Below are 65,612 nucleotides of genomic sequence, written 5' to 3'. Positions count from 1 at the left end.
AGAAAACCCATAGTAATATGGTAGATTTAAAATAAACTATGTTAATCAAAGTAAATGTAAATGGTCTAAACATTTCAATTAAAAGGCAGAGATTGTCAGATTAGATAAAAAAGCAAGAACCAACTATAGAATGCCTATAAGAAATGCACTGTGATTATAAAGATTCACATAGATCAAGCATGATAGCATGGAATGAGATATACCATACCAACACCACTCAGAAGAAAGTTGGAGTAGATATATTATTATCAGACAAAGTAGATTTCAGAATAAAAAGTAGTACCAGGGATAAAGAATGCTATTGCATAATGATAAAGGGGCTAATTCTTCAAGAGGTCAAAAGTATCCTAAGATTTATTTATTTAAAAACAAATAAATAAATTTGTGGCTCAGTGGTTGAGTGCTGACCTATGAATCAGGACATCACGGTTCGATTCCAGGTCCAGGATATGCCTGGGTTGTGGGCTGGATCCCCAATGTGGGGTGTGTGGGAGGTGGCTAATCAATGATTCTCATCATTGATGTTTCTATTTCCTCCCTCCCTCTGAAATCAATAAAAATAAATAAATAAATAAAAACAGAGCTTCAAAATACCTAAAGCAAAAATTGACAGAACTGAAAGAAGAAATAGATAAATCTACATAACAGCCCTCTCACAATGATCAATAGAAATAGACTGAAAAATCAGTAGGAATGTAGATTATGAACAAGATATCAACGTGGCACGGATAGTATATTCCACCCCCAAACAAAAATGCACTTTTTTTTTGGTAATCCAAACCCGATGATATTTTTCCATTGATTATTTTTAGATAGAGTGGACGGGCGGGGGAGAGACAGAGAGAAACATCGATGTGAGAGAGACACCGATTGGTTGCCTCCCGCACGTGTTCCCACCAGGGTCAGGGACTGAGCCTGCATCTGAGGTAAGTGCCCTTGACTGGAATCAAACCTGGGACCCTTCAGTCCACAGGCCAACACTTCATCCATTGAGCCAAATCGGCTAGTGCAGAAATGCACATTCTTTTGAAGGGCACTCAAAATATTTACCAATAAAGACCATATACTTGAGGAGAAACTAAGATGGCGGCATAGGTAAACACCTAAACTGCTGCCTCACACAACAATATCAAAACTACAACTAAAAAACAAAATGGACACCATCCAGAACCACAGGAAAGCTGGCTGAGTGGAAATTCTACAACTAGAAGCAAAGAGGAAAGCACATTGAGAATCAGAGGAGCTGCCAAAGGCTGAGGTACAGAGACGCGCGAGTGCACCGAGAGGAAGGGTGGCTGAGTGCACAGGCAGCTGAGTGCGCGGCTGGCTTTCTGAAGCGGGAGGGAGACGGAAGCTCCCGACTGTGCTGAACTCCAGTTCTGGGCGAGTTTCTGGGAACCCAGATTCATTCAGGGAGAAACTGGACTGTCAGGAAAAGAGAAAGCACACTGAGACTCAGGGGAGCTGCAGAGGCAGAGGTCCCGAGGCACACGCGCACAGAGAGGACTGACTGCTGAGTGCACAGGCAGCTGAGTACACGGCTGGCTTTCTAAAGCGGGAGGGAGACAGAAGCTCCCGACTGTGCTGAAGTCCAGTTCTGGGTGAGACTCTGGGAACCCAGACTCATTCGGGGAGAAACTGGACTGTCTGGCAGCGGGCAAAACTCAAGGGCGGCTTTCTCTCAGAGGTGCTTACAGTGATTACCAAGGGACACTGAGACCCAGGGGCCTCATAGGGCAGGGCTGACGGGAAGCCAAGGCTGTCTGCTCCGCCCTGAAACTCCGCCCCATCCAAGCTGAGCACAGAGGCTTTTGCAATTTTGCAAGTCTTGTCTCATAAGGGTGTCTCCAGCACAGAAGTTCTCCCAGCATAGACACAGCTGATCCTCACAGTCAATTGGCCTGGAGGTCAATTCCTCCCAGTGATACCAACAACAATCAAGGCTTAACTACAACAAGGCTGTACACACAGTCCACAAAGGGGTGCACCAAAAGTGTCCACCTCAGGTAACTGGGGGAGGCTGAGCCACTGGGCCCTAGAGGACACCTACCACACAAAGCTACTCTACCAACTCAGGGAAGCAGCAAAAGTGCGGAGACAAAGAAACAGATCACAAATGAAAGAAATGGAGGAAAGCAAACGACTGGATATAGAGTTCAAAACCACGGTTATAAGGTTTTTCAAGAATTTCCTAGAAAAGGCTGATAAATTTAGCGAGACCCTCAAGGATATGAAGAAGGACCAACTAGAAATTAAACATACACTGACTGAAATAAAAAATATTATACAGAGACCTAAAAGTAGACTAGAGGATCGCAAGAATCAAGTCAAAGATTTGAAATACGAAGAAGCAAAAAACACTCAACCGGAAAGCAAAAAGAAAAAAGAATCCAAAAATTTGAAGATAGTGTAAGGAGCCTCTGGGACAACCTCAAGCATACCAACATCCGAATTATGGGGGTGCCAGAAGAAGAGAGAGAGCAAGATGAACAGAATAAACTGGTGAATATAATAGAATAAGGGGCATAGAAAGGGAGTGGACTGACAATTCTCGGGGGGAAAAGGGTGTGGGGGGTGCGGGAAGAGACTGGACAAAAATCATACACTTATGGATAAGGACAGTGGGGGGGGAGGTAAGGGCAGAGGGTGGGGTGGGAACCGGGTGGAGGGGAGCTCTGGGGGGAAAAAAGAGGAACAATTGTAATAATCTGAACAATAAAGATTTATTAAATTTTTAAAAAAGACCATATGCTTGGCCATAAAACATGTATCATTAAAATTTAAAAGATTTAAATAACACAAAATATGTTCTTCAACCAAAACAGAGTTGAATTAAAAACCCATAAAATGTAGAATTAAAATATATGATAGCAATAGCACAAAGTACAGGAAGGGAGAAACGGAAGTGCATTGTTGTAAGATTCTTACACTACTCATGAAGTGATGTGACTTCATTCCAAGGCGGACTGTGATACGTTAAAGATGCACACTGTAAATCATAGAGCAACCTCTACAACACACATGCACACACACAAAGAGGAGTAGCTACTAAGCCAACAGTGGAGATACAATGGAATCAATACTCAACTAATCCAAAACAAGGCAGTAAACAGGGAACACAGAAAACATGACAAAAAATAAAAAATAGTAAGATGTTAGCTTTAATTAAAGAGAGGGAAGGAGGGGGGAGAGAGAAACATCAATTTGTTGTTCCACTTATTTATACATTCATTGACTCATTCTTATATCTGTCCTGACCAGAGATCAAACCTGAAACCTTGGCATATGAGGACAATGTTCTAAGCAACTGAGCTACCCGCCAGGGCTTTGAAGAGGTAAATGTAATATAGTCAAACACTGCTGCAGTTAAATATTTTACCCTTTGTTCTCCCTGCGTGATCTACAACAATAATCTGCTTCATGTTGATATTTACTGCTGTGTTGCTGACAATTACCTGAAAGAGAAGTTGGGGTGCTTCACTGGGCTGGGAAAAAGTTTAGCTAAATCAGAAAGCAGGTCTAATTAAGCAAGTTTATTCTATATCTATAAAATGCTAAGTTGACTCACACATGCACAATACATATAAAGCTCTCCCTGGCGCCAATTGCATGTGTGTGTTTCTATCGTGAATTTGATTGACACTTCTATTATAGAGAAAGGGCGAATAGCAATATTAAAATATTTCTTCTCATTAATTCCCTTTCAATGTGCATGAATTTGTGCACTGGGCCACTAGTACAAAATAATCTTGAATGTAAACTGTAATTCAAAAATAATGTTTAAAAAAATAGGAAAGATATAAAAAGGTGAAAAAAATGGCCCCCTGACATCACAGAGCTAAAAGTATCACGAGGCATACACATTTAATGACAATATTGTCAGAGTGCTATGAAAGCAACAGAATACCACTACAGATACCAGGAGGACCTACTGGGAGCAATTGGAGGAGAAACAGTGGAACAACCCCTGATCCCCTGAGAATTATTACCATGGTAATGTTGCTTGTTTTCCTTTCAGATTTCCAGGGTATTCCTGTGGCTATTCCCTGCTAGCCACAATTTCAACGGGAAGAGCCATTTTCTTCCTTTGCCAAACATGTTGAAGACTTTGAAACTATCACAAAACCACCAAGCCCAAAGTTGACAATAAGGAATACCGTTTAGTAATAAAACCATCTTTCAACTTTCGCACTTTTGGGTCCAAGTGATTTTTTCACAAGGCATTTCTAGCGTCCTCTCTTGAGTAGGAAGGACTGTCGCCTGCAATTATTTTGAAAGTTACTCATCCTTTCTACTCTACTAAAAGAATGATGGTTTTTAAGAATAAAGATTTAACCAGGGATTTTTTGCTATAACACAGGCTTTAACCATGGGACTCCAGGAGAAAACTCCTCACTTTGGGCACACCATTTAAAAATGGGTGTGGACGATTTTTAAAAAGCTGTAAGGTAAGCTGTAACCTATGTGACCTAAGTATAAGGGACCCACCCAGATCCATGTATTCATTACGAACTATGTCCTGGGAGAAACTGAGCCGGGTATGGTACTTGCAGGAGCCCACTGCCCTGTCTCAAAAAGATCAGCTCTCGGAAGGGCTATTTCTGATTCTTTTCAACCAGGGCCCACTGTTTGGATGGAGCCCAGGGAGAGCTCAGCTGGTGTGAAAGGTGCCCCAGTGTCTTCCTGAAAAAGATCATTATACTCTTCCTCCATATCCCATCTTTTCCCAGGTGATAGGAAACTGGAGAGCCAAGGGCAGGGCCCAGGACCGACCACTCACGTAGTGTCTCCCATCTCCTAACCGCTCAATAAACGCTTTACAAAAAGGCCCTCGCTGGGTGGCTCAGTTGGTTAGAGCATCATCTTGATATGCCAAGGTTGTGGGTTTGATCCCGGGTCAAGGCACAAACAAGAATCAACTAAGGAATAAGTGGAACAACAAAAATTGATGTCTCTCTCTCAAATCAATAAATAAAATTACAAAACATGCCGAAACCGGTTTGGCTTAGTGGATAGAGCGTCGGCCTGCGGACTGAAGGGTCCCGGGTTCGATTCCAGTCAAGGGCACGTACCTTGGTTGCGGGCACATCCCCGGTGGGAGGTGTGCAGGAGGCAGCTGATCGATGTTTCTCTCTCATCGATGTTTCTGACTCTCTATTCCTCTCCCTTCCTCTCTGTAAAAAAAAAAAAAAAAAATCAATAAAATATATTTTAAAAAAAATTACAAAACACTTTTTAAGGAAAAAGAAGAGAAATATAAAATAAAATGGGTGTTTAGCTTTGACAGTTCAAAAGGGAGATGGAACTAAAGTTGGTTTTCGTTAGTTGCTGGGTAAGAACCAGAACAGGAAGAGACAAGAAACAATGATTTTAAAGGTACTTGGCAAAAGCATTGGGTCCTTATATGATTACTTGTTTGTAAAAAAGTAGCTTCATTTTAGGAACAAATTTAAGTGGCCAGATTTTCAATATTCTCCCCACGTACTTTTCATGGCAAGGCACTGAGTACCTAGGCAATCGAAACATCTGCGTGCTGAACAGATACCACTGCACAGTGAAGGCACTCAAACAGTTCCACTTGCTCTTCTGATGAGAGCACCGGGGAGGGTGGGAAGGGCAGGAACTCCCAGGGAATGATGTGGGTGGCTCAGTCTGCGGGGTGTCCTGCCTGCAAAATAAATGGGCAGGCTTGTCAGTCTAACAAATGGGAAGGATTGTTCCTGGCATGGAGTAATTGTCCTTGAAAATGTTTCCCTGTGCATATTTTTATTAGTATACCATAACGTTTTTAAACAAAAATTTAAATTGATTTTAGAGAGAGGAAGGGAGACACTATAACCAGCTAAGCAGTTGTTCTAAATTATGCATCTGGCCAGGGAAGTTATACCATAAACTTTTTAATATTAAAGCACCCATCGGATTCAGGCTTGGCATAATTTTGAGAAGTGCACGCATTAATGGTTCGGGTATTTTGGGGAGCGAGGCTGCTTTGCTTCAATAATGATCGTAGCACAATGCTTTTTAAGAGTGGAATTTTCGTTTTGGGAACAGGCTCATCTGTTTGCCTTTCTAACACTCTCTTTCTAGACTAATAGTTTGAGCAATTCATTTAACATTTTACAGCAGTATCAGTATATTTTACTCCAAAGCCTTTCAAGGCAGCCAAGTGCTATAAGAAGAAGAAACAAAGTGTAAGATAAACTGTCAGGGAAAAAAGTGATTCTGAGCAGAGAATAAGGTTCCCGATTAGGAGTTCCTAATGTGGGGACCATGGACAAGCTTTAGGGGATAAAAGAAGTCCTTGAAATTTTCTGGGAAATCCTGAGTACATGCTCATCTAGGGACAGAGTCCCTCATTTTTATGAGATTCTCAGAACGGTCTTCTTTACCCAAGAATTAGAATCACTCTTATAATAAGTCAAGATAGACTAAGTTATGCTGCAGTAACAAGTTAACCCTGAGGCCTCCATGATTTAAACCATAGTTGCTTCTTCTTAAATTACCTCCCCTTCCAACTCTTTCGTCAGACAGATACGTGTTCAGAGCTTGCTCTGCTTAACGGCTCCTACCTAGGACCCCAGAGAAGGAGTGATCAGGAAGTGCGTCTCATGCACTTCCCTCCAGGCAAAATCCTTACTTTTTCCTTATCCATCAGATTTTTATCCTCACTGTAGACAAAGAGGGGACAGAACCCTGGAGGTCCAGTGACAACAAGGTTGAGAAGATATCGACTCCAGGTGCCTACTTTGGAACAAACAGTTTTAAATGTTTTTGTTGGTGTGGGGATGTGGGAGTAGACGGCAGAGAGGGGTGAAGGAGATGTCTGAATTCTCAGGTTAGTTTTTGAACACCATTTATGTTCCAGGAAGCATTCTAATGTACATCACCTACTTCCAGGTAGAAATAGGCAGCTTATAATAATAAAGCACTGTTATAATTTTCAAAGATTAATGCAAAGACAGGAATAGAAAGAAGATGCTCTGTGGTGGTAGAGAATATGCTATCAAAAAAATTGAGCTAAGGGAAGCATCAACTAAAATACAACTTAACACTGAGTTTCCTGGCAACCAAGGAAAAAAGAGACACACCCAAATAAGGAATTTGGACAAGTGGTTGTAAAAAACCTCATGGTTCCAGGGGACTGGATTATTTTGATATTCATTTATATATCTATACTAATAAAAGGGCAATATGCTCATTAGACCAGGAGACCTTCTGGGAGACCGGCCACGGAGGGCAGTTGGGGGCCATGAGGCCGGCCGAGGAGGGCAGTTGCGGGGAGAAGGCCGGCAGGGGGGCAGTTGGGGGCGAGCAGGCTGGCAGGCAGAGTGGTTAGGAGAGATTGGGTGGGCGGGCAGGCAGGTGAGCGGTTAGGAGCCAGCAGTCCTGGATTGTGAGAGGGATGTCCGACTGCCGGTTTAGGCCTGATCCCACCAGCAGTCGGACATCCCCCAAGGGGTCCCAGATTGGAGAGGGTGCAGGCCGGGCTGAGGGACACCTCCCCCCCTCCCCCCCCCGTGCACAAATTTCATGCACTGGGCCACTAGTTGATAATAACTGCATGAACTTGAGCCAGTTAGAATTTTCTGGGCCTTACTTTTCCATAGTGATGGCAACTGCCTTCTGAATTAGAAGATCTATAAATTCCTTCTATCCATAGAAGGAATTGGTTGACACTTCAAAGAATGGGCTTCCTTCATACTTTTCACCAGGATTACATACTTCTTCATTAAAGAAATGTTTGTAGTTCCCTATAGATGCATGAGATTTTCCCTATTATGTATCCTTAAGGAGACATGTGTCAGAGTTCTTCACTCTTTACCAATTTTAAAGATATTATGTATTTCACATGTCATGAGCCTAGTTTTGGTTTTGACACTCTTCTGTAGTCACAGAAAAAGCAGTCTATCCAAAAATACACCAGAAACTTAAAGGGTAATTATTTAGCACAAAGTGTTAATAGAAAACACAAGAAAAGCCACAATTAAACACAATTATTATGGTTTTTTTCAATTGAATTAAAAATGCTTCTGTGTTGCCAGGAAGGAGAAAAAAATCATAATTGGCACAAACTATGCGACAGACTAGGAGACATTTTCATATCCCTGTTCCTCACATCCAGACAGGACCTGGATTTCTTCCTGGAATCTGTGTAAAGTGAAGAGTGTCGGTTTTAAATCTCACTTACTGCTGGAAAATGGACCTTGGGTTTTAAAAAATATCTTTAAAAAAATTATTGATCTTAGAAAGAGCAAAGGAGTGAGACGAACATCGATTTACTGTTCCACTTATTTATGCATTCATTGGTTGATTCTTGTATGTGCCCGGACTGGGGATTGAATCTGCAACATCGGGACAATGCTCTAACCAACGGAGTTACCAGGCCAGAACTAAAAAAATTGTTTTTATTTTTGGTTACATTTTCTGGCCCCCCTGCTTCTATTTCACTACGCAGCCTACTGTTAATTATATTTCATTTTCATTAGCAGTATTCTTACATATTCTTGTGGCTTGATGAGTTTTTTTTTTTTTTCCCCCTTTTTGGCTTGATGAGTTTTGAGATTTAATAGTAAAGATGGTAAAAAAAAAAAAAGGATTAATCTGGTCCAAAACATTTTTATGAAATGAGAATGTTTATCTTAAAGCTGTATTTCAAAACCATGGTTGAATGCAATATATTAAAAGTTGACAATTGATAAGTACAAAGACCAAGGTATTCTACTTTATCATTTATTCATTCATTTGTTCATTCATTCATAGAAGCAAGCATGTTTCTTAAAATCAGGAGCAGAAAATACTGCTTGGCGGAGGCACTGAGGCTGTCTCTGTGGAGCATTAGGACTGAATCAGAACCTAGACTCGCCTGGCACCTATATTCATCCATGCATTTTTTCCAGGGTTTTGAGCAGCAGTCTTCTCGAGCCAAATTGAGAGATGAATATAGTTTGATCAGCTAGAGCTGGGGAGTCTTAAGAGGTAGTTACTATTTTATCAGCCTCACTGTTGGAACTTTTTTCTCTCAGTCATGAAAGTCTTATAGATATTACCTTCGAGGATCAGTTGTTCTGGAGTTAAAACATAGGCTTCTCACCTGGAGTTGGCCCACCTGGATTAGTAACTTGGCTTCACCACTATGAGCTCTTGACCTTGGGCACATGTTGCTCAGCATCAGTTTTCTCACCTTTGGAGTGGGGGGTGGGGGGGTGTAATATTAGAGTTTACCTCATGGGCTCGTTAAGAAGATTCAATGCAATGATGATAGTAAAGCACTTACCTACTGACTTAATAAATGTTAACTATTCAAGTTATTAAGAATTAAAGTCATTTATGTAAAGTTAACTCTAGATTTCAATGAGGTGGAACCAGAGGTACCTTTGAACTATCCGACTTATCCCCATTATCAATGGTGCCTAGTATCTTCCCTTTAGCCCTTTTGCACCTTGTTCATGAGCGAGGAGGCTCACCTGTATGGACATCAATGGGTGCTCCTGCCCCCAGGTTTCAGTGGCTCTCAGCTGGCGTGGAGCCTCAGAGATGGCAGGGAGGAGGAGGGGTATTGGTTCCCTGGCTCCCTCCCGGCAGACTCTTCACATGAGATCATATGTCCTCTCTTATTGTAGAGCCACCAACCAGTCACTTACCAGATATATGATTTGCAAATATTTTCTCCCCTTCTGTGGGTTTTTATTTTTGTATTGTTCTTTGAAGCACATTTTTCATTTTGATGAAGTCTAATTTACCTATTGCTTTCTCTTGTTGTTTGTGTGTCATATTGAACTAACCATTGTCTAATTCAAGATCATGAAGATGTACTCTTGTTTTACTAGGAGTTTTATAATTCTAGCTCTTCCATTTAGGTCTATGGTCCATTTTATTTTTTGTACACGGTGTGAGGTAGGGGGCCTCACCATTCTTTTGGATGTGGATATCCTGTTGTCCCAGCAACGTTTGTTAAAAGGACCATTCCTTCCCCATTGAGTTGTCCAGGCACCTTTGTTAAAAATCAATTGATTGCAAATGGAAGGCTTTATTTTTGTTGCCCATCTGGGTTTCTTGCATTTTCATTTTTGGTTAGCCTGCCAATTTCTAGAGAAGTCAGCTGAGATTTGGATAGGAATTGCAATAAACCTGTAGATCAATTTGGGGAGTATTACCGCCTTAACAGTATTAATTCTTCCACTCCTTTATCATGGGATGTCTTGCCATTATTTTTAGATCTTTTAAATTTTCTTCTAATGATGTAGTCTTCACAGTATATAGAGCCTATATATATATTTTGTTAAGTTTATTTCTAAATATTTTATTCTTTCCAATGTTATTGAAAATGAAATTGTTTTCTTAGTTTCTTATTGCTAGTGTCTAGAAATACAATTAATTTTTATATATTGATCTTGTATCCTGCAGAATTTGTTCCTAATACTTTTTTGATCTATAGTTTTACCTTGTACAAACTGCCACAAAACATCCAAAACCCCAAGTCATTTAATCTTTTTACTATTTTAGAATAAAATAATTTTAATTGTGATCCCAATTCAAACTCAGATTATTTGGACTAAATTCTTGCTCTTCCATTGATAACTATGGGTTAAGACATTACATCTTCTAGTGCAAAAATAAAACATCTTTATATTTTCCCTAAAATGAAACAAAGTGTTTTGTCTTAGTGTTCACTTCATCTGATTCATGAAACAATACTTAAATGTTGTCCTATAGGAGTTGATAGGTCAGATTTGTATTTTATGCAATGACTCTAAGTGAGAAGACACAATCATGCCACTTTAGCCACAGCTACTTTGCTTTTGTACTCAGATCACCATTTAAAAACCATAAGCAGCCCGGCTGGAGTGGCTCGGTTGGCTGAGAGTTGTCCTGTGCACCAAAAGGTTGCCAGTTCAACTCCCAAACTTAAACACAGCCATACCTGGGTTGTGGGTTTGATCCCTGGTCGGGGAGTGTATGGAAGGCAACAGACCCAGGTTTCTCTCTCACATCCATGTTTTTTTCCTCTCTCCCCCTTTCCTCTCAGCATGTCCTTGGGTGAGGATTAAAAATAAAGTAAATGAATTAGTTAAATAAAAGCCATATATAATCAGCCTCCCGATAGAAAGACACTGTGAGTAAAAGATGTGTTTCAAGTGTGAATGTACAAAATACTGGAAGGAAATCTTGGATCCCGTCTCTCTCCTAGATAGATCATCACTGGTGGTCCCTTCCATTCACTGGATCAAATGGAATTTTTCGGATGATTTCTGGTCAGTTCCCTGACATAACTGAGAGCTTTTACTTGGGTATCAAGTATTTAACATTTTCTTGGCATTCAGAGATAAGGAGAAAAGCCTTGGCATTCAGAGATAAGGGAGAAAAACGTTCTCTTTAAAAAAAAAACCCAGAAAAGTGACTTCAAAGAATTTAAGAAAGATACAAAAAAAGCAAGTTAAAACACTTAACAGAGACTTGACATTTATTGTGCAATTTTATCTCCAACAGAACATGTGGCATTCTAGAGGTATATGAGGTAATAAAATCAATACTCCAATTAGAACACCTGAAATAACTGGCTCTAGTAACAAATGTTTCTTATAATTAAAAATATTAAATGCTTAAAAAACTCTTATAACATTTTAAGTTCCTAAAAGAAATGTGCCTAACACTTAAAAAACAACTTACTCTTCTATATAAATTGTTCACAAAAAAATCTTGCTATTCTATATTACACTATGCATTTATAGTTTTATTAACTTGTCCCTAGTGGGCGTTAACTCTACACAGTACAATCAAATAGAAGTGATTCATAGAGAATCAACAAGACTCCAACAATAAAAATATCAGGATCAATGGATTTGTCACAGTTTCTCCACAAGTGTTCATCATAGAAAACAGAGTAAAGGCAAGTTGGCCCCAGTGTCAGGCTGCTACATGAAGTTCCAGAGGAGAGACATAAAGGCAATGCTTAAACTGGGCAGGGGCAGTCGGACCAGAGACTTGGAACGTTTCAGGACCCATCTCTGGGTTTGGCATGCCCTGTTTCCAAGAAACACAAGTCACGCCTTCCTGGCCTTGGCATGCTCTTGAACTTAAAACACAGAGATGTTAAAGCCACAACCACAGGAAAGAATCGACAGGTTACTGTATTTCCCTACAAATCTTCACAACAGTTTTCACAGTGACATCAAAAATTAAAACCCTCTTTTCCAACCAGACTCATCAATTCAAAGGCTAAACACATGTGAGAAAGCAAATGGAACATTGGCTAACTGATGCAGTTTCTAACATCTAGGAGTTCACCCCAAAAATATCACTTCGCTCAGCTTAAATTTTTGCTTTTATAAATCCCTGCATTTTTATACTGGGGAAGTATAGAATAAATCTGAACAAATAAAAGATTTGAATTTATTCACTACTTTTTAAAAAGACTGTTTATTCTTCATCATAGGATCTTAAGTGAATCCTTATGCAGAAACCTTGGCAGTTCCCAGAGGATATATGGTTTATGTGCTCCTACTTAAGCGTCAACGGACTTAAAAGCTGGTTTTAAAATAACAACACATATCAACTTTCCCTCAATGGCATAAATAAAAGAACAAATCCATTCCAAAGGGTTGGGCTTTGAGAACTTTGATTACGGGGAAAACTGAACTAGGCATTCTGCTTAATGAGCCCAAATTGATCCTTTTATTAGCTGAGCATCCTGGGCAGTGTCCTCATCAATAAAATGGTGATGACAGTAACAGCCTTAGCAAAGCACCTGGCACACAGGAAGCCAATGAACATTAGCTATAGTCATTACTGTTGTTGTCAGCGGTTCTGGATGGGCTTCAGTTTTCCAACAAGGCGAAGACCCATGGGGCCACTTGTATTGGTGCAGTTATTCCGAGAACGAACTGGTGTTTGAACAAGTCTCATTAGCAGATGTATTTTCATTGCAATCTGGGGAAGTGTGATTCGATGAAAATCTAGCCCTTATATTACCAGCTATGGATGGCCATGAGAAAAATTAAACTGGTCACTTTTACCACAAATATTGGTAATTTAGAGGTTTCAATAGCCAAACTGATCAAGCTAGTCATTAGATGAGCACAGTCCTTTCAATACTTTTTACAAATGAGTCTACGGTGGAGGGTAAAAATGGTCTCTCATTTGGAAATATATGTTGCAGCTTTAAATTTTACATATTAGGAGGCCAATATGGATGGGTTATTATTTTTGCACTCCACGTTGTCTGCTATCAACTCCTCATTTTCCTCTAAAAAACAACACAAACAGAAGAGCCAATGCCACTGGCTGACAATGCAAGAGGGCCATTGGCTGGGTGACATTTTCCTAATTATTCCAAGCAAAGTGGTTATTTTTATCCAGTACTTATACCACTGCAAGAAGCATGTTTACAAAAATATATCATAATGATACATACTGCTGTTTAGACACATTTACATTAGAATTCTGACTCAAGCATTCCGTTTGACATGTTTTGCCAGGCAGTTTTGGTTAAGTGTTGCCACATTAAACAGACATCAGCCAGACTTGCACCATATGTGCAAAATCATTTTCTATTACATTTCTAAAAATTTGTATCTGAGCTGTCAAATATCACACAGCTCTGTACTGTGAAATGACACAGTACTGAATGAGAAGTTATACATTTAAATATTTTCTAAAAGTGAAGTTACCTAAGAATGAGATATTTTAAATGATTAAAATCTAAGAAAAAACTAAGGAGGTAGTCCGTGGGTATTAGGTTAAGTTCTAGAGCATACAATAAATGACAGAATCTAAATAAAGGCTATGTTAGGTTTGCTTTTCTGCAACTAGTGCACATTTCATCTTATTTGATGCTTCATCCATATTCTGACAGCAACAGAAGGGAGAAAAAGCCATTGAAAGTGGCAGAAAGATGTAGAAATCATGAACTTGTAGACTCCCAAGCTTGGAGTACTGTCCAAATTTGGGGAAAGCATCTGATATTTACTGGACTGAAGAAACCATTCTACTGATATTGGACACATGGAGTAGTTAGATTAAATATATTGTAATAATTAAACCTCCCTATAATCCTAATCAAGGTATCTCTAAGGTCAGTTTTTATGACTTCGGAAGGGCTAAGAAAGACCCAGATTATAAAAGTATCCACATCTACAGCTGTGAAGCAGCCAAATGAACCTCTGACTCCCCTACCAAAGGGGGTGACAGCAATCTTCCGCAGATGCTCTATTATCCTCTACGTTCCTAGCGACGCCTATGAAACACCAACGGTGACAACAACCTAAACGCTGTGGTGAACATGAGGAACAAGACAGTGATGCCAGGGCTCGAGGGCTGGATGAAATATTTTCAAGCAGAAGGGGATGGTGCAAACTTTAATGCTTATCTCCAAAGCACTTGGCATTGAGGTTAACCGTTAAAATTCTGAACAGTGCACCTTCCAAGACAGTGAGAAATGTGACTTTAGCAACTCCGCAAAGACTACAGTTCCCACAAGTTCCTGGCCTGTGTCCTCCAATGCAGACCACTGAACTAGTATCCTGGGCCCAGCGGCACTGCGGGTCCCTGTGAAAGCAGGTACGCTTTGTGACAGATTTTAATTTGGAAAAACTCGGGACACATCAAGACGCTGTCACTGTTGGGAGGTATGGGCACTCTGACAGCTGGGTGGTGGCCCACACTCAGTCACTGACAAGAACATCGCGTTAGTTGTCGGTGGCAGGCCCGTCCTGCAAGCCCCTCCTCTCGCCAATGCAGAGGAGCCCAGCTGCATCCGGAGCTGTGTTAACTCCGTCTGTTTTACACCCATGCTCCACCGACTCAAGGAAGATTATAAAAGCTGAGTCTACGTTTCTTGTCATGAGAACAATTTGTCCAATTCCAGACAAAGATGTAAAAAATTAAATCAAGAAAATAAGATACATCTTCAGGTCTCCAAAGAGATCAACGGAAAGGCTGACAGCAGGGACAGCGAGCTTTTAACCGTCCTACACAGCGGCCATGCTGGTCCTGCCGAAAAGTAAGTGAGCCATCTCTGCAAGCCCCGACTTAAAAATCAGGTGACCACGCAGGCAACCACCATGAACCAGCTAAGATACTAGCCTTAAAGGGGAAGCCGAGAGGATGGCATGGGACACAGACCAAGGAGACAGCAGAATATCTAAGCAGATCCTGTGTCATAGCCAAGCGTGCTGTAGCACCTGGTGGGCTGGGCTAAAGGAATATGAATACACGGGCAGTGAAGAACACAACAGAACATCTGACCAAGGGCAGGGGGGTGGTAGGTCCCAGTTCCAGCAGAGGCATCCGAACGGGCTGTGTGATGCTCAGTCATCTTTCTGGGCCAACATGAAGGCCCGGCATTTTGCAAATTGGGAAATATTGGAGAACAGCTGATACAGAAATAATTCACCTGGAAAGGGGATGAGAGGCAAGAGACCAGGTGAGCCTTTGGAGCAAGGTTGTGTGCAACCAGGTGGCTGGGGAGCAGAGCCTTCCCAGTCGCCTTCTTCAGGGGGTGATAACGGGAGTGGTGTCAGCACTCTGTCATTAGCACGCTGGCCATAAAGCCATGGAGAGTGCAGACATGCTCTTATCGTCACCATTAGCGAAGACCAGCACAGCACAGGTGAGCACACACCAAGTGATGCTGAGATGTGAAGATATGTGCAATTCTCAAGATTTTAGAAAAATGGTAAGAGCTGAATGCTTTTAAAAGCAGTGGGCAGCCCTAGCAGGTTTGGCTCAGTGGATAGAGCGTACCCTGTGGACTGCAGGGCCCCAGGGTGCAATTCCAGTCAAGAGCACATACCTTGGTTGCAGGTTCCCTGGCCCTGGTGGGGGTGCATGCAGGAGGCAACCAATAGATGTGCCCCTCTCACATCGATGTTTCTGTCTTTCCCTCTCCCTTCCACTCTCTCTCTAAAAAATAAAAAATAAAAGCAGTGGTCAAATATTGCTGCTATACAAAAAAAAAAAGGGGGGAGGGAGTGGACATGCACTCAGCACTATGGATAACAAAGTCCAATGCAAAAAAAGAAAAAGAAAGATGGATTGACAGATAAGGTTATGGTGGTTATTTTTCTTCTGGCCAAGATTTCATGTCACCAAAGAATCTTACAAAATATTGATTTCCTAGACCTCTAAAACTCTTCAGAAGTATCTTTTTCTTTGTATAGCCAAATATTAGTCTCATGGTTCCCATAAACAACATCTCTTCTGCCCTTATCATTTCTTAAAAACAAAAAACCCCCTCAAGATTGTAGGTAACTTTTCCAATATAGGATCAAAATATTAGTTCTCCCCCCACAACTTTACAGATCTGACAAATAACCATCTCTATAAACATTAAACTTTTCAATGATTGAAACTAAAAAGCTACAGAAGGACCTATTTCTAGGCCTGTTCATTTAGTTGATGCAAATTATTGAACATAAAGGAATATTTTACTTTAACAAAAAATGGCAAAAATAACTGCTTTATAAATGGATGCTCATAAACTTTAAATGAATTTCCAAATATAGTCATGTCTGTAGATGACGTTAACAGCCTTCAACAATGCTGTCCAAAAAAACCAAAACAAACAAACAAAACCAATGCTGTCCACTTAGCCCTTTGCTTACAAAGGATGTGGCATCAGCATTAGTCTGAGGTCCAAACCTCTCCTGAGGTCCAAACCTGAGGCCCTCAGAACAGATCCTAGCCTCTCTGCAGCATTTGGGTAAGAAATGGTTTTAAAGACACTACTGATTCACACATGGGACCCAACAAATTAAACCGGGGACGGTGGGTGTTAACAGAGCTGGTAGCTCAGGGGAATACTGGGGGAAGCAGGCACACACAGTTGGGAAGAAACAATTTTCATCAGTGACAATGAGAAACAGAAGTTTTATGCAAATTCTAGAGATCAACTGAGCACAGAAAGACCCTCAAATTTCAGAGAAATCAGACAAGCCCATTGCATAGTTGTCAGAATGGCCTTGAAGCTGTGTGGACGCAATTGCAGGATATCTGGTCAACTCAGTCGATACCATCAGTCACACCACATGTTTGGTCTTCAGTGCACCAAACAACTGACTGACTGAAATTCTCACTGTTTAACCCGCCACTTTGGCATTGTGTCAACAAAGCCTGACTTAAGGTTATTGGAACCTACAAAATCAAGCATTTTACAATGGCTGGGATCTTTGGATGTTTCTTGACTGACATAATGAAAACTATTACTGTCTGTAAACTCCAGAGATCACTTAGTGCCTTCCTGATCAACATGGTAGAGGACTTTTTTGGTAAAAATAATCGAGAAAAATAGTTGACTTTCAACTAATCACTGTCTAGAGATGGCCTCTGTTCTCTGGCTTCTATTTAATAATAGGCTCTGTCAATGGAGACAGAGCATATTATGTCACCTATCTGATGTCTTTGCTGAGAAGCATGAATTCAAGTCTTTGGAAAACATAAAGACAACTTATTTGAATGAAAGAGAATGCTTGTTCCTGTCCCTTTAAGTAACCCATGTCTCTACCTTCCCTCGTGGGCAGGAACGCAGCCCCATCTTCCATGGGGACCAGCTCTGCGCAGGAAGCAGAACTTATGTGAAGATCTCAGACAGGTGACCATGAGTTTGTCTCCACCTCCTCATCCTCACCATGTAGTCTTTTAAAATCAATGATAGCTTTTCATTTTATAATATAGTATTCTGAAAATCTGTGGTAGGCCCCACAGGCTTTCCCAACAACCCTAAAATGGATTTCCATCTGGGAACCACGGCAGAAGGTCAAGAGAGTTGAGACTGAGGATGTGCATTCTGACAGACGCCATGCTGTGGGCTCTACAGTGATGGAGACAGGACAGTCACAATGGCGACCTCTGGAGAGGACAGGCTGCTGCAATGGAAAGGTTTTGTCCGCTAATCCCCAGACCCATCCTGGGAATTCTTACTGAAGACTTCATCCTGGGAGGCCTGGTGATCGAGCCCTTCATAAAACGAGCCACCATTGTGCAGGAAAGTCCCCACCGCGCGCCCCTGCCGGGCGTGACCCACAGCATCGCTGAACACTTTGTTTATTTGCTCCTCCGAGGGCATCCACCAGTCGGGGTTGGAGGTACAGTGCATCCTAATGAATTCTGTGGGAATATACACAATAAAAAGAGAGAGAGAAACAGCTGGTTTTTGCAGAAGATGGTAGAAGAGGCTGCTTATACGTTAACAGAAGCTCTTAAGAAAAGCTTTATGAGAACTCCAATGCAATGCCATGATGATGTCACTCATTAAACCGTAAGTTTCCTACTCATGTGCAAGAGTAAAGTCCCGTAAGCAAGAGGGAGATCCTTCTAAGGACCATTTGCTATTGAAATTGAAAGTAAACTTGCTTTGTAAGACATGGTAGGCGCCACGCCTGATAAAAGTTAGTGAGTCACATTTTAAAACCCTTGTTACTGCCTCACATTTTTAGGATGTTAACTATCTCCAGAAGCAGAGCAAATTGTTCACATGGTATTCTTCAGTCAGCTACTAATTTGTAGATTAAGTGCAATAAAATCACAAAATCTCAAGGAGTGAGAAATGGCCTAAGTTTCTAGAAGAGGTTTGCACATTCTTAAAATGTTATAGGTTATACTGATTTCTCTAATTGCCTATATATGCACTGACAAATATTTTAAAAATGAGGCTTCCTCTAAATATTTAGTTTCACCAGAAAGCAATTAGCATGCCTGGAAGAGTAAATACATAAAAAATAGCTAAGCCCCCAATGAAACCAACTTGGCCTCCTGTGGATGAGCCCCAAATGAACCCTTCTAATTTCCTCAGGGGGTGAAGGCACCCACATCATCCCTACGCAGCTATTTCAATAGGAACAGTTGTAAAATGCAGTGACCGTTCTGGGAAAGTTATAAGTCTGCCTGTGTTTTTTGCCCAGCTGACTGCAAGTTCAGGATGACTGCTGTTTACACATCTTTTCCTTTCCAGCAATGCTTCCTCTACAGGACGATAGTTCTGACTGTACAACTGGATTGGTCTGAAATTGCTTTGTGAAATCCACACTCTATCTGCCCTGGGGAGAAGCTAATGCTTTGAGTTCATGGACCAGCGAACTCCCTCGCCCTGAACTGTGCCCACGTCAGCGGACTCCAGCTGAAAGAAGGTGGGCGGGGGCGGGGGGGAGGCACCACCCAGGTTGCTGGCTTGGCAGACCCTTTGATTCTGCCTGAGGTGAGATACTCACTTGCCTCACTCAGTCCCAGCCCCGGTGGCCATCCTTGGGGAAAGCACTCTGTTGATTCAGCTCCTCACTCTGCAAAACTGCTGGGAACCTGACGGCCTATCCTGGGGTGCGAGCCTGGGAAACACTGAAGGGCAATTCTAAAATCCAGGTCATTACAGTGCTGCACAGAGAAAGGAGGTATTCTGGGACCGCAAGCACTCAAATATCTACACCTTATTCTTTCACCACTGTCCTCCAATCATCTCCAGCCGGACCATCTATTAGCTCCAGAAGCCAGGGACTGTTTCCTATTCCTCTTCTGTCCTCCTCAAGTCCCTACTATATTCAGTAAGCATTCAACAACTGTTTAAATAATTCCCCTATCTGTTCAGATCCCCCACTCACACATGAACCCAAGGAAATGAGAGACTCAAAGTATCAGCGAGAGGAAAGAGAGGCTAATGGACGAGGACACGCTGCTGTGACACTCGCCCGCCTCACGTGCTCCCCATCTACCGCTGTGACAGGACTTTCCCTGAAACTGACAGACTATTAAAAGCTAAAGGCAGGCTCATTCTGTTAAACAGATAGGAAGCATTCTGGGAGCAGGCCAGCCCAGCCTGTGATTCTAGTCCCCGAGCTCCCTGCTTTCCATCACTAAGAGTGTCCCATGGTCTGAGGCTTCCCCGGCCGCTGTAATCCTCTTCACCACGCCTGGGAGTCACCAGGCCCAAACCTTTAGGGAGGGAACCCCAGCTAGGTCACAGGAGGGCCCTAGGATTGCCGTCTTTGGGACAGACATATAAATGCGCTAACCAGTGGCCCTGGACAGACAACTACCATTCCGTGCCCACACATTCTCCAATGGAGGCCTGTGGGTCATACCCCCACGTGGGCACCGGCTGGAGAAGGCAGCTCTGCTCAGGCAGCCTGGCCGGCGTTAGTGTCGCAGTGGGTGTGGCAGCATCCTCGGGGCACTGGGCACTGGTGCTTTGGGACGTATGCTAATCCCTGTTTCACATACTTGCTAGTTAACATGTACAATCCTGTATAATAAAAGGCTAACATGCAAATTGACTGAATGGCAGAACCAACGGTTGCTATGATGTGCATTGACCACCAAGGGGCAGATGCTCAATGCAGGAGCTGTCCTCTGGGGGTCAGTGCGCTCCCACAGGGGGAGCACTGCTCAGCCAGAAGTCGGGCTCACGGCTGGTGAGTGCAGCAGCGGTGACGGGAGCCTCTCCTGCCTCCACGGCAGCGTTAAGGATGTCCGACTGCCAGCTTACATCCCCCAAGAGCTCAGGGATGGACTGCGAGAGGGCGCAGGCCGGGCTGAGGGACCCCCTGAGTGCATGAATTTCGTGCACTGGGCCTCTAGTGTTTCATAAGGAATTCTGGAAAGGGACACCACTCGAGGCCCCTTATTCTGAGTCCCTCAGCCCCAGGGCAGCTTCTGCAGCACACATGGAGCCTACGTTCAGGGGAGTCCCAGGCCTGCTCCTGCTTCTGGTCCTCGTGCTGAGTACCCCATCAGCTCTGATGATGTTGTAAAATATAGGACATCATGGCTAGTTGGCTCAGAAAGATCCTGAAAATTTCCATCGTACCCACTCTAAGCAAGTGGAATTTCCAGAATTGCCAACAGGCGTTGCTCTGGAGCACCTGTGCCTGGTTAATATGGGTGTATTCATGCCAGTGGTATTCTGAAGTAAGGGCCACTAGAACCATTGGCATCAGGATCACCGGGGATGGTTCTGAGGCACAGCAATGCATGCCCCCCCATGCCCGCCCAACCAGTTGAATCAGACGCTCAGGATGGGCGTGGGGAACTCGGCTGCTAACAAATACTATACAGGAGTTTAAACACACTAACAGTCACTGTGGGCACCCAGCAGGGAGTGCAGGAGTGTGTCCTGGGTACAACCGAGGCCTGGTCAGTGCTCAGGCCTTTCCCTGTGGCTTCCATGTCAGGAAATATTTGATCCATGTCCAGGGTAAGTCACTGTGAAATCTTTCCAACCAATAAACTTACTACTGACCTATCCAGGTGAACAGTTGAGCTTTTTAGTATGACTTTTTCAGGTGTGAACTGTTTTTTTGTTGGCTCTCTAATGTTCTAGTTGTCTAATGTCTGTCTGTTTATTTGAACCTGCTGCATGAATGGTGTATCTCTTGGTTCTTCCTCCTCAACCCCTGCCTGGCTTACCAAGCATGGATCAGTTGCAAAGTAACCAGTTATTAATACTGATCAAGTATTACCTAAGTAGTATTTTTAATACAGGAACTTTTTTGAAACTAATAGAATAAAGTTTGATAGGGCCAAGTAATACTTTAGGCACTGAGGAAAATGAATTCTAAATAAATTTAAGGAGTTGGGGGCACGTATTCTTGAGGGAAGCTAGATGAGGAGGGGGTGGGCTATAGGCTGCAAATAAAAATGGGCTCTACCTACCACTTGACTAATTAAACCATTTCACGTCTTCCCTTCCTCTGTGCCTGTCCCAAGGCTCCAGTGTGGCTGGAGATGGCCTCCTCTGGCAGCAGAGCAAGTCGGAATTTAAAGCGTGAAACACGAGGTGCTATGCAATGCTACGTGCCATTCGGGGAGAACACCAAGGCTAAAGCAAACAAGGATTTTTAAAAGAGAACTTGTCGATACCCAGTAGATGGGCCACATGAAGCCTATGAGGTCTCAGTGGGAAAAAACCAAAAAAAACCAAAAAAAAAAAAAAAAAAAAAGGAAGGGCTACACTTGCACGCGAGCCACAGCCAATGCGGTGAAATGAGATCACAGATGGCGACGCTGAGCGGAAGGATGCAGTACCTCGGAGGCATGTTACTTTAACTGGATCCAGAGGGCGTCTTTCGGGACCTGTCTCTCCTGACTGCACTGACCTTTTCCTTTTCCCAAGGCCGCATGAGTACTTAAGCTCATCGGTTGTGAAAACAAATCTGATGAGGTATCGCAGGAGCCGTCTCCCATCTTTCTTTGAAGAATTTACAGCCTCGTCCCACTGTTTGCTCGTTATGTAGACAGGATAGTTGTTCAACAGCTGCTTGCTTCCCTGGAAAAGAGAAATATTTTCTCATTACCCACTTAGCCAGCCAGCCAGAAGCCGAGGCGATCTCCATTTCAAAGGCAAACGTGCTTTCTAACCAAGTGGCTGTGTGCTGACAATGAACCAGGTATTGAAGAGCACATGTAATTGCTCACACTCATAACGGGCACTTTTCAAATTACATTTGCATTTTCTATAACAAGAACCAATGAGGTATAATGAACACCTTTGAAAGAGGAGCTATTTATAACTTGCATTTTAACAGGTAGGTTAAAATGTGTCAGGATCCAATGACAGGGAACACTATTTAAATAGAACCCGTAACTTTCCTTTTCAATTTATTAAAATATGCAGAAATGGCTTTGAAGAGTGTGATCAAATAGGCCCCTTCCTCCTGTGGAAATGATGCTGGGGGTCTATTTTCATGAGGTGTCACTTGGGCGTATGCACCTAACACCTCATAGCCATTGATTACATTATAGTGCAAACGTTAAAATGTAAAATTTAAAAAGGGGGAATTGTGGAAACTGAAAAAAAAAAATAGTACAAAACATTTTTTTTCCCTTCAAATTATAGCTTTTGTAAATGCCACTATGTCAACTCAAAATTTTTCACACTTTTAACCTTCATAATTTATATCTGCTATAAAATTCCCAAGCTAAATAGCTGCAGTGGGACTAATTACAGGAATTTTTGTAACATTTATAATCCATGTTTAGTCAACTGCTCCTACGCAACCATTACTTTAGTTCTGGCTGTCCATAAAATTCTACAGTCCAGGACAATTAATTAACCCATGATCTCAGTTTTAATGTACTCCTTCCCCAGTAATTAAGGTGTACCAAATAAAGAAGGGAAAACGCATTCCGTTTTACAACTCTGCAAATTTACTACAGGTTATAAATTTGACAATGTTTGGGTCTATTAGGGTTTTATTTCAAAAAGTGCTCTGTGCAGTTAAGCGCTGAGAAGGGCAAACGGCATAGACGCCAACAGGAAGGGGACGGCCAGATTTGGCTATGAAACTGTTACTGAATTATACTCATCTCCACAGCATTCATCCTTTCTTGAATTAGCAGTAGTGTGACTCAGTAGTGTGACTCCCATTTTAAGGGAGGATGTTGCACATGGTTTGTATTTGAACTTAAAGTCACCTTGTTCTTTTTTGGTCAATCCTCACCCGAGGATATTTTTCTATTGCTTTTAGATAGTGGAAGGTGGGGGGGCATTGATGTAAGAGAGACACATCAATTAGTTCCCTCCCACCACACCCCTGATTGGGGGGCAGGGAACAGACCTGAAACTCAGGTACATGCCCTTGACTGAGAATTGAACCCATGGGCCATGGGCTGACGCTCTAATCACTTAGCAACATTGGCCAGGGTTCCATTTGGGTTTTAATTTAATCTGGCTCCGGGTCTTGTTGTGTTTCTTGAGCAAGTTATTATGTCAAGTTGTTGGATTCAAGTTTCCCAACCGTAAAATGGAAGGAATGAACTAAGTTATCATAGGTTTAAGGTTTAAGATACAAGTATGTGGGAGCATAAATCAACCCTGACTCTGTGTATTACAACAAATGACCAAGTGATGGGCAGGAGCCCAGAGTACCAAAGGGCACCTCAGCCAAGGCTGCTGTCTCACGGGGGAGGTGAGATGGAGGAATGACTCGAGTCTGTGGCAGTGCAGATGCAGAAACCAGCATGAAAGATGTAGACTCAAGGGGGTCAGGCAGGCAATTCAGAGAGCCACGGTATGGGAGCCTGGGGAGTCGAGATGATTCCCAGGAGAAGTAGGGTGCCCTTCACAAAGATAAGAATCAGAGGGTATGTCTGGGAGGAGACAGAGGCAGGAAGCAAGGAAGAGAATTCCACTGCTTCCCATGCACAGGAAGGGAAGGGGTCACAGGGTTCTGATCAGTTGACCCGTCAGCCCTGAGCGCAGCCCACTGGGGCCTGGGGAAGGTGGGATCCAAGGCTTGCTGCCTCAGACCACGAACTGTGTCAAAAGCATTCCTGTGGAAGAGCCTCACTAATAACTACCCCCAGGGATCGAGCCATGGGTGAGCAGCCCGAGGCTGCCACATGCACTCTGTACCCCTGGCCACAGGCCAAGATGCTGGTGCAAGCAGTGGTGGGCTCTGGCACAGGCCCCAGCCAGGTGACAAGTTCTCTACACTTCAGCTCTCTTCTGTCCCAATAAGGATAATAATCCCAGCCTGCAGGCCTATGGGGAGGAGTCCACCAATCCCCCACCAGAAGATAAGCCCACGGGGTCTGGGATGATTATCTGCTTTAGTCTGTGCCTTCTTCCAGGGCCGAGAACAGTGCACGAGAGAGCAGGTGCGATGAACATCTGTGACTAACGACGCAGTGAACGCCACGTGACCAGCACACGGCAGACACTCAGCAATGTGCTGCAATGCAGGCTTCTTGAAGAGCTTCTGACTCTAATAAATTGGCAAAGTTAAAGAACTTTAAGGAGACCATCAAAGTCAGAGGGCCATAAAAAAGGACTATGAAGACAGAGGACTCTCACCTTCCTTAAGTGAAAACCAGCTTCTCAGTTGCGGTCCCTGTAAGTACCTGTCAGCCTGGGAAAAGGAGACTGTGCAACTAGTTTTTAAACCTTGTGGTCATTCAACACTGCACAAGTTTTAAAAGGGCTTTCCCTTGGGTGTGTGAGCTCATCTGACAAGCTAGGATTCCCAGAGCTGTGTGGCCACAGAGGTTAAATCCTTTCCCATGGTCTTCCATGCCCCCAAATTCAGAGTTCATCTCTCGGACCAGAGTTGAGTCTATTTCAAGACAGGCGGTACTTGAGATTAGGGAGCGACAATACAAGGAAGGAGCTTTCTCAAATCCTTACAAAATATACTCAGACACCTTTCCATGAAATGTAGCTCTCATAAAATATAGAAATAGCATTTGGAGGCAATTTTCTTAAAAAAGAAGACGAAGTAATTTACAGCTCAAAACAACTCAGAATGCTCTGTGTTGGGGATGAGATTTATCGTACATAGTTAATAGAAATAAAATGTAGTAAATAATACCAATGAGAAAATGTTCATATGTCTGACATGACAATAAAAATAACATAGCATTAATGATGATAGGTGAAGTTTAAATCCTATGCAGAGGAAATGTAGGTATTTCCCCTACTTTTATGTTTTCATAGAATTCTGATTGCATACTATCCTCAACTAGCCACCAACAGGTTATTAAACTCTGACCTACTATTGAGTCAACTTTGAAAAAACCAAGATGAACAGTGCTCTATGTCTTCATAGATTCAACCAAATATAAGACTCAGGTGGACACTGACTTTTCAGTAAATGCAGAATTCATCTTATGAACAATGTGCTCGTTGAGCAGAGGGTATGGCAATCAGGGAGAGCTTCTTGGAGAAAGTGGGCTTTTCTGATGTGCTTTTTGTATAATAGAAATGTTAAGTTAGGAAACCGTGGGCCCTATTCTGAGGAGCAATCAAGTATGTGACATTCATTTTGTATCTGTACTTTTTTTTTTTTTTAAATATATTTTATTGATTTTTTACAGAGAGGAAGGAAGAAGGATAGATAGTCAGAAACATCGATGAGAGAGAAACATCGATCAGCCGCCTCTTGCACACCTCCTGCTGGGGATGTGCCCGCAACGAAGTTACATGCCCTTGACCGGAATCGAACCCGGGACCTTTCAGTCCGCAGGCCGACGCTCTATCCACTGAGCCAAACCGGTTTTGGCTGTATCTGTACTTTTAAAGTAAGTTTAGTGTGGAGAATGGAGAAGGCAGAATCTACTGTCAACAGTCCAGATGAAAAGTGATGAGTATGAACCAGAGACAAGAAGAAAGACTATTCAACATGGCTGTCAAATACGTGGATGCCAGGAATGAGGATGACGAAAGAGTCAGTGATGCCCCAGAAATTTCTGCCTAGGGTTGGTGCCTTTTTAAAATTTTTAAAATATATTTTTGTTCATTTCAGAGAGGAAGGGAGAGGGAGAGAGAAATAGAAATATCAATGATGAGAATCACTGATCCGCTGCCTCCTGCATGCCCCCGACTGGGGATTGAGCCTGTGACCTGGGCATGTGCCCTGACTGTGACCTCCTACTTCACAGATTGACCCTCAACCACTGAGCCACGCCGGCCAGGCAGTGATGCTTTTATTGTAGATAAAGCAGGAGTCCAGATGGGCATTCAAAGATGTCTTGAGTTCGGGGTACATGGCATTCCACTGCTGGTCAGGCTCTGGACTCCCTGGTCCAGAGTTGAGTCCTGGGGACTGGTGGTCTGGAGGTGGATTAGGGACTCGTTAACCTATAGGAGTCTATGTTCAGAGAGAGAGAGAGAACATGACTGACCGGGAAAGGGCCATGGAGAGCAAGAAAACAATGCAGGCCCAGCTGCATGGCTCAGTGGTTGAGCGTTGACCTATGAACCAGGAGGTCACAGTTCGATTCCCCATCAGGGCACAGGCCTGGGTTGCGGGCTTGATCCCGTTTGGGGCATGCAGGAGGCAGCTGATCAATGATTCTCTCCCTTCCTTTCTGAAATTAATAAAAAATATATTTAAGAAAGAAAGTACAATTTAAAAAAAAAAAAAAAAAAAGAGAATGCAGGATGAAACCCTGGCGAACACCAGATGGAAAAGGCTGGGAACCAGAAGAGAGTCCTGACGTGAAGGCCACGGAGATAGTGGAGGAGGGTGAAGTGCTGGGGATGACGAAGGCTGAGAAAGGGCCCTGGACTGGACAATGGGACAGTTCTGAGGCTTCTTACAGGGCATTCGGACACGTAGTGGAGCTGGAGACAGATTACAGGTGGTGGGAGAGCAAGTGGAAATTAAGAGGGTGGAGATGACGAATAGAGACCCGTCTTTTGAATGTTTAATCACTTTTGAAAGACGAGGTCACCATTTGGCAAGTGCTTTCAATGGTAGGCACCAGGGAGGCTAATGGGGATGAGATCGGGCCTAGGCTTTGAGGAGGGAGATGTGCTGTGGTGCAGAATGAACGTGCTGACAGAGGATTCTTTGGAAGGAGAAAGAAAAGATAGTAATTCTTAGAGAGAAGGAGGAAGAAAAGGAAGGCTTATTTTCAGGGTGGGAAGACTTGAGTGTGTTTGATACTCAGGAGAATGACCCAGAAACAAGAGAGAAATCAGTGCACAAGACAAAGAATAAAGGATGCCTCAGGGTCCTAGAAGAAGGAGGCGGCGCTGGGTAAACTAGACGTAGACCAGTGGCACTGGCAAAGGCACTGCCCCCGATGCGGGTGCAGGGTATGCACGAAGGTTGAAATAAGTGTGGCAGGAGTCAGTACACTGAATTCAACTTGGTATCTTACTTTTTTGCTAAATTCAAGAGAGGGAGTGTGGTGGGACTAGGGATAGGCTGCGGCTGCCTGAAAGCACCAGACACCCCTCCTCTGACACCCCTCCTCCAAATTTCAGGGGAAGGGAGTGTCTCAGGTCACAAGGCACGTGAGTCTCAGTCTGCACGAGATGACTCCACCCTTTTCATGCCGTCTCTCACAGTTCGGGGAACTGGATAACCTGTGGCCTTGTATTTCTTCAGCAGAGAGGCACAGGGGTCAGGTGGGAACAGGTGTGCGGCAGGATCTACTAAATGGTAAGCACGGAGATGTACTTTAATATTATTTAACTGGACACGGGGAATGCCAATGATGTATGACCATGAGATGGCAGAGTGGGTCAACATCCCACTGTTACTAACTTGGACAACTCACCCTGCCAAATGGAAAAACGGAGCTACTTCAGTCTACTGTTATCAATCCTAGACATTGGTAACCCCGTAAGGTACAGTGCAGTGGCTTCTTTCACTGGGTTTAGGTTCTAAAGTCCCTAAGATGAAAATAACACACCCAGAAAACTGAGCCTTAGATCCTGTACAAATGTACTGTGGTAAGAGGTACAACCATTACCATCAAAACAGACTGCTTCTCCCGTGATTTCTTCCACTGGGGTCCAGAGAACAAAACGCTCACGTTCCGGGGCCCTAATGTTCGGAAAATATCTATCTGAACACTCGAGAACCTCAGCTTGGGTGACATATCACAGAAAGGGGTGTTCTGGAACCCTGATTCTACCTGAGGAACAACAGGTGGTGACTCCTATCTCCAGCCCGCTCTGTGCCAAAAGAATGGTAGAAAAACTTCCCACATTATTTAAACTGCTATTTCTCTCTTATTGCTCCCAGAGTACAGACTGACTCTTTGTGAGTTAAATACATGCATCATCATCTTTTGCCACAGTCTACATACTCACAGGTGATAGACCCATAAGCCTCAGCGAGTCAGAAATGTATTTTGTTAGCCAACTTGTTCTGGTATATGTGGGTAAGCCATCAAGACACTTCATTTTGAGGAAATTCCCAATGGAACAACATTTACCTTATAACAAATGGAGACCTACCTCGGAGGGCTGCTCAACTGGCTGTGGGATCATGAGTTGGTTGTGATGCTGTAGCACCGTCTTCAAGTAATCTAGAACGGTCTGGCAGGGCACTGGGTGGGAGAAATTGCAATGATTATACATTAGCTATCCTGCCACAAGGAAACAAAACACTTTTAAGGTCTAAAAAGACTTTTGATGCAAACTTGTAAAAAAAAAAAAAAAGACACTGTCTAAAGGAAATAGAATCTTCTTGCATTTGACATGTAGTTATTTCGATTTGTGAATACAGAACAGATGCTAAGGTTTGGAGGAATTTTTAGGCTCAGCACAATTTCCTGAAAACTTTCAAGTCAAACTTAATCTAAGATGAATTTAAGGAACAGCTCACAGAAGGAACATGATTTGTCTTCTTTGACTCAAGTTGTAACAGTTGTACCCAATGATGCTCTTTAAAATTAAAATACTGGAAGTTAATACTTTACTACTTTTTAATCAATAACATAACACTAATTTTTAATGACAGATTTATACTTAGTTCTTCAGAGAGCTGGACTGCCATGCAATTTAGTCCTGTTTCCAACAGGAATACACCTGCCCACACAGTTCCCACTTACATGTCCCTGTTCTCTCTCCTCTCAAGAAACTCAACGGATCTGGCTCAATTCAGATTTGGTTATTGTGTAGTTCATTAACTGTTCATTATTTTTTTTGAGGCTTAGTCTTACAGAATCACTGAATAATCATAATAAAACGGACCAGACAGTAATCCAACATAGAGCCTGGCATTTTTTGTAGCATTGCATAAGCAATTCCTACATCTTAGGATTTCTCTCAGAGGCCTTTCAGGAGTACTAACTAATTGTTTTTAACGGCCTTGGTAGCTCAGTTAATAGCCTCATTTATACGAATTATTGCCACTATGTCTTAGCTGTGTGTTTTCTTAAGATGGTTTTGTCACATTAAAGAAAATAAGAAATATTTAACCTAAGCCCCAATTTTAAAGTTCCACCACTGGGCTTTCTTTACTTTTTTTTTTTTTAAGAAAGCTAATTTAAGAAATGATCATCTTTATTCACTGCTAACAGCTTTGGGATTTTTAGGCAACATCACATTGACATAACAAATCAAAAACCCCATCAACATCCTTTGAAGAATTTGAATGACAGGAAGTAGGAGTGGGTTAGGAAATTTTTCTTCTTGCTGAAAAAATTTTTTCTTAAAACAACCATCTTTATAGGCTGCTGCCATACAGTCCTGTGTCACAGGCCACTCCTGAATCATCATCCTATATAATAAAGAGGTAATATGCAAATTGACCATCACTCCAACACACAAGATGGCCACCCCGATGTGGTCAAAGATGGCCGCCCCCATGTGGACACAAGATGGTCCCCACAAGATGGCTGGCAGAGGAGGGCAGTTGGGGGCGATCAGGCCTGCAGGGAAGGGCAGTTGGGGGCAACCAGGCCGGCAGGGGAGGGCAGTTAGGGGGGACCAGGGTGGCAAGGGAGGGCAGTTAGGGGTGACCGGGCCAGCAGGGGAGGGAAGTTGGGGGCAACCAGGCCTGCAGGGGAGGGCAGTTAGGGGTGACCAGGCAGGTAGGGGAGGGCAGTTAGGGGCAATCAGGTCGGCAGGGGAGCAGTTAGGCGTCGATTAGGTTGGCAGGGGCTTGGTTAGGGGGTGATCAGGATGGCAGGCAGAAGCGGTTAGGGGCAATCAGGCAGGCAGGCAGGCGAGCGGTTGGGAGCCAGCAGTCCTGGATTGTGAGAGGGATCCCAGATTGGAAAGGGAGCAGGCTGGGCTGAGGGACACACCTCCCCGTGCACCAATTTCATGCACCAGGCCTCTAGTTTAAATATATTCTTCAAAAGTCAACAAAAAGAAGGCGTACCTGTACCAGTCTGAAGTAGGACTTTCCTTAAACCAAAGTTTAATAAGACCAGTCAAGTATCCCCAAAGTCACCTGCCTATTCAAAGTCTAATCCACTTAACTGATTCCATAGTGAGTGAGAACCAATCTCGCAATGGGCATTAATTACGGGAGAAAAAGCAGCAGATTGGAGAATAATGGAGGCAGAACACAGGTTTGTGTTTGAGTTCTGGTTTTCACTGACTGGGATCCTCCTTTGGGATCCACATGACTCGCTGTGTTGAAGCCTGCTCTGCACAGGCTGAGCGGGAGGACCCCAGTAGCAGCACTCTGTCCTCACCGTATGTGGTTAGAATCGAACGCAACTAGACAGATGTCACTGCTTTGCCAAGTGACACGGGCAAGGTATTACTCTGGATTTAGTTTGAAAGTTTCAGTAAAATTTGTCAATACTGATGAATGGATTAGGATTTGAATGAAAACTTCTTTTGATCCCTTACCCATATTTTACAGCCATTAAGATGTTTATGAAGAAATGTTTACACGAAGCACAAAATGCTTACAAAATGAAATGAAATACTGCCATTTGAACAACAGGATGGATCCTGTGAGTATCATGCTAAGCAAAATAAGTCTGACAGAAAAGGACAAGAGCCATGTGATTTCATTCACATGTGGAATATAAAACAGAAAGCAACAAACCAACGAACACATGAACACGGACAACAGTATGGTGGTCCCAGAGGGAAAGGGGGCTGGGGGAGGTAGAAGAGGGTAAGAAGGAGTCAAATATATGGTTATGGAAGGAGACTAGACTGTGGGTGGTGAGCACATGATGCATCAAACAGATGATGTATCACAGAATTGTACACTCAAAGCTCATATAATCTTACTAATCAATGTTGCCCTAATACATCTAATAAAATAAAATAAATTCTGAATATTCAGTATGACTTCCACCTTGTTAAAGTAATTATGTGTCTAGAGAAAGAGACTGGAAAGAAATAAGCCAAAGTGTTAATAATTAGTAATTAACCATGATTATATTTTAGGAGCAGGATTAGTGTAGTTATTACATTTATCCTTTATCGCGCTTGCAAACACCAGTTTTAAACAATTTCTACAGTGGGCATGTATTAGAAGAATCTGAAAGTTGTTTGAAGGATGTCTCCATTCCTTTGCTCTGTTACCCTCAGTGCTGATCACGGGCCCTGGAAGAGGCTTGGAGGTCGACTCTCCCATTCTTTACACCCCAAATACTAGTATTTGGGCAGCAGTGCAAAGAGCTATGAGCACGGTCAGCTGCTTCAGACATGTTGCATTTAAGGGGCTCCACTTAGGCAAGTGGGTCCTGTCGGCTGGTGCCTGGCACAAGGCTGAAGATAAGGCTCAGATTCAGCCAACTGCTAAAAGACGGAAATAACCACGGCCTGGGCCCTGGAGCAGCCCCCGCCCCTCCCGCCCCCCCATGGCAAACTCCCAGCCCTGGTCCTCAGGAGGCAGAGGCCTCAGGACCCTCTCCCCAGGACCCCTGCCCTCACGGATCTGGGACATCACCCCTGATTGAGGGTTCTTTGGAGAATTGCCTAGATTTACACAGGGAAGCTATAAAATCAAGTGAAATGTTTTCTGTGGAAAAAAATAAACCAGTCAGCCTGGAAAGTGGAGGTAGCTGTGTCTCTTAAAGCAGAGAGGAAAGGGGGAAGAACCATCTTGCCCACAGCTACCCAATGCTGCCTGCCCGGGGCACACACAGGGCACTGAGCAGAACGGTGGAAAACCCGCTGTCCTCTTGCCCTTTGTTCTGTTACCTACAGTTCTGTGGACACACTGGGGTTTGTGAGTGAGGACGTGGGGCCCTCACGGACGGGGAGTAAAGGGCCAGGGCTTCCTATGTGGTTTTGTGCAGTCCCGGCCTGACACTCTTCCTTTGGCCTCTAAGGAAAGAGAGAGAGAGGTCAGGGCTTACGGCAGCAGAAAGATCACAGAATTCCCAAGGAGCTGATTGAGGCTCCAGAGGCCTTCACATCTAATTGTCTCCTGGTGCACATGATGAATTTTAAGCGAGTTATTGCTGATGGAGAAGCCACCACCCTCAGCCCCATTGGGCAGGTCTCACTCAAGCATGCATTCTGACAGAGGGAGTCAGGTCCATCTAGATCAGTGGTTCTCAACCTTTCTAATGCCGCGATCCTTTAATACAGTTCCTCATGTTGTGGTGACCCCCAAGCATAAAATTATTTTCGTTGCTACTTCATAACTGTAAGTTTGCTACTGTTATGAATCGTAATGTAAATATCTGTGTGTTCCGACGGTCTTAGGCTCTACAGCAGCGGTTCTCAACTGCGACCCACAGGTTGAGAACTGCTAGCAGGGTCGCCTAAGACCGTCGGAACACACAGATATTTACATTACGATTCGTAACAGTAGCAAACTTACAGTTATGAAGTAGCAACGAAAATAATTTTATGCTTGGGGGTCACCACAACATGAGGAACTGTATTAAAGGGTCGCGGCATTAGGAAGGTTGAGAACCACTGATCTAGAAGGTTTAATAAAAAAACAAATGAGAAACCAAAACTGCAGCAACGTCTTAGTACGGGAAAGTGAGGATATGAAGGTACCCAAGTGTCCCTACCGCCTGTCCTGATGTTGACATTTACATTTTTTCCCTCCTCTATGTAGAGACATTTTAAAATGTACACTTGACAATTCTGGAAAAAGTATAAAATACCCAGGAGGGAGAAAGCAAAGTAGAAAGATCTTTTGCGTCAATCAAGTCCAAACTGAGAGAAGTCGGTTGCCAATATTAGGTTGCAAATACCTGACCTACCTAAATGAATGTGCTGCTCTCAAAACAAAGATGCCCCTGGCCTGGGTGGATTATTTACGTCATGGTCAGGGTAAGTTAGTTAAACCCACACAGACAGGGTCTTCAAGATAGTCTGAGAGACCCAGCTGGTGTGGCTCAGTGGTTGAGCATCGACCTATGAACCAGGAGGTCACAGTTCGATTCCCAATCAGGGCACATGCCGGGTTGTGGGCTCAATCCCCGATAGGGGGCATGCAGGAGGCAGCTGATCAATGATTGTCTCTCATCATTGATGTTTCCATCTCTCCCGCTCCCTACCTCTCTGAAATCAATAAAAATATATTTTAAAAAAGAAGACAGTCTAAGTCTTCTTATACTAGTACTAGAGGCCCGATGCATGAAATTCGTGCACGGGGGAGGGGGGTGTCCCTCAGCCCAGCCTGCACCCTCTCCAATCTGGGATCCCTCTCACAATCCAGAACTGCTGGCTCCCAACTGCTCGCCTGCTTGCCTTCCTGATTGCTCCTAACCGCTTCTGCCTGCCAGCCTGATCACCCCCTAACCACTCCCCTACCAGCCTGATTGATGCCTAACTGCTCCCCTGCCAGCCTGTTTGCCCCTAACTGTGTTCCCCTGCAGGCCTGGTCACCTCTAACTGCCCTCCCCTGCAGGCCTGGGTCCCCCCCAACTGCCCTTCCCTGCAGACCCAGTCACCCCCAACTTCCCTCCTCTGCCAGCCGGGTCACCCCTAACTGCCCTCCCTGCAGGCTTGATCGCCCCCAACTGCCCTCCCTTGCAGACCTGGTCCCTCCCAGCTGCCCTCCCCTGCTGGCCTGATCACCCACAACTGCCCTCCCTTGCAGGCCTGGTTCCTCCCAACTGCCCTCCCCTGCTGGCCATCTTGTGTGTTGGAATGATGGTCAATCTGCATATTACTCTTTTATTAGATAGGATAGAGGCTTGGTGCATGGGTGGGGGCCAGCTGGTTTGCCCTGAGGGTGTCCCGGATCAGGGTGGGGTTCCCTTGGGGTGTGGGGCGGCCTGCGGGGCGAGGGGTCTGTGGTGGTTTGCAGGCCGGCCACACCCCCCGGCGACCCAAGCAGAGGCCCTGGTATCTGGGGTTTATTTATCTTCTACAATTGAAACTTTATAGCCTGGAGTGGAGCCAAGCCTTCTGCTCGCTCCGTGGCAGCAGCCATTTCTTTTGGGATTTATGTATCTTCTATAATTGAAACTTTGTAGCATTGAGTGGAGGCCTAGGCCGGCAAGGGCAGGTGGAAAGCTTGGCTTCCTCCATTGCCAGGGAAACCCAAGCCTCCATCCTGCTCTCTGTGGCTGCAGCCATCTTGGTTGGGTTAATTTGCATACTCGCTCCTGATTGGCTGGTGGGCGTAGCAGAGGTACGGTCAATTTGCATACTACTCTTTTATTAGATAGGATTCTCTAGAGTCTAAGAGAATACTAGTATATAACAGTTCACTAAGAAAGGCTGGGGAATTGGTCCAAAAGTAATCGTTGGATACTATTTTTTTCCCTTCATGTACTGACACTGGCACTTTTGAACTGTGTGATCCTGGGCAAGCTACTTAACCATTTGTACACCATAAACATCTATAGACGCAAATGGCGGACCTTTTTAAATTAAATTTAAAATATTGTGCCGTTAACTGGTTAACCTCTCTTAGCCTCTGTTATCTCCTCTGTAAAACAAGAATATTATGCCCAGCCTGGTGGCTCAGATGGTTGAGCGTCATCCTGTACACATAAAAAAGACTGCGGGTTTGATTCCCAGTCAGGGCCCATACCTAGGTTGGGAGTTTGATCTCTGGGAGGCAACAGATTAATGTTTGTTTTTCTCTCTCTATATAAAAAATCAATGGAGCCCTGGCCAGTGTGGCTCAGTTGGTTGAGAGCCAACTTAGATGGTTGAGAGCCATCCCATGCACCTAAAGGTTGCTGGTTCAATTCCTGGTCAGGGTACATGCCCAGGTTGTGAGTGTGGTCCCCAGTCAGGGTGTGTGCTGGAGGCAGGCAACCGAGCCATGTTTCTCTCTTACATAGATGTTTCTCTCCCTTCCTCTCCCTAAAATCAATAAAAACATATTAAAAAAACAAATTAATGGAAAATATCGAGTATTAAAAAAAAAGGGCTATTACTTACTGCATACATGAACTAACTGAAATGTATGTAAGGCAGAAGGCGCTCAGTACATACTGCCTAATGTGAGCTACTGTTATTTCATGAATTGGAGCCTAGTGAGTTCCTGAGAGAGGCCACTTACTTGACTCTGCTGACTTGGCTGCTGTCTAGTCTGAGTGACAGCTGTTAAGTACAGCTCTTCCAAGGAACTGCTGCAATTCTCTTTTTGCCTGTTTTAAGGGCACTTGGGTTTCAAGGGCCTAATTTTCATGCAGATTATTGTATGAAAATCTCGATCAGAGTTTCTCTTCTCATTCCTCAAGCATTATGTAATCTACCTTGCTATATAATTGTTTGTAAATCTCAAAACTTGATCTCAAAATACACCACATACAATTTCACAGGGAGATCGACATTCTTCACTGTCTTCGACGACCATGCCATCTGCACTGGTAACATCTTTGAGTGTCCTATTTACATCGTCGCTGTAAAGTATGAGCTTCTGACTTGTAAATATCCAGAAATAAACAATGAGCTTTAAGTATTACTCAGCCATAGATGCATGGTTATGCTTTTGATAATGACAACATTCTGTGTAATTTAATTGACGTGTGGATGCTACATGCCTGACACTGGGCTAGAAAGCAGAAATACAAAGATGACTTGTCTCTGTCCTCAAGGACCTTCCATGGCCTGCCTCTCCCGTTCCAGGCCATCAGGAGAGAGACACACACGAAAAGTAAAACCTTCCCCTGATTCCGACTTTAACAGAAACAGGCTTGATGGGAAGTGGTTGATTTTGCCTGGGAACCGTGGGAGAGGTTTGTTGAAGAGGAGTGTCACCTGAACTGAATATTGAAAGGTGAGTTGGAGTTTCTCAAGTGGGAAAAAGGACAATGTGTTCTTAGAAGGAACAGCAGGCATAAGGGGAGACCAGAGGCAGAAAGTGCATGGCTCCTCAGGAATGGCAAACTGTCCAGTGGGGCTGGGACACTTGGTGCATGGTGGGAAGTGAGAGTCAAGTCTACAGAGACAGGCAGGGAAAGGCCCGGCAGCAAAGGACCGCTCGTGCCGCACGGAGGGTGCTGGGCTTGACTGTGTGAAGCCTCGAGGCTTTTCAGCAGTGGGAGAGCCTGGTGTTGGGGAGAGGAGCTGAGTGGCTACTGCAACAGCCCATGCTGTGAGATAGGCCCCATGAAAGCAGAGGGCAAGAGGAGGGACCCAAACTGATGGTATGTCGGAGCTGGAATCCACAGGAGACTGAGAGCAGCAGGGAGAGATGCTGTATGGACGGATCTGAGGTTCCTAACCTGGGGAACTAACTGAACGGTGCCTCTTTATAAGGTAAGAATGCCACTTATAATCTAAGAAAACCAATTAAGATTCCTGTCTTTCTAGGCAAGGAAGTTTCCCTCTCTGGTTCTTAAAGTCACCATTTACTGAGTGCCTACTGGGAGACCTAGCAGGCACTAGTTGCTACTTAATGAACACAATACTTCCAACATTCCTACAGTATTACTCACCTCACTTTACAGAAAGAGGAAACTGAGGTCAGAATCATTAAGTGATTTGCTAAAAATCACAGCCTGCAAATAGCAGAGCAGAAATCCAAACTCAGGTTTGACTTGAAATCCATTCCCTTCACTTCACGTTGTTCTGTGTCCCTCAGTCTCACCTACGGCTATAACAAGGATGTGACGACTTTTACCAACTTCTAAGTAAAAAAAACTCGATTCTCTGTTCATACCATATGCTCTAACTTTTAAAAAATATATTTTTAATGATTTCAGAGAGGAAGGGAGAAGTGAGGGAGAGATAGAAGCATCAATGATGATAGAGAATCATTGATCAGCTGCCTCCTGCATGCCCCACACTGGGGATAGAGCCTGCAACCTCGGCTCGACTGGGAATCAAACCGTGACCTCCTACTTCATAGGTCAACACTCAACCACTGAGCCACACTGGCAGCCTCTAATTTTTTTACAATGAAAAATTTACATGTATTCATTGTCTCCCCCCACCCCCCCCTCCACACACAAACACATTACAAATATGATCACAGTGTGTTTCTCAGGCCCAGAAGTCAGCCCAAGCATTCTTCCACAAGCACTTCTGGGCACACGTTGAGTTTGGCGGGCGGTGTGAGCAGTGGAGGGTACTAGCGAATCCACACTGCATTTACTCCAAGGGCTTTTTGTTCTGGCAAAATTACTATTACCCCAAAGCTGACAATGATTTACTTTTAAAAATCTTACTTAGAAAATGACATCTGTAGACTACTAGGATCAGAACTGTGCAACCCAGGGTTAGTTCTCCAGGTTGTAGCAGGCGATCCTCTTTATTTGCGGCTTCTGTATTTGCAAATTTGCCTGCTCTCTAATGGTTAAATCAATACTCTTGGGGCTCGTGTGGTCATTTGCAGGTCACTAAAAGTTTGAGCAGCCCACGCACACATTCCCAGCTGAGGCCGAGCAAGGTAACACTCCGCCTATTTCAGCTCTCACACTGCAAACAAGTGCCCTTTTCATGGTCTATTCGGAGCCATATGATTCACATTTGTGCGCTTACTGTTGGTGATTTCGCTGTTTAAAATGTACTCCAAATGTGCAACTGAGTGCCGTCTAGTGTTGCCAAGTACAAGAAGGCTGTGATGTGCCTTACAGATAAAATCTGTGTCAGGTCAGTTTCATTCAGGCACCAGTTATAGTGCTGTTGGCTGTGAATTCAATGTTAATCAGTCAACACTATATATTAAACTAGAGGCCTGGTGCATGAAATTCTTGCTCGAGGCATGGTCCCTCAGCCTGGCCTGCACCCTCTCGCAATCCAGGACCTTTTGGGGGATGTCCAACAGTCGGACATCCCTCTTGCAATCAGGGACTGTTGGCTCCTAACTGCACGCCTGCCTCATCACCCCTAACCACTCGCCTGCCTGCCTGATTGCCCTGTCTCTGGTCATTCTGGTTGTTTCACTGTTTCGGTTGCTGGGCTTTTATTATATAGGATAAGGTCTCTTTAAATAAAAAAATGAAATAAAATAAGGTATTAAACGGCTGATAAAAATGCTGTGACCAAAAGCTCACAGGAACCTAGCTCTGCATTTCCCCTAGGAGCAATGGTTCAGTATTCAGTGTCCACGGCAACTTGAGAGAACATAACTAGCATGAAAATAAGAATCGACTGTTCTGAGGGTAGAAGTTGCTAATAAACCAGATCTGGAGTAGAGGCCTGGATTGCACTCCTAGGTCTGCCACAGATATCACCTGTCCAGGTTTCAACACCTCTGTCTGTAAATTGGGAATACTGGAGTTCCGAGGATAAACTGAGATATTAAGTATACTTTTTAAAAAGTAGAAAGTTCTTTAAAAATATCAACAAGTATTTCTTCCCTATAAGGTGTCAAAATAATTTTACTTAGGAAGTTATTTTTAAATGACCATTATCTTATGGTTCTAACACCTGTATTTTCATATTTTACAATCTCTGAACTTGGTATTCGAAGATAATTATAACCTGCAATTACAATTTGCAGTGTTTTTCTTTTTTCTTAGTGGAACATAAAGTATTAGTGTGCCTTACATTCACTGGCGTCTTAATTTACATGAAAAAATGATATATTATATCCATCCTCCCTTATGACTTTTTGTCACCTAGTGCTGATGGTAAGCTTTTTAAATAAATGTGAGTGCTCTAAGCTGAGGCCCTCTCTACGAAGTTTCCCCACCATTTTCCTTCCTTTATTTTTTATTATTTTTTTTAATCCTCTCCCAAGGATATTTTTCCATTGATTCTTAGAGAGAGTGAAAGTGAGAGGGTAAAACAGAGAAATAGTGATGTAAGAGAAACAATTCAGTTGATGCCTCCTGCATGAGCCCTGACCAAGGCCCGGGCCGGGGAGGAACCTGCAACCAAGGTATGTGCCCTTTACCAGAATTGAACCTGGGACCTTTGGTCTGCAGGCCGATGCTCTATTCATTGAGCCAAACTGGCTAGGGCCCATTTTCCTTCCTTTAATAACCTCGCAGCTCTTTGTATTCCTGATCCAAACATCTTTTCCTTTTGTGGCTTTTTTCTTTTAACCTATTTTCACTTTACTTTAAAAAATTTAAACTTTTAAACAGACTGTCTAATTTCTAGTGTGATCATCTAACACAGAAGAAAATGTGCTAATGCGTCTTTGGGATAAAATATTTAATTGCCTACACGTGCAAGTTAACTTTGGAACGTAAGTTAGCGAGTATTGTCCAGAGCCCTTTGCTTGCAGGTAGTTGATAATTAGTAAGACTAAGTGGTGCTGGAAAGAACACCTCTCCCAACCTTTCCTTTTGGTAAGATCTACCACCTTCCTTTCCCCCTTTGATAGCTACCCAAGCGAAATCTTTTCTTCCTGTGAACAAATAGGCTCATTTCTTTTGAATTTTCACATCAAGAACTACTCTTAGGTATGAATGCTTTATTTCAGGAAAAAAAACGAAAACAAGAATCTCAGTACTGCTCACCATCATGACTGTGGAGAGGCAGAGAAGTGGCTGAGGAAAGTGTCTTGGCTCTGGCCTAGAGCAGGTGCCCCCATCTCCCTGTTAACCTTATTTCCTCCGCTAACTGCTGGATGCTACCATCTATATATATAAAACCCTAATATGCAAATGGACCAAACAGTGGAACAACCGATCACTATGATGTGCACTGACCACCAGGGGTCGTGTGTGGAACATGGCGGGTGTTGGCTGCGGCAGCATGGTGGAGCAGGTGAGCAGGGGTGCCAGACCAAGGCGGGGCGCCAGTTGCTGTCATCAGGGTGAGCCTCTGGAGGTTACTGAAAATTCTTTGCTCCCATGCCGCAGTCTCACCTGATGCTTGCTCCCACTGCCGGCGCCAGAGTCGCTGCTCGCACCCGCTGCCGGCACCAGCCTCGGCCCCGATTGCTTGGCTGCTGGCCCCGATTGCCCCTCAGGGCTTCTCCACCTCCCCCTGCTCCTGAGGGGCGATTGGGGCAGCAGCTGCCGCTTGAACCTGCTGCTGGTGCTGGCCCCAATCACTCTGTGCCATCAGCGGGTGCGAGTGGGGCTGATGCCGTCAGCATGTGGGAACAGAGGCAGCAGGAGCGGGGCTGCCGGCAGACAGGGGACCAGGGGCCATGGCGGGAGGGGCAAGGCAGGGGCGCGAAGGATGGGCCCTATGCCCACTGAAACCTCACAACCTACAGTTCAAGGTGCATGAATTTGTGCACTGGGCCCCGAGTGTCATTATAATCATCCATTCTGATTGGCTGTAACTAGGTTCCACCAGAAGAAAGTCCCAGGTCCTTCCATGCAAATGTATTGGCCTCCAGGACAACAGAGGTCTGCTGGGACCAGTGGGAAGTGTGACACTGATCCCACATTACACTGGAAAGTTACTGCTTGCAAAATACTCTTGTTACATGCAAACCCAGAGTACTACTTGCTGCATTTTACTTCAAGTGGGTATCTAAAAAGAACAGATTTCCCCCCTCAAAACAGATAGCTAATAGAGTGAAAAGTGGATTGTTGGGTGATCATCAGCCTGGTTGGTTCGTTAGCCAAAACAGAAGTTGGGAGATGAAGGCAAGAGGGCAGTGATGTCCCTTTTTGAGTCAAGTTTTCATCTCCAAGTGACATCTTCAACCTGATACCCAATGTTAAGGTGTCCCCAGGTAGTGAGGACTTGTATAAAGTAATCACAAATAAATTATTATTTCATGCACTTCACAGTCATTATTTTCTATTCATAATAGTCAAAACTGATTTTCATCTCTATAGCTGGGTTTCGGTATAGATCATTAAAGCAATCATTGTTCTCCATGTAAAATGTCTATTGGTTCAAGTTCAGGGTTATCAACAGGGCTGAAATGCTTACAGTAAAAGTAATTAGATAATATCAACCTGTGCTATTCAATGTCTGAGCATCAAGAGGGCTCAAGAAATTGCAGCATTTCTGTCTTCCTGGGAAGTAGACAAGGACAATGATTAGTGGCAGGTCTGTGATGAGTTACTCCCAACACAGACATTTCATCTGGGACAGATTCAGGAAATGAGAGGTGGACTGAAACCCCCTATTTGCTTAGAACTTATCAAGGACAGATGGTTTGCCGAATATTTAGGATTAGGAATTAGGCAATAATACCCTGGACATTTATGTCACCTGACCTTGCACTCTAGAACTCTTACCCACAGTTCTGAATAGCTGCTGTAAGTATCCACAATTGGTTGGTCTCCAGGTCATGATTTTCTCCCTCAGTGAAAGAGAAGGAGTGGGGAGTAAAATGGAAAATTCTCCTTTGGGGGTAAAACCCATGGTTAATCGACCGTAATTTATGGAACTGTGAAAGCTGTAAAATCCCACAATGTGTTAGCTGCACCCATATCTCTCTGACTTGGAAGTGCTCTGGTTCCATTACATTTTTGCAGGTTCTACCCAGTCTTTCTCCTGCAGTCAGTGCCAACCTGGTGGAATACCTGGCAACCTGGCAACAGACACCATGACTCTATATCTAACCGCAAGGCTCAAACACAAAAGAGAGGATGGATTTACTTTACCTCTTGCTTCTCTCCCATAAAACTACTGTATTAAATCTAATTCCAAAATATTCTGAACCAAACCTTAGGTCTACTTGAAAAATTCTTTTAAATAAAAAGGAAATAAATTTCTGATTTGGCAATTCTTCACACTTGTTTTTGCTTCCTACATGTACTAATAAACAAGTGGGTAACTTTTTGCAACATGCCCTTTCTAGATTCAGCTGCCTAATTGGGTGGCACAAAGACACTGAGTTAGGAAAAAAAGTAACTTCTGTTTATATTTATGTATCAGCTTTCAAAGATTTAAATGTAGCCCTGATTGGGTGGCTCAGTTGTCCTGTACCACTAAAAGGTTGCAGGTTTGATCCCTTACCTAGGTTGAGGGTACATATGGGAAGCAACCATCAATGTTTTATCTCACATCAATGTTTCTCTCTCCCTGCTGCCGTTAAAACAATCAATAAAAACATATCCTCAAGTGAGGATTTTAAAAGGTTTAAATTTATTATGTATGCTTTGTTTTCAACACAATGTATTAGTATAGTAGAACATGTACTATGTAATCCTACCTAATAAAAAAGTAATGTGCAAATTGAGCGTACATCCACTACACCCACAAGCCACGCCCACCAGCCAATCAGGAGTATGCAAATTAACCCAATCAAGATGGCTGCGGCCACAGAGAGAGCAGGAGACTTGAGTTGCCCCTGGCGATGAAGGAAGCCAAGCTTTCCGCACACCCTGGCCGGCCTTGGACTCCACTCAAGGCTACAAAGTTTCAATATAGAAGATAAATAAATCCCAACAAAAATGACGGCAGCCATGGAGCTGGAGAGAGCAGGAGGCTTGAGTTGCCCCTGGCGATGGAGGAAGCTAAACTTCCGCAGCCCTAGCCTGCTCTGGCCTCTGCTCAAGGCTACAAAGTTTCAATTATAGAAGATAAATAAATCCCAACAAAAATGGCTGCGGCCACGGAGCAAGCAGGAGGCTTGGCTCAGCTCAAGGCTACAAAGTTTCAATTATAGAAGATAAATAAATCCCAGATACCAGGGCCTCCGCTTGGGTTGCCCAGGGGTGTGGCCGGCCTGCAAACCACCACAGGCCCCTCGCCCAGGCCACCCCACGCCCCAAGGGAACCCCACCTTGATCTGGGACACCCTTCAGGGCAAACCAGCTGGCCCCCACCCATGCACCAGGCCTCTATCCTATCTAATAAAAGAGTAATATGCAAATTGACCATCACTCCAACACACAGGATGGCTGCCCCCATGTGGTCAAAGATGGCTGCCCCCATGTGGACACAAGATGGCTGCCACAAGATGGCCAGCAGGGGAGGGCAGTTGGGAGGGACCAGGTCTGCAAGGGAGGGCAGTTGAGGGTGATCAAGCCTGCAGGGAGGGCAGTTGGGGGGGACCCAGGCCTGCAGGGGAGGGCAGTTGAGGGTGATCAAGCCTGCAGGGAGGGCAGTTGGGGGGGACCCAGGCCTGCAGGGGAGAGCAGTTGGGGGGGACCAGGCCTGCAGGTGAGGGCAGTTAGGGGGGACCAGGCCTGAGGGCAGTTAGGGGTGACCAGGCCTGCAGGGGAGGGCAGTTAGGGGTGACCAGGCCTGCAGGGGAAGGCAGTTAGGGGCAAACAGGCTGGCAGGGAAGCAGTTAGGCATCAATCAGGCTGCCAGGGGAGTGGTTAGGCATCAATCAGGCTGGCAGGGGAGTGGTTAGGGCAGGGGTGGGCAAACTTTTTGACTCGAGGGCCACAATGGGTTCTTAAACTGGACCGGAGGGCCGGAACAAAAGCATGGATGGAGTGTTTGTGTGAACTAATATAAATTCAAAGTAAAGGAGCGGAGGGGAGAGCAAGAGAACCGGATAGAACAGCCGGATCCGGCCCGCGGGCCGTAGTTTGCCCACGGCTGGGTTAGGGGATGATCAGGCTGGCAGGCAGAAGTGCTTAGGGGTAATCAGGCAGGCGAGCAGTTGGGAGCCAGCAGTCCTGGATTGTGAAAGGGATGTCCCAGATTGGAAAGGGGGCAGGCTGGGCTGAGGGACACACTCCCCCGTGCACGAATTTTGTGCACTGGGCCTCTAGTTAACCAATAAATGTGTACATTGGTACTCAAAAATTTTTATCAATGGCTGTGTAATTAAAGAGGTTTGAAGATACTGCTCTAGCTAATGATCTTAATATCTTTTTAAAAAACGTGTGTATATATTTTTTTCATTTTTTAGGGAGAGAGGAGAAGGGAGAGGCGAGAAGAGAGGGAAGAGGAGAGGAGAAAGAAACGACTGGTTGCCTCCCATACACACCCTGACTGAAGGCAACCGGACCGAGAATTAAACCAGCAACCTTTGGGTACACAGGACAACACTCCAACCAACTGAGCCACATTGGCCAGGGCATGATATCTTTTGTCAGCCACAGACATGCAGGCATGAATTCAAATACATAAGCAAAATCAGTACCTTGCCATAAAGATGACTTTTACTTTTCTGCAAATCTAGTATCTCTAAGAGGCAGAAAATATCTCCTATTTTGCCAGGGGCACAAATAGTTTGGGATCAGCCTAATTACTGGTCTGTCTTCCATCTATTCCTTTTAGTTTACAGCTGCTTATTAACTTTACGGAGGAGTTTGCATGCTAAAAAGAGATCCTGCCTGTTGAAACTTAACAAGAAAGGTAAGAAACTAATGGACTAGAAGAGTTCATTTGTTCATTACTACTCGAGCCCTGTCTCTCTGAAGGTATCATTTCATTTTAATTTCTATCACTGATTAATAAAATACATATATCAATGTCTGTAAAAATACAAAAGGCATTTTAAAGGAACAGGGTCATTTTTTTTAAGGAAACCCAGGCTCACAGTACTCGGCCTATTCTGATTTCACTGTACCACACCTAGGGATCACTTTTATATCGACAGAGACATCTTTCAATGTGACTATGGCCTTCAGGCCTATACCCAAGAATTTGGTGGCTTAAACACAGACAGGACAAGGCTAGTGGCTCATCCTGAAATTCGTTTGACACAGGCAAGCTAAGGGTACCCTGTGCATACCTGTTTTCCCAAGTTTTCTACATCGCTGGCCAAAAACAAATAAACAAACAACATATATACGTGCATGCATACACACACACAGATGAGACAACGGAAAGAAAGAAGCTGCAGTTGTCTTATAAGTAACATGACAGGGTACCTGGGATGCTCTCTAATTTCCTTCTGAGCTCTTCATTTTCTTGTTGCAGTGAAATGACCTCATGCTCCAGCTCTTGGCACCTGGGACAGTAGCCTTCCTCTTCCTCCTCCTCTTCCTCTTCCGGCAGTGTAGAAGACGATGGGTGACCATGGGATTCAGACGTTGCTGGGGAGGTCCAGCCTCCTAGTGTATGCACGGGAGAGGTTGACAGAGGATCCACGTCGGCCAAGTGGCCGTACTCGCTGACCGATGAGGTGTTTGGAGTTGGAAAGCTCCCCGAGAGCAGGTAATTTTGTAGGGAGTCAGTGAAAACTCTCAAAAAGGCAGAAGTTTGTTGTTTCCTTTGCATATATTGCATCTCCATGTCTACATTGTCTGAAGTCTGACTGTGGACCCCTTTCCCAACGTGACACGGATCCTGTCTTTCAGTATAACTTGAGCCTTCCTGCTTTACATAAGAAATCATGGACTGAGAATGGTTGGAGTCCAGAAGTTTGCCTCCACAATTTAGGAGGCTAAGAACTCGACTGCACTGCTGGGCAAAGGCATCCAAGATCATGCGACTCTCTGAAACACAGGAAAAGACACATTAGAGAGCAGCAGCCAGAGACAAGAGATAAGCCAAGTCCCCAATTCTGAGTTTAACATTAAAAAATGTTAAAAATATGCATTTCTACCATCAGATATCAAGGTGACATGGAGAATGCACTTTTAATAGGATGCACAGCTTCCCGCTGTGCTGACTGGTGGGGTGCCTGATGAGTTGTCCCCAGCCCCTTCCTCTGGGAAACGGCTGGACTGTGAGCCTTTGGGCCCCGTAGAGAGATTTCCCTCCCTGTGGCATTAACTGGCCTGCACAGGTCTGAACTCACACCTATGGCTTCATTAATGTCGTTACTCTAATGAATCGAGCCAGCCACTGCAGACTCAATTTCTCATTGATAGGAGGGCTTAGAGCAATCATTACTTCTATTTCTGGAGTGCCCTCTCGCCCTTGCTATTAATCAGCTGGTACAATCCCTGCCGAGAGTACGTTGCTCCCAGATACAAATGGAGAAGAAAGATAAGTCTTTTTGAAGAGCTCACTAGACATCTAAGATAAAACAAAGAGTGGGCCCATCAGGCACACCATGAGGAGCCCCAGAGCAACACTGTACGTGCTATCCAATATCTGTGCCCACTACTCCTTTTAATTTATCTGCCAACTTGGATTTCTCGTCAAGGCCAATCTTTAGGCTGATCTATATCAGCATCTTCTGAAAAGCAGTAGTTAGTGCCTCTTCCGTCAGGTTGCCACATCTCCTAAAATGGCATGTGCTGAGAATGCCAGTTGTTCACATACACGAATTCTAAAGCATATTAACTGTTAATCGGCAAAAGCAAAGAGCAAAGAGAAAGCAATCAATTCACTGAAAAAACAAAGGAAAAATAAAACCACCCCCAAACTGTAGAAATGTGATTTAATATTGTCAGTCTAAACGTCTTGAAAATTCATCTAAATATAAATGTCACAAGGTAGATTCCCTTCTTTCCTATCACCCAGCATGGATGAGCTACTTATAAGTACAGAGAGAGAGAGAAAGAGAGAGACAGACACACACGTTTTAGGGCTTACGGAGTGGTAAGAGGAAGCCTCTCCCTCCCAGACCGCCCCCCCACCCCCAGAATAATGGCAACAAACAAAATATTGTAGATTTTTGCTGTCAATTAACTGTTGTTTATGATAGAAGTGTAACCAGCTACTTGCTGTCTCTGAAAATGTTGACTAGCTATATTTTTCCCCCTGAAAATAAACAAATAAACAAAAACCCCCACAACTTTTAAAATGAAAAATGGTGAGATCCTCCAGGGCTTCTACGGGAACAAGGAACCATAACAGTTGTGATTAGAAATTGATTTCTCTAGAAATCCAGGATATATGACCAATGAAACCACCCTTCAGAAACCTCCATGCTCCATTTTGCTTTTTTCTTTAAATTTTATTTATTTTTTGTTAATCCTCACCTGGGGATATTTTTCCATTGGTTTTCTTTTTAGAGAGAGTGGAAGGGAGGGGAAGAGACAGAGAGAGAGAGAGAAACTTAAATGTGAGAGTGACTCATTGATTGGATTGGTTGCCTCCGCACTCACCCCGACCAGGGCGGGGGATCGAACCTGCAACCAGGTACGTGCCCTTGCCAGAATCGAACCGGGGACCCTTTAGTCCACAGGCTCTATCCACTGAGCAAACCGGCTAGGGTGCTTTTTTCTTACTATTCTTTCCTGAAGTAATTAAGGTACTGGGAGAATTAGAGGGGGGGGTCCACGTCTCCTGTTTCAATTTACCTGGCATACAGGAAGCACCCCTCATATCTCCTAAATCCATACAATGCTACTGTCCCCAGATCCCTCTGAAACAATCAGAAGTCAGCACACAGAGGCCGGCACTCTCAGGTTCAGGAGAGGAAGAGAGACTACTTTCCTGAGCACAGTGGGATGGAGTGCACTGGGGTCCGAGGGCCGGCATAGTACCTCAAGAAATACTATTTACTGAATGCATGAGGAACTCCTCTAAACAAACAGGGGATCTTAGTTCATGGCAGTTTCAGATTTACTTGGGTGGGGGTAGCAAGACCACTCTAAGCGGGCTGGGAGGCCACAGGAGTATTTTCTTCTTGGCTTGGTGCTTCCTCACTCTTAGGAGTAGTACTGCCCTAGACACAGGCAGGAGGGCCCCTGCCTAGACCCTCCCCCTCTAGCCCACACTCTCCTCACAGAGAGGAATGGAATTCCCTAGTCAAACTGCTCCAAGGGCTAGTCTCTTCCCTGAGCCATCTTCCCAAAGACACACCATGGTGCCAGAGCTTGGAAGTTTGAACTGGGGCAACCATATGTGTGTGCATATGAGGTCCCTGCTACAGGAAGATGACACTGGGGGTGGCAACAGAAGGCTATGGGCTGGCTGAAAGTCAAACGTGGTCATTATGATGGTGTCTTTGCCAGGGTAGACAGACAGACAGAACATATTTTTGTTTGTTAGCTTGAGCAGGTCTTTTAATTATTTAGATATATGATATGTGGGCTTGCATTTGTACTCCTGCCCTGAATCCCACAAATAATAGACAAAGGTCTGTTGTGTTATACCACTAGTTTGAGGGCTAAAGGAACCAGATGCCAGGCATAGTTTCAAGCCAGAATGGGTTGACAGGCTGGGAACTTGGCTGAAGAAGCTACCAAGGAAGTCTGTTTCCTGCCCTGGAGAAGAAGGGATATGGACATGGCAAGTATCTCTACACACCAACCACTGGAACTGACGATGCTTCTGCCCCCTGCCAGGTGGAGTGAAGAATTGAGCCCATGATTTAAATCAAAACTTAATGGGGGAAAGACCTCAAATATCTGGGTATCATTTCTTCACCATGACCAGAAACAAGATAGTAAACAGCTGAACCATTTAACTGGGGAGGGTTAAGATGTTGCCTCCTCCTTTCTTTACTTCCGGGTTTTTGTTCTTTTATTAGTAAAATCAAAGGATGATATTGATTGGGAATTTTCAATTCTAGCACGCTAGCAGTTTTCATTCATTTTAATCCTATAATCCCATTCTAGACCTGAAGTTGTATTTACTGTTTGCATTTTAATCAGCATAGTCCCAATTGATTTACAGCCTATACACTGTTAACATAACCTTGATGAAAGGAACAAAATATGAAAGGGAAGGCTAACATAGAATTGTCTAGAAAAAAATTGCTCAATATATTTGTTCACTATCCTAAATAAGACTCAGTAGTTTTAATCATATTGATAAATCACATTAGTGTATAGATTTAAGGGAAAAGAATCTGACTTAGGGACAAGTATGATTTGTTTTCTTAATTGAAGGATAAACTCGTAATATGCTGAAAAAGAAATCATTATGTAATACCCTACATTATGAAGATAATGTATTAAAGTGCACTCAGAATATCAGAGAATAGCTACAACCATAAATAAGTTTTTGCCTGCAGTTTTTTTAAATGCTTCATTCTCAGACTTGACATATGCAAAAACAGCAACTATAAGCGTTAAAATCGAATTTCTTCTCTTTTCAGTATGTTAAAATATTTGAATAGTTTTAATATCAATACATTGAAGAGTGTGATGAAAAATATTACTATTACACTTGGTAGGAAACAGTAAATCTTTCCACTTAATACATATTGCAGCCGGCAATACTTCAGCTTTCCAGAAAGAATATAATTAGAAATGCAAGTGTTGTGCTATGCCTGTTATCGCTAAGAAATGGAGAAAAGTTGTTTTCATATGCACACATTTGAATGGCCACTGATCCATGATTCTTAATTGTGCAAAGTGTGAACATGTATTTTGAATTTTTAAACTGTTTTTCCCCTCTAGTCACAGAATGCTCCACTCAGATGATGGCCGAGAAGTACAAAGTCATCAGTTTACAAAGGGACTTTAAAACTACTTATTTTATCCCTAACTTCTCTGATAGACACATAAAATGTCAGTCACAAACCACCCTAAAATGACCACTTCTGTCTAACTTATTTTGCTTTATTGTGCAGTTTGTCGGGAGATATCAGGCTGCAAATTGTACCTAATCTGATTCCAGAATCTGAACCCATGATTATTTTTTTAATTAAAAAATGTCATTTCTAGAATTTTTCTGAATTTAAGTGGTTTAATCCATCTTAAATCTGTAAGTGAATAAGACGGATAGGAAGTCAGCAATCAAACACAGGGTCCCTACTTTAATGTCCTTCTTTGTAAGCAAAGCCTTGGGTGGAATTTGTCCATCACAGCATATCCCCAAGAGTATTCTGTTTCTATGAAGGAGATCACAGCAGTTGAGATTAGTGGTAACCTTTTGATTTTAGCCCAGCCAAGGGTGAAATCTATTAATATTGAAAATGCAGAAGCTGAAAAATTTTTGTGTGACCTACTATTATGTATTTATACAGTATACCTACCCAAAGGATTTCCAGCTAGTTCAAAATAGATTAATTTCCTTAAACATTAATATAACTTCTTTTTAAGAAAGGACGTCATGGCATAGAAAGTTAGAAAATGAAAGCCTCTTTGGAAGCATCACCCTTGTCTTAAATCAATGAACTATGTCTTTTAAAAAAAAATGTCATCCTATTTTTTATTTCCGTAATGGCAAACATCAACATAGCAAAACAGGATGCAATTTTTCTAAATAAATAAATCAATGATGTGTCAAAAATTAACAGATGAGTTAATATACTTGGTGCTATCAAAACCAGATGGTGCTTCCTAATACTCATCCTGCTCAGTCAATCCCTGAATATTTTCTGGACCATCGGTATATAAAATAGGATGCTGCTATTTGTGATGGCAAACAAAAGCAATCATGCCTGCCAAGCACATACTATAACAGGCAGCATTTCAGCTCTGCTAGACAGAAAGTAATTAGAATGCTTTTAATGTCCAAAAGAATGATGCTGATAGGCTGCCACAGATGTGTAGATTTATGAATATTTATATGGTGGTTTATAGCTGACACTTTTATCAGTTGAAGAAGATAAAATATCTGCCTGACTCAAAAGCTTGACAGTCAGGTTAATAAAATCTCATTAAAGAGAATGACCTATGCAATTATATAGGATTTATTGTAATTCATTTTTGATTGTACTCTGCTTAAAGATGCAATTTCCCATTTCCTGATGCCAAATTTAGGCTGTATATCAAGATCTACGTGGGTTTTAACTCTAAGCCTCCCACAGAGGAAAAATATGTTTTAAAACCATGGTATATCCCCCCTTTTAAGGAACATTACACTCTTCATGATATTTTATAAGAATGTTGAAAAAAAATCTATTTTTAATCACATATTTCTCCTCTCAACGGTTTATGGCCCATACAGAAGATTCACTTCAACCCTTTCATCTTTTCATTGCATTTACTCTGGACACTCTTATCCCTCTTTTTCTATCTTTGACTCATTTAATCACACTGATGTTCTGATTATTTTCAGTTTTCTTTACCAGGTGGTTTGAGAAAATTGCAATAACACTTTTGTTAGGGGGCAACAAACAAATGATCACCCCTACCCCAACCCAGTATGCTTAAATGGTCATCCCTCTGAGGACACATGCTCATTGGTTCAAAGTGGAACCACTAGTTCATCAACGAGCCAATCAGCACTTCAGGCGACTGTCCCTCTGATGGTCACTCACATCACTGTGCCTGTTAAGAGATGGCCTTGTCCATCAGTGATTAATAGGAACACAATTCATGATGTCTAGTACCACAGGCTATATTTTCCCTCCAGACCGAGCACGTGGTATCCTGACCTTTGGTGTTATCAAACTTACCACTGGATGACCTCTAAAAAAAAAGTAAAAGAAAAAGAAGCCTTGAATATAAAAGAAAGGGGCCATCAACAAGCCCCTTTTCACTTCTTTAGATTGAGTGATGTGATTTCCACCTGGGGACAGAGACAAAGTAAACTAAATAGGACATTAGAAGAAACACTAAAAGAGCATTTAGAACACAGTGAGAAAGGAAAAAAAACCCCACAAAACTACTTGTGATGTAAGCAGCAGGGAAAGTGCCAGAGTAGGAAAGACTATGGACAGGATAGCAAGTGACTAGTGCAGAGAAAAGAAGGAAAAAGCAAGGTTAAAATAAAACTATAGGTAAAAGTGGAAATGAGAGGGGCAGATTTATTGTGTATAAAAGGAAGTAAAAGACTAAAAGTCAGGAATGACTGACAAGAGAAAGCAAGATGAGAGTAGACTAAACAGGACAGAAAAAGGAGAGGGAAAAACCCGAATGAACACGGTGGAACTGAGGTTATGCAAATGAGTTAGGCAAAATATAGAAAACAGGAAAAGGACTCAAGCTTCTGAAAAACAAAATAAAAATATAGGAAGATAAAGCAGCGTTGGGGAATAGAAATGGGCATGAACAAATCAAGCCCCGGGAGAAAGAACACAAACCTCTTACGGGGGTAAAACAGAAGAATAAGGAGGAAAATAAGTGGGCAAGTAACCGGAGAATGAATATAAAAACACAACAGTGAACAATAAGGACACCCACATAAGAACCCCATTCAAAGCAGTCAAACATCTCCATTATCAGCGAGGTATGTAACAAAACAAGTCTTCACTAAAACCTGTAATTACATTTTCTTTCTCAAAACCAATCCTTCAAGTGTCAAAACATTGACAAACAACAGAACATTAGCATCGGCACCTATAACTCATTTAGAGACAATGCCCGTATTTTCATTAGAAATAAAGCCCTGGATTCATTGATATGCAGAATTTGGGGCAAGGGGCCTCTAAAGTGTCATAAAAGGCCTGAGCAGGAACTTTTAGTTCTGATGAGCCAGAAAAACGTGTTTGCGTGTCCTCAGGGAGCAGAGAGGGCCCTGGTTCGCAGGCCCCGGGCTATGCTGGCCCACCTTTCTTCCCGCTGCCAGGCAGGAGGGCTGGCCTTTTCCCAGGGCGCCCCCTCCTCGCCCCCCGCCCCCCGCCCCCCGCCCCGCAGGCTCCAGGTGAAGGAGAGGAACCTGGTACCCTGGGGTGGACCCGCTCCACTAGGCATTTCCGCAGGCCCTTGGCCCAGACGCTCCGGGGCGGGAGACCCCGCGGCGCAGCAGGGTCCCACGGCGGGGAAGCGGGCGGGGTGGGGGTTTGTGTGCAAGGGCCGGGAGCGCCCGGGCTCTCGGGGCTGGGGCGAGGGGCAGGATGCCTCCTTCCCGGAGGTGGGCCGCGGGGTCGAGCGCCAGTCCACCTGGTGGCGGGGGCAGAGGAGCCCACGGGCTGGGCTGAGACTTTGGGGTGGGTGGGGAAAGACACAGAAGCAGAGGCGACGCGCGCACTAGAGCCAGCCGAGCAGACCGCGGCGTTGAGTGCATCAAAGAGGAGAAAAATAGGACCAGAAGGCAGAGGAGGAGAGAGAGAGACGGAAAAACAAATGGAGAGAGGGAGGTGAAGGGAAGAAGTGGAAGGAAAAATATCGCGGCAGCGGAGGCTATGAAGGGAGGGCGTCCCCCAGATCGCGGGAGCAGCTCAGGATTCTCCGGGAGCGGCCGCGGCTGTCACCCTAGAGTGTCCGGTCTCCACTCCGGGCTGCGGCCTCGGCGCCACGTTTGCCTCCCGCGTCCCCGCCCCATCCCCGCCGCCGACTGGCACCCGGGCATTTCCTGGGCGCCACGCCGGATCCGAGTGGCGGAGCCACCTGTTAAGAGGCGCGCGCCGTCGGAAGCCCGAAATTAGGCGGCGGCAACGCGGCGGAGCCCCCCAGAACTTGCTGCCCGCGTGGGGAGGCCTCCGGGGTGCTCTCGGACGCCGCGACTCTTAGCTGGGTGTTCATCCCCCATCACTCCTGCCCCTCCAGCCGGGCCCGTGGCGCGGGAGGGTGTCCGCCGTCCCTAGCTTCCCCATCCCCGGTCCCCACCCCTCCCCCCGGCCTGAGCGGGAAGGAAAGTTGCGCGGAAGAGTTGGTACCTGCGCTGAGCTCCAGGCTCGCACCGTCACTGCCGGCGCTGCTGCTGCCCGCGGCGGCCGCCGGACCCGAGCCGTACCGGACGACGGCGGCGAAAGACGAAGATGAGGATGCGGCGGGGGCGGCGGGAGTCCTCAGGTGGCCCTGGGAGGCGGCGGAAGGCGATGACGAAGAGGGGGCGGCGGCGGCAGCCGCCCGGCCGGGCCCCGGGGGGTAGGTGCTCTGCGCCTGGAACGGCGGCGGCGGCGGCGGCTCGCTGCTGCTGATGGAGACGGCGGCGCGCGTCGTGAAGGGCGGCGGGGGCGGCCGGACGTGCGGCAGCTCCACCAGGGTGGGTCTCTCGTAGCGCTTGGCCAGCGCCGGTCTCTTGCCGGGGAACGTCTTGAGGACGCTGTAGGGGCTGCGCTGCTTGTAGATTTTGGGGACACTGGGCCCCTCCTCCGCTGGCTGCATGTCTTCCTCCATGCTGCGCCTCGGGGCCGGTCCCCGGTCGCACGCCCCCTCCCCGCCCGGCGCCGGGCTCCGAGGGTGCCTCCGCCGCCCGTCCGCCGGCGCTGCCCGAGCGCGCGCGTGTGGGAGGGTGTGTGTCTGTGCCGTGGCCGCCGCCGCCGCCGTCACTGCCGCCTGTCGCTAAGCCTGGCATCGCTGAGCCCCCGCGCGGGGGGCTGCCGCCCGAGAGCTGATTGACAGGCCGCCTCGCCAATGCCTGGAGGGAGAAAGGAAGTAAAGAGCAAGTGTTTAGGGTAATAGCTGCTAATGATAATGGGGGAGGGGCGGGGCCTGGCGCCGCCGCCGCCCGCGGGGTGCGCCTTCGACGGGGTGGGGGAAGGGGAAAGGGGACAGTTGGGACCCCCGAGGGCGACCTGGTGACCGTGAGGTTTCAGCCCAGGTGAGACTTCGGAGCCCCAGATGTAGAGTCGAGGCTTGGGCTGCTGGCAGCGTCCAGTTTCGAAAGTAGCTCCTGGCACCCCCTACACTACCCTAAACTCTTGGCGCTGCACGGCGTGGCTGGTGGTAGTTGAGACAGACGGGGCGGGGTGGCTGGAGTGCGTGCGTGCGTGCGTGCCTTGGAAAGGTATTACAGCCAGTTCCCCAGATCGGGAATTAGGCCCCCTCCCCCCAGCCTTCAGCGCGTTTAAGGTCTTGACCCAGGTTACTGCACGTTGTTTGCACGCCCAGGGTTCTGCCCACACCCAGCAAGGGGCCTTGGAGTTCATGCTGATCATAAGAGTGCACAGGGCGTTGCATTTCCACATGATTTCGTTAGTTCTCTGTAGGGGCCCTGAGAGTGCACAGCAGAACCATTTCCCCCATTCTACAGATGAGAAAACCGAGGCTCCTCAAGGAAAGAGCTCAAAGCCACACAAGTGCATCTAGATCGTTTGAATTCAAATCCTCACTTCTTTCCGTAGCAGATAGACTGTGCAACTGAGGGTAAAATATGACCTGACACTGCCCTTTGGGATGGTGATTAGATACTTTCAAATGTTATTTGATATACAGGGTGCCCCCCTCCCTCCAATGTATACACACTAACCGCTGATAGCTCTCAATTTTGAAAATGAAATGTATTTTAATAAAACACTACCTTTATAATTATTCCCAAAGTGTGTGTATACATATGTATATGTATATGTGCTTGTAGGGCCAAGTTGGCCGAGAGCTCTCACTCTGCATTGAACAGGCAGTTCCTCTCTGCATCTGGGGCCACCAGGCCACGGTTTCTGGAGGACACCAATGAGAGAAGAGCTTCTGTGGTTTGGAAGGGGATCCCCATGGCGCTAGAGATGTCCCCCAGCCACTTTTTAGAGCAAATCCCCCTTCCCCTAACTTCAATACCAGCATACCCTCCTCCAGGTTTGTTTTCCCAGCCTTCAGTCTTCTTTCTCCAGGTTGGAATTTCGGGCACATCTCCTTGATGAATGACCCTCATCTTTCCACTGGGAAGTTATGTTGGTTTCCATAGCTTTCCTTTTAGTCTTGGGGAATGACCCATTTTTCTCTTTCTGGGGGTTCAGGTCTTTGGCTTCTCATTTCCCGCAGCTCCTCCCTTGTTTCGAAGCCTTCTCTCTCTTTCCTGATTCAGCTTCTGTGTTCCTCTACCCTGGATAGTCTCCCTTTCTCCTGCAGCCTCAGATCGTGCTGTGGTTCCTACCCAACCTCCATTTATTAGAGATGAAATAAATAATGCCATAAATAAAAGTATTTGGGAGTCCAGGAACTGTCAGGGCTGATTAGGGCATAGAGGACATTTTCTTTCTCATTATGCAAAAGCATTTCATGGGGAAATAAAAGAGGTTTCATTGTAACTCATGCATGTCATATTTCAAGGAATTCAAGATATTAATCATATTTAACATTATTTGCAATGTTTCTCCCTGGCTTCTGAAATCTGCTAAATGAGGACACGTGGATCACTGGGAAAAAGGGAGACAAGCATGAGAGGGACAGTTAAAAAATAATGAAATGCTGGTGAAAGACAGGGAGAGAGAATGAGATGCCAGGAAGATGTTTCTTAGGCATATAAGTGAGAAATTGGGGAGCTGCTTCTGAGATGTGAGACAGCTGAAATTGAATGATATACTGGAGGAAATAAATGATAACAAACCTCCCCACACTTTTCTTTCTGTAAAGCAGTTCTGAATGTTGCATTGAAATGTTTCCCTCCCACTTTACTCCCAGATAATTTGCCAGTAAGTCCAGGCTTTTGAAAAGAAATCGGGATAGTGGCAGTGTGTGTGTGTGTGCATGTGTGTGTGTGTGTTGAGGGGCGGGGGGGATGTTAGAATTTTTACTGAAGAAGTAATTTCCTATCCCCAGAGCTTCCTCTTTTGCTTATGCATTTTTAATTTGTATCATCTTCATCACTTAAATCACCGTAAGAGACTGGGAATAATACCTCTGTTGTTATATTTTTCCAAATGAAAGGACCTGCCATCCTGTATATCAAAAAGTGGTTGTTTCTATAAAACTAAATGCTGAAATTAGTGATTTCGCTTTAAAAAAAAGAAGTGTGGGGGTGGGAGAGTGGGTGGAGGGCTCTTAGAGGAAAAAAATATATAATAAATTTAAAAATGATCAGCTTTCAGATCCTCAACTAGCAGTCACCTATGTCTGGGCCCACAGAAAAATGAAGTGCTTAATAATCACTCTTTAGAAAAGAAAATGGGTATTTATTCCAAGTGTGGAGTTGAACTCAATTAAAAAAATGTAACTGATTTACTAATTCCTGCCTGGGATTGTACTTAGTTGAGTATTGTACATAAATGCTATGTATTGAAATGTTTATAAAATCACTGGTAGCACGTTGTAAGCTTACAGTCTAAATAAGTGATTTTCAACCTTTTTCATGGCATACATAAACTACCAAAATTCTTCAGCACACCAAAAAGTATATTTTTTGCCGATCTACCAAAAAATATAGGCATAATTTTGATTCATTCACACTGGATGGCTATTGTTGTGTTGGCTGTTGTCATTTTTTAAATTGGACAATCTAAGGGAAAAGAAGTCAGTGCCCCTGGCTAAACAGTCAGGTATTGCATATTTTAAAAAGACTGGTTGAAAACCGCTGGGCTACATGATCAGATGGTTACTTTACTGATATCTTCTCTTTAGGGTCTCATAGGGGCTGGTAGGATAGTAATTGCACTCATGCTTTAAATCCTTGTAGATGTTTACTCTGTATTTCAGAAAAAAATAGATAGTAAACTTTTAAAAGGGAAGTGGCTATTTATGGACAGGGTGATTTTTTGATTGGCAGCATGTCAATTTCTTGAGCCATCCAGAATATGGCTTTTAAATAATGTCAGCCGTGGGAAATGCTTTTTATTGCACCAATTTCAATGATATTTAATGAGCTTCTGATTGACTGTTTGATCTCTCAATGTTTTGTGCTACTTTTAATTCATTTCATAAAATAAGGAAAAAAGTAATTGGAATAAAATTTTGTGACAAGATAATGACCTTCCACTTTGAAATTAAATGTCTGATTAGCTTCAACATTTTAATGCTGAGATGATATTGCAGCAGGAACAGGGGTGCACATACTGTCATTTGGTGGAAAATGACTGATGAATGCTCCTTTGCGTTTCTCAGTGCATAACAGAAAGGGGTGGTGGCCATAAAATCATAGATTGATAGTGCAAGAAGGAACCTTAACAGTCTTTTCGTCGTGTGACTGAGCTTATGCCTACAGCTTTTCTATGACCCTGTCAGATGCTTAGAAACCTCCAGTGATGGGGACCTTGCTACTTCCAGAAGCATCATTTACTCAGGGAGTTATTCAACAGATATTTATTCACTGTCTACCATATGCTAGGTACCTTTCTAAGCACTGGGGGTCTAATGGAACCAGATTCCCAAATCCTACTATTATTGAATTGGGGTGGGCAGATAATAAACAAACTAGTAACTAACTGAACACTATTAATATACAGGTGTCTCCCCAAAAATATATTCTCACTGTAACAGCTGGTAGCTCAGTTTTGAAAATGAAATGTATTTTAATAAACACTACCTTTATAATAATCCAAAATGTGTATATACATTTTTGGGACACCCTATATTTATATAATATATAATAAATATATTCATATAATTTATAAGAACTATAATGTAGTATACTTATAATAAATATAGTAATATATGACATATACTACATAAGACTGCTATTATTTCAGGTAGAAATAACTGATGAAGAAATAGGGTGGGGATGTTATTTTGAAAGAGTAGTTCAGGAAGACCTCACTGAGGTGGCACAATTGAGCTGAGAGTTACTTACGCTTATGAAGAAAAGCCATCCATGAGATGAGCAGCCCAGGCTGAGAAAGAGCAGGTGTGGGAGCCATGAGCAGCAACAAGCTTGTTGTTCTCCAGGCTGAGAGAAGGGTGAATGGTCAGCGTGTCCTGGCCAGGGGCAGAGTGGAGGAGATGAGGCCCGAGGGGCAGGCTGGGGCCAGGCCGTGCAGGGCCTTGTACTCCCAGGGAAATGTTTGGGATTTATTCTAAATCCAATGGGCAGCTTGTAACACTGGGGAGTGAAATGACCAGATTTATGTTCTCAAAAGATAATTTTCAGAAAAGGTACAATCATGGCTCTCATACAGACATAGAAATGAACAGATTTTGAAAATGTTATTTAACTTGTTCCCTGTCCTCATATTATCCAAAGGGAAAGTCAAAAAGGCACACATTGATATGAAATAAAGGAATGTTCACTTGAATGCATACATGTTTTTTGCATGTGTAAACAGGTTTTTTCACAGGGATTGTGGGTGAAAGGGGGAAGGGAATCCCTAACAGACAGAAAGTCGGCATGTTTATCAGTTACCTATCTAAACTTTCAAAGTTGTAAAAATAGTTCAAAGACAGGGAAGGAGTAGAATCAGATAACTGGGCCCTGTATGCTATATGTAGAGAATGCATACTTTTCCAGTGAAACAATTTATTTTCTACAATGCTTTCTTTAAACAACACTTTTTATTTAGAAATAATTACAGATTCACAGGAAATTACTCACATAGTGCAGAGAGTTCCCATTACCTTTCATCCATTTTCTCCAATGGGTCCATTTTTTTGTAACTATCTAGCCTATATAATAAAGAGGTAATATGCAAATTGATCATCACTCCAACACACAAGATGGCTGTCCCCCATGTGGACACAAGATGGCCACCACAAGATGGCTGGCAGGGGAGGGCAGTTATGGGCGATCAGGCCAGCAGGGGAGGGCAGTTGTAAGGGACCAGGCCTGCAGGGGAGGGCAGTTAGGGGTGACCAGACCTGCAGGGGAGGGCACTTGGGAGGGACCAGGCTTGCAGGGGAGGGCAGTTATGGGGGACCAGGCCTGTAGGGGAGGGCAGTTGGGAGAGACAGGCCTGCAGGGGAGGGCAATTTTGGGGGACCAGGCCTGCAGGGGAGGGCAGTTGAGGGTGACCAGGCCTGCAGGAGAGGGCAGTTGGGGGCGACCAGGCCAGCAGGGGAGAGCAGTTAGAGGCGACCGGGCCGGCAGGGGAGAGCAGTTAGGGGCAATTGGACCAGCAGAGGAGCAGTTAGGCGTAGATCAGGCTGGCAGGGGAGTGGTTAGGGGGTGATCAGGCTGGCAGGCAGAAGCGGTTAGCGGCAATCAGGCAGGCAGGCAGGTGAGCAGTTGGGAGCCAGCAGTCCTGGATTGTGAGAGGGATGTCCCAGATTGGAAAGGGTGCAGGCTGGGCTGAGGGACACACCCCCTGTGCACAAATTTCATGCACCGGGCCTCTAGTCCTATCTAATAAAAGAGTAATATGCAAATTGACTGTACCTCCACTACACCCACAAGCCACGCCCACCAGCCAATCAGGATCAAGTATGCAAATTAACCCAACCAAGATGGCTGCGGCCATGGAGAGAGCAGGAGGCTTGGGTTTCCCCGGCAATGGAGGAAGCCAAGCTTTCTGCCTGCCCTGGCCTGCCTTGGCCTCCGCTTAAGGCTACAAAGTTTCAATTTTAGAAGATAAATAAATCCCAACAAAAATGGCGGCAGCCATGGAGCTGGAGAGAGCAGGAGGCTTGAGTTGCCCCCAGTGATGGAGGTAGCCAAGCTTCCCCAGCCCTGGCCTGCCTTGGCCTTCGCTTAAGGCTACAAAGTTTCAATTACAGAAGATAAATAAATCCCAGATCCCAGGGCCTCCACTTGGGTCACCGGGGGGCGTGGCCAGCCTGCCAACCACCACAGGCCCCTCACCCAGGATGCCCCACGCGGCCCAAGTGGCACTCAATGTGGACCTGAGTGTGAGGGAACTGCAATTGTCAGGTGAAAGGAGGCCCCAGTAAGTAAGGGAGGGGTGTAGTACCAGCTAGGTGTAAAACATGGGAAATTCAGGATCGCAGGGAAAGAATGTATGCATATCCATGCTTAAGGCTATGCTCCAAGCAAGGGGCTGTTCTGTGAGGTATGAACAGCTTTTCGATTTTTTGGATTTTGTGAGTATAACCTGCCCATGGTTTTCTGAGGAAGAAAAGATAAATATAGAGGCATGGGAGAAGGTAGGAAAACAACTTCGTGATCATTATATAGCTGAAGGTCCAGAGGAAATGCCTGCCTCTACTTTTAGTCTGATTTGGGACTGCCTAGAGCCCACTCCAGAAGGGGAGTGGAGGAATGTGGCAAGGGAATCAAGACAGATGGGGGAAGGTTGCCAAAGGCTTCTGACTCCATCATCAGTGCCTCCGCTGCCTCCTCCAGTCCCTGGGGCTACAGCTCCTGTGGGAGAGAGCCCTCCGGACAATGCGCTTTCTCCCAAATATGAGCAAGGATTGGAGGAAGCAAGGGAACAGCGCCAGTGGGTTTGGGATGATGGGGGTGGAGATATGCTAAAGTATTGCCTCAGGGCATGGCCAATAGTCCTACCTTATGTCAGGATTTTGTGGCTGCAGCCATACATCCTATAAGGAAAAGATATCCCGAGGCTTATATTATTCATTATATGGATGACATTCTCTTAGCTCATAAAAATGAAACGCATCTAAATAATATCTATATAGATTTGCAGGATTCCCTGCATTGTGCTGGATTATGCATAGCACCCGAAAAAGTTCAAAGGACATTTCCTTTTTCTTATCTTGGCAGCATTATTGAGGGAAAAACAATAAAACCTCAGAAAATTCAAATTCGGACTGACACTTTACTTACATTAAATGACTTCCAAAAATTATTAGGAGATATTAACTGGGTTCGGCCTGCTTTCACCCACATACCGGAATTTGGTAACATAGATGGGTACATGTTAATGTAGATACCTGCTCCTGCTTTATCTTTGCGACTCCCCAAACGGGAGAGAGTGCTAAGCATGTAATTAATCATTGCCTAGCTGCCTTTGCGGTACTAGGTCCTCCCTTAGAGCTAAAGACAATGGACCCGCATACACTAGTTCTGCTTTTCAACATTTTTGTCAGCAATATCAAATTTGTCATAAAACTGGTATCCCTTATAACCCTCAAGGTCAAGCAATAGTGGAAAGAGCAAATCGTACTCTTAAAATGCAATTACTAAAACAGAAAGGGGGAGACGGATGTTATGTGTCACCTCAAAACAAACTCAGTCATGTTCTTCATACTTTAAATTTTTTGAATTGCGATGCAGAGGGTCATACAGCAGCCGAAAGGCATCGGGCCTCCTGTACAATAGCCTCCGCGGGGTTAGCCTGATGGAAGGATGCACAGACTGGACAATGGTTTGGACCAGATCCAGTAATGATGTGGGGAAGAGGTTGTGTTTGTATCTTTCCAGAAGGAGCAGCACAGCCAATTTGGGTGCCAGAGCGTTATGTGCGTCACCAGAGAAGGACCCAGAGAAGCTCCTTGTCCCATCGTTCAAAAGACTGAGTGTTGCCCCGATGACAGCAAAGCAGAAAAGGAAGATGACGAAGGCTACACAAGAGACCGAGGTGCCAACATGGGGTCAGCTGAAGAAGTTAACAACTGAGGCCCAGCAGATGGCAGAAAAGCAAGAAGTGGAAGCTACTCCCTCAATCATGTTTCTGGCCATGCTAGCATTAGTTAGCTGCCAGTCTTCTGCAAACTCTTTCGCAGCCAAGTCTGAGGACTCTTGAGTAAATCAGCAAAAGAAACTTTCATTTGGTAGGAAAATGTTACTGTAGTTTGATTTCTCTATTATTTTAGTGTTGCATTGGCATTGTTTTATTAATAGCCATGTCTGGGTTTTGCATTTGCATTGTTTTGTTATTGGGTTTTGCATTGGCATTGTTTTGTTAATATTTTAATAGTCAGAACTTTGTTCTTGATGTTTAAGTTTTACTTCCATTATTAGTAGCTTAAAATTAAAAGAAGGGCGAGATGTAGGGAGCGGTTATAGGGTTAAGCTTCGGACTGACCTGCTGGAAAAGCCACAAACAAGTCCTGGCTTAGAGGGCACAGTCCTCTAAGCATAATTAAGCTTGATCTTGTGACTACTTCCTAGATCTTTCCTGGGTAGCTAATGGGCTGTGGGAGGTGCAGCAAGTGCTGTCAAAACAAGTGAAACTTACAAGAACACTGTAAATTACCTTGTTTACCTCTGACTATAAAATAAAGCATCAGCTTGCAGTCTGGGTCTGTTCTCTGGTCTCAGCCAGGCACAGAAGATCCACCTAGACCCAGCTTATTCTCTTTGTCTTTTCTTCATCTTTCGCTGACCCGCCCTCAGGCTTGCCGAACCCTTGGCTGTGCTGGCTCGGCACACCAGGGCCTCCGCTTGGGTCGCCAGGGGGCGTGGCCAGCCTGCCAACCACCACAGGCCCCTCACTCAGGCCGCCCCACACCCCAAGGGAGCCCCCACCCTGATCTGGGACACCCTTCAGGGCAAACCAGCTGGCCCCCACCCGTGCACCACGCCTCTATCCTATCTAACACTATCTAATAAAAGAATAATATGCAAATTGACTGTCACTCCAACACACAAGATGGCTGCCCCCGTGTGGTCAAAGATGACGGCCCCCATGTGGACACAAGATGGCCGCCACAAGATGGCCAGCAGTGGAGGGCAGTTGGGAGGGACCAGGTCTGCAAGGGAGTGCAGTTGTGGGCCATCAGGCCAGCAGGGGAGGGCAGTTAGGGGGTACCAGGCCAGCAGAGGAAGGAAGTTGGGGGCGATTGGGCCTGCAGGGAAGGGCAGTTGGGGGGGCCCCAGGCCTGCAGGGGAGGGTAAGTTAGGGGCAAACAGGCTGGCAGGGGAGCAGTTAGGCATCAATCAGGCTGGCAGGAGAGTGGTTAGGGGGTGATCAGGCTGGCAGGCAGAAGTGGTTAGGGGCAATCAAGAAGGCAAGCAGGTGAGCAGTTGGGAGCCAGCAGTCCTGGATTGTGAGAGGGATGTCCAACTGCCCGTTTAGGTCCAATCCCAGTAGGATGTCTGGTAGGATTGAGCCTAAACGGGCAGTCGGACATCCCTCGAGGGGTCCCAGATTGGAGATGGTGCAGGCTGAGCTGAGGGACACCCCCCCCCTCGTGCACGAATTTCGTGAACCTGGCCTCTAGTATATATATAAAACCCTAATATGCAAATAGACCGAATGGCAGAACAACCAGTTACTATGACTTGTGCTGACCACCAGGGGATGTGCACAGAACATGGTGGGGGTCGCCTGTGGTGGGATGGTGGAGCAGGTAAGCAGGGGCGCCAGACCAAGGTGGGGCGCTGGTCGCTGTCATCAGGGCGAGCCTCTGGTGGTTACTGAAAATTCTTTGCTCCCATGCGCTGTGGTCCTGCCCAGCACTTGCACCTGCTGCTGGTGCCTGGCGCTGGCCCCGATCGCTCAGTGCCATCAGCAGGTACGTGCAATGGCTGCTGGTCCCAATCACCCCTCAGGGCTTCTCCACCTCCCCCTGCTCCTAAGGGGCAATAGGGGCAGCAGCCGCTGCTCGCACCTGCTGCTGCAGGCCCCGCTCACACCCACTGCTGGTGCCGGCCCCAATCGCTCCGCGCCATCAGTGGGTGCGAGCAGCGGCGGCCGGAACGGAGCTGCCAGCAGACGGGGCTGGGGGCCATGGCGGGAGGGGCCAGGCGGGGGCGAAGAGGATGGGCTGAGATCCTTCTCTGTGCCCACCGCAGTCTCGCTGCCCACAGTTCCTTTCAAGATGCACGAATTTGTGCACTGGGCCCCTACTAGTTTTATAAATGGAATCATGCAATATGTGATCGTTTGAGCTTTCCCACTTAGTTTAATGCCCCTGAGATCCATCCATATTGTGTGTATCAATAGTTTATTCCTTTTTATTGCTGAATAGTATTCCATGGTATGGGTGTCCCACAGTTTGCTTGACCATTCACTTATTGTAGGACATTTTGTGGTTTTCAGTTTGGGGCTATGACAAGTAAGGCTGCTCTGAACAGTTGCGGACATGTATTTGTGTGGTCATGTTTTATTTATCTGAAAGTACCAGGTAAAGGTCCAGGAGTAGATTGCTGGGCTGTTCTATGGTGTTTTAAAAGACTCATTCGGCTTTGTGGACAATGAATGGACTGCAGAAGATCAGATATCAGGTTGTTGGCAGAGACACAATTTATTTTCTAGTAACTGAGTGACCCTTTTAAAATATCATTATGTCTCTTCCGTTCCCACCCCTTGGCTCCCACAGACTCCAGACTCCGGTGCTACTGGCTGTGCCCCCTGCTGTGGGCAGAGACGAGGAGGAGCCACTGCCTCTAGGCTTTGGAGGAAGCGAGGCCCTCTCCCAGGGACATCCTTAGAGAGGTTGGGCACAGAGGGGCGCTGGGCACATGTCCCGCTGCCCCCACCCCGAGCCCCATGCCCCCAGCCTCCCCCATCCTGTCCCTTTTGTCTCTAACCTCACCTTCTACATGTTCAACAGTGGGAAGGTTTTTATAACTTTAAATTATTACTGCTTTGACATAAATGGACATAAAAAATAAAATATAATCATGTCTCTCCATGGTGCTCCATTGTCTCCCTCGTCCTTAGAGTAAAATCCAGAGTCCATACAATTGCTTACTTCAGGCCCCTCATGACCTACAACCACCCCTGCTCTGGGAGCTCATTCCTCCTCCCCCCTCCCTCCTCACTCCACTCCAGCCTCTCTGGTCTTGAACGGGACCCAAATGTGCTGCCTCAGGATTCTTACTCTCAGTATTCCTTCTGCTTAAAATGTTCTTTCCCCAGTTGTCTGTGTAACTTCCTACTTTATCTCCTTCCATTCTTAGGTGTAGTATCTTTTTTTCAGTGAGGTCTTCACTGATTACCCTATGTACAGTTGCACTCCACCCTCCCATACAGCAAGTCATTCAACCTCATTTCATTATAGCGTTGATAAGGGGAAAAGATTGATTTCGGGGGGAGGGGGCACTGTTGTGTAGAATTTGCATGTTCCCCATCTCTGTGTGGGTTTTCTCGGGGTACTCCTTGTCTTCCCACACCCTAAAGATGTGCACATGAGGTTAACTTGAGTGT

At 44.8% G+C, this 65,612-nt stretch overlaps 1 protein-coding gene across 1 annotated transcript; it reads right to left on the bottom strand.

The window, feature by feature from the left end:
* Positions 1 to 17,884: 17,884 nt before the first annotated feature.
* On the bottom strand, positions 17,885 to 54,135 carry BEND4 (BEN domain containing 4; the record flags this gene model as incomplete). Its single annotated transcript, XM_080688520.1, has 5 exons — positions 17,885 to 18,102; positions 22,009 to 22,249; positions 28,676 to 28,767; positions 45,211 to 45,777; positions 53,673 to 54,135. The coding sequence occupies 5 exons, from the start codon at positions 54,133 to 54,135 to the stop codon at positions 17,885 to 17,887; spliced, it is 1,581 nt and encodes a 526-aa protein (XP_080544646.1).
* Between the last annotated feature and the right edge of the window lie 11,477 nt (positions 54,136 to 65,612).

This window comes from Plecotus auritus (genome assembly GCF_963455305.1).
Source record: "Plecotus auritus genome assembly, chromosome: 1".
Classification (NCBI taxonomy): Eukaryota; Metazoa; Chordata; class Mammalia; order Chiroptera; family Vespertilionidae; genus Plecotus; species Plecotus auritus.
The sequence above is the reverse complement of the archived record's forward strand: the minus strand, read 5'-3'. Positions and strand labels throughout refer to the sequence as shown.